At 25.8% G+C, this 65,612-nt stretch overlaps 3 protein-coding genes across 3 annotated transcripts; 1 reads left to right on the forward strand and 2 right to left on the reverse strand.

The window, feature by feature from the left end:
• Positions 1–19,528: 19,528 nt before the first annotated feature.
• Positions 19,529–26,032, reverse strand: LOC122858473 (toll-like receptor 7). The gene has a single exon (XM_044161399.1). It carries the CDS (start codon positions 25,292–25,294, stop codon positions 21,239–21,241), a length of 4,056 nt encoding a protein of 1,351 aa, XP_044017334.1. The 5' UTR covers positions 25,295–26,032; the 3' UTR covers positions 19,529–21,238.
• Positions 26,033–27,363: 1,331 nt separating this feature from the next.
• On the forward strand, positions 27,364–46,375 carry LOC122856566 (dynein beta chain, ciliary-like). The gene is made up of 56 exons (XM_044158247.1): positions 27,364–27,492; positions 27,560–27,793; positions 27,878–27,985; positions 28,323–28,539; positions 28,608–28,760; positions 28,826–29,037; positions 29,115–29,348; positions 29,407–29,610; positions 29,670–29,861; positions 29,930–30,139; positions 30,215–30,489; positions 30,584–30,678; positions 30,764–31,151; positions 31,437–31,655; positions 31,725–31,953; positions 32,136–32,231; positions 32,337–32,683; positions 32,771–32,927; positions 32,989–33,221; positions 33,299–33,588; positions 33,672–33,844; positions 33,890–34,135; positions 34,201–34,425; positions 34,486–34,687; positions 34,765–35,344; positions 35,410–35,680; positions 35,755–36,017; positions 36,094–36,732; positions 36,800–37,075; positions 37,144–37,597; positions 37,682–37,874; positions 37,962–38,139; positions 38,219–38,347; positions 38,415–38,634; positions 38,706–38,867; positions 38,964–39,110; positions 39,166–39,327; positions 39,489–39,725; positions 39,790–40,011; positions 40,088–40,339; positions 40,484–40,610; positions 40,853–40,986; positions 41,147–41,387; positions 41,483–41,670; positions 41,752–41,921; positions 42,011–42,231; positions 42,293–42,569; positions 42,647–43,328; positions 43,404–43,720; positions 43,792–43,924; positions 44,023–44,304; positions 44,465–44,671; positions 44,919–45,252; positions 45,326–45,612; positions 45,678–45,851; positions 45,932–46,375. The coding sequence occupies exons 1-56, from the start codon at positions 27,364–27,366 to the stop codon at positions 46,373–46,375; spliced, it is 13,671 nt and encodes a 4,556-aa protein (XP_044014182.1).
• Positions 46,376–47,016: 641 nt separating this feature from the next.
• Positions 47,017–55,909, reverse strand: LOC122858474 (CRE-binding bZIP protein SKO1-like). Its single transcript, XM_044161400.1, has 5 exons — positions 55,244–55,909; positions 51,767–52,271; positions 51,094–51,509; positions 50,469–51,027; positions 47,017–48,943 (listed from the first exon to the last, which is right to left on the reverse strand). The coding sequence occupies exons 1-5, from the start codon at positions 55,385–55,387 to the stop codon at positions 48,525–48,527; spliced, it is 2,043 nt and encodes a 680-aa protein (XP_044017335.1). The 5' UTR covers positions 55,388–55,909; the 3' UTR covers positions 47,017–48,524.
• Positions 55,910–65,612: the final 9,703 nt, after the last annotated feature.

Consider the following 65,612-nt stretch of genomic DNA (forward strand, 5'->3'; position numbering starts at 1 on the left):
AATATTAAGAGATTCCTTCCACATTATATACAAATTGTATTATTTATTTTCACATTTCTCCACGTTAGTATTTTTCGGAGAAAAAAATTCTCTCCTTATTTCTCCGCATGGATCAGCATGGAAAAAATTCAGAGTATTCACGGAGAAAATCGAAGTAATCGCTAAAAAATTCAGAAAATATTTTTACAAAAGCGCTGTAGTGAAAAAAGTACAAATTCTATAAATAACTAAACGTTACTACACCAATGAATAGCCCCTCGGTCCACTTTTGAATTTAAACATAAATTATTTTCCTCAATTGAAAGAAAATATTACTAGTAGTACACCAAAAAAAAATGCTACTCTTGTGTCTATTTTTCCTAGCCCACGTCATGAATCTTTGTGTTTAGTTCTTAGACAGTTCTTCTTTCCCGTTTCCGGACCTTTGCCCATTAGAAAAAGAAAAAATACCAACAAAAAAAAAAGTCTATTACTACATCAAAGTTTTATTAAAGCTTTAATAAGACTTTAATGTTGTAATAGACTTTTTTTTCGATTCCTAGAAATCAAAAAAAATTCTAGACAAATAAAATTAAAACGAAAAACAAAGCAAAAAAAAAAAAAGAAATGTTGATAGGACAACTGATACTTTATAATTGATGTCACCGTCACGTATAAATTTTTCCTAGAAATATTATTCTCAAAATATTTTTATTTATCTATTTGACATTACAGCAATTCTAGAATTTATAAACCGTTATTTGAAATATATAAATTGTGTTAGTGTACAATTTATAAACACTCATGTATGTGATCCAGTCGACACGAATGTGGACACTTATAACGAGACATATATTTAAAATAATAATCAAATAAATAAATATATATTATATCGATCAAAGCTATCACCATTTTATCTTTATTATTATTTTAATAAATATTTTTGTATATGTAATAAAAATAAAAAGTCATACATTCAATGGTAAGTTGGACTCACCAAGTACCTGACACGCCTGATGCTACTGGTCTTGTATAAAACCACATTTAATTTCCTTTATTTTTTTTCATATATAATATTTCTCAAGTCAGTCTTCATTCAGCCATAGGCAAATTTATATTTCTTTTTATTATATTTATATATACAATATGTATCATGCAAAAGGCAAAAGATTAACGCCTTTTCATTTCCCCAAGCAACAAGAGAGGGTAAAAATAAAATCACAAGACTCTCGTGGTCTTAAAAAAAAAAAAAAAAAAAACACCTGTGTGTATAATGTAAAGGTGCAAAATTTGCACGAAGAAAAACAAATTGCTTGTGCCATAATTGGAGCTAAATTGTAGAAAAAATAAAAAATAAAAAAATTATTATTTCTTATTATTTTTGGTGTAATTATATTTATTTTTTTTTTTAGAGTGATATTATATTTTTTTATGAGAGATTTTCTAACTGTACAAAGACAATTTTATATGTACAATATATTTTACCTGATGGTGCATTGTGTACGTCATCCTTCGTCTTGAGTTTTTTATATGTTTTCTAGCAAACAGCATCATCCCTTTTATACTGTCTACTTGCTGGCCTCATTACAACTGGATGATACTATGTAGGCTTTGACAATATACTGGTCTCTTGTTGGACAACAAAAAAAATATAAAATACATATAATAGTTGCAATAATAATAATATTAAATTCTCAACGTAATTGTATTTTCAGATATAATTATTATTTTTACAAAAACTCGTACGTGGAATTTTTCATTTTTCATTTTTTTTTTTTAATTATATTTTATATAATCTCGGTGGAGAATGTGAATGGATTTTCTTTTATTCAAGCTATTATTATATTTTATAAATGAATAAAATGAATCACATTTAATTATTGCATTATGCAATCAATGGGCTTTTTTTTTTTTTGTTTAGTTTTATATATTTTTAACAGCGATATGATCGTACAAAGTAATCAGCGTTAATCAAGTTACCAATATTCAACTTGATATAATTAATAAAGCCAAAATTGGTATTTTGAAAATTACATTACACAGAAATTGTAAATGTGTGTATAAATTTATATACAGGATCGACATGAATATTATTTAATTAAAATTGCTGAAACTATAAATCAAAGTTAAAATTTACAAAGATCCTTCAGCAGAAGAAACACGAGAGGTAAAATAAAATTTATATAAAAAAAAAAAGTTTCTAAAATATATATACCAGAGTTGAGAGATAGCACATGGTTATAGAAGTTTTTCAACTTTTAACATTCGATGCTTTAAGTGAAATGCCTGACCGATATTAAACTTTTTATCGTATTTTAATTAAGGTTTTAAAATCTCAAAATCTTTTGATATATTTTCTTTGTGTCACTGAAAAAAATTGATTTAAAATATAAAATTTAAATACTCTTTATTATAATCATTAATTTGACCTTTAAATAATATAATTTTTCAAATTTTTTATAATTATTTTAGGGATTAATTAAAGAAGCAATTTCAATTTAAAAAATTTAAACTTTTTTTTTTGTTTTTTTTTTAATTTTATTATTATTTCTATGAGAATTTAATAAACAAAAAAAAATAATCAACAACTAAAAGACCTTTTTTTGTTTATATATTTATATCTGAGTCATAAACTTTGTCATATTTTTTTTTTCGCACATTGAATTTATGTGAAACGCCAAGAAATTGAAGAAGAAAAAAAAAACCGACTTAAACCCTTTTACACGATAGTGTAAATATTTCTCACGAAAAATAATTAAACTGAGGAAAAAAAAAAAGACAAATAAATAATAATAATCAAATAATATTTTTAAATAGTCTGTAATTTATATTTTTTTAAAACCGCATATAATGACAATGACAAAACAAAAGAAGGAAGTGCGGTTTTAAGCAAAATCATTTTTTTCCAACCACATCTGTCCAAATGTTTGACGCTCAAGTAAACTGGGATGTATTATATCACTGGTAACGATCTTACTGAGAATGATGAAAAAATAATAAAAATAATATAAAAAAACATTTTAACAAAAATAAAAGTAAATTGTGTGCGAGTCATTGTGACCCGAATGTGTGACATCTGGATGCGACGCGTTGCAATGATGCACTTTACGATAAACTTGGCAACAAATATATATATATAAAACTGTATTTTATCATGTCAGTGGAAGATGAGTTTGAGTTGAGACTCGACAAGAGTAAAGTGGAAGAAGAAGAAGAAGAAGGAAAAACACTTGTCGTTTTTTATTTTTCATTCTTCTTCTTCATCATCTTCATTTTATTTATTTTTTCATTTTTTTTTCTCTCAACTTGATTTTCCGCAATTGTCGGCAATGGGTTGTCCATAGCAACATGTTGTCGATCTTACTGAAAAACAGCTGCCACTCTTTTTTTTTATCCTTACATTCAAAATTCCAAGCATCTTTTTCATGAAAAATGAAATATAAATGCGTTTGCATCAAAATAGGCAAAATGAAAACTACCCTTTTTTTTTGTTTTATTATATAAAAATTTCTAAACATTGCTGAAAATAAATAACAAGTTGAAATATGACAAAAATATGTGTTGAATTTAGAATGAATTTGAATATTATATTTTTCGGTAACGCTATTGGCACCGAATACGGGGGAATTTCCGGAGACATTTATACAGAATATAGAAAAACTTTCCGTATTTTCTGTGAATTTCTCCGTATCGGTGCCAATAACGATTTCGATTATTTTTTATTTTCAATAAAATAACAAAAAGACAAATTAAACATTCATTCAAAAAATGCAATACATATTTAATGATAAAAAAAAAAAAAAAAGAATTTATTTGTCGATTGGAATACTGAACAATCACATGTAAAAAAATTTGATATTGTTCAATACGAATGATTGTATTATAAAATAAACTACCTGTCTTATAGACATCACTTTTTTTTCTTTTTTCTTTGTTTTTTATTATAAATTTATATATACAATGATGAACTATTATTGGTCTTCGATATTGCATAATAAATAATTCAAAGGACACACGAGTGACATATAAGCCGTAATAGGCTAAATTTGTCTTCAGCAAATCGATTTGTCAGCAATTATTCTATAAACGATATCAAGAAAATATAATTTTCTTTGTTTATTCAACTCTTGTGTATATATATATGTAAATCTATATTAAATATATACAAATACATATGTAAAATGTGTATTTGTATTTAAAAAAGAAATATAATAAAAAAAAAGAAAAGTTTAAAGAAAATAAAAAAAACGTCTTACTGGCATCAACGGGTGGCGTTTCGCCGCCGCAAATCTCGACACCCTTCGTTGTAAATCAGTCGGTCTGCGTGAAACGAACCGCTGAAAATAGAGACTAACATGTATGCACTTATATATGTACACTATAAGAGTGGATTACGAGAAACGACAACGAAACGAGCAAACGAATTCTCCGCCACGATCACGTGGGTATAATATATACATCTAAAAGGCGGGGGATATAAAAACCCTCTTTTTTTTATTTTTTTTTTGCTTTTTTTCATATGTGTCAGCAGTTGTGACCACTGAAAAGTAAATATATTTCAAACATATAAAAACAAAAGTTTTTTTTTAATTTTATACTCATACCAACAATCGTAAAAATTAAAAAAATTTAAAAATACAAACGACACACTTTGAAATGTGCTGAAAACAATGTTAAAATGTTACAATTTTATTCTCCGAGATTCATCTCTTTTTTTTTTTATTATTTTACAAATACTTACTTGTATTTTCTTTTTGGTAAAAAAAATATTTATTTATTTAAAAAAATTTAAATGACTTTAAATATATATTATATCTGCATTTATTTTTACCCATCATCATACATGTATTTTTTTTTAATTTGTATTATTTTAATTTCTTCTGACATTGTTTCCTGTTTTATTATAAAATTACCCTATTAATTTGATCGTAAAAAGTGTCGTTAACTGAAAAAACAAAAATATCACGTCATGAGAACTTTCAAACAATAACATATTCAACATTTACAATTTAGAAAACAAAAAAAATATTTTTTTACTTACACCATTATCTACACAAGCCAAAAAAAAATTTTTTCCATACATCTAATTATTTTTTCACTAACCAAATGAACAATCAATTATTTTTTATATTTAAAAATTTGAAATTACAAATCAAAATAATTTTTTAATAAAAAAAAAAACTCATATAAAATTAATAAAATTAATAAAACGTCCATCACAAAAAAAAACATGACCGATAATTAATTTCTAAAAATTAAAAACAAATAAATTTTACACTTTTTGTATTATATAAAAAAAAAAAATATATGCACAGTATATCTACAGATATGATTGTCACACTGGGATATACCCTCAGCAATTAATTTATAGTTAAACACGCAATAGTAATAACAAGTCTCATGCAAACATTGTTAGTTTTCCCTTCATACCCATGGCTACACTCTCGCACACACATAAATATAAGGAAATATCACATGAGAATAATACGAGCAACACAGTACAGATGATGATGATGATGGGAAAATAATTTCACATCGTAAATGCGCGACAAATTACACGTCAATGATAAACACCAAGGGACACGTATAACTGTCAACCATGTACTCCGTCTAAATATATTTATATTAAAAAAATAACACTCAAGAAAATACTCTTGAAAAAATAACAAAAAAAAGATCATAGATATATTTTGTACATTTTACCAACCCAATTTCCTCAAATATTTATTTATTTTTCCTTTTTTTTTGTCCCGAGAAATAAGAATCATTTATTCACCCCTGTGTCGATGTATATATGATAGTGTATTTTCTTGATCGGTATATTTTCCATGTGTGTGTGGGTGACTGGGTGAGTGGGTGTTTATGTCACTAGCAAACTTCAACGACAACGTTATTCTTGTCTTCACATGTGACATTTATTTTATGGTGTACACACATATAGAATACACTATAAACAAGAAATAAATTATTCATTGTCAAACCAAGCATGGACACTTATCTACAAGTCTTGAGGATATATTTTTTTTTTTTATTTAATTCATATAGTCTTGAAAAATTTAATTTAACACAATTACATGGTAAAAATTTCGAAATAATTTTAATAGATTAAATCGTGTTAATGTTATTTTAAACTAAAAAAATTATGAATTAATTTTTCGTTGTATTTTTGAATAATTTATGGTTTTTTAGGATAATATTATTATGTATTAATTTTAGGGTGAGAAAAACAAGACGATACATAAATTTAAGATAATATTATATAAAATTTTAAATTAGTGTTTGATCTTTAGATTGATGGACATGACTTGTATAAAAATAAAAAAACTCGATGGGCTTTACAACTTTGGTCTTTATATGAAATTGCATAAAAGTAGATGTGGAAATAAATTTAAAAATAAAAATAGATGGGCCTTCATGGATATATAAAATAAAACGGAAATAGAACTAAAAAAAACCAAGATATATATCAAAAACCCTAGATGAAAGTATTTTTTAAAATTTTTGTTTCATTTTGACTGATATATAAAAAAGTGACTTTTGGACGGTTTGCGTGACGTCTATCCAGAATAGCGTGAGGATCGTTGGTTTGATCGTTGCTATATAGAACTTCAACAACACCGTTGAAATTGTAGAAATAAGGTTCAATACACACCACAAAAAACTACTCAACTATTTTTTTTTATTTCTAGTCTATCAAGAGCTGCAAGTAACGAGAATAAAATATAAGAAATTTATTCGAGTGAAAAGAAAGAAGGGAAAAATAAAAGTAAAAATAAAATAAAAAAAATACATATATACCTGTGAGTATATATAAATGTATAGAGGGTTGAATAGTTGAGGGTTTCAAATAAAAAAAAAAAAAAAAAAAACGATAGCTCTCTGTACAAACATGGCAGTCGTCACGCAAAAGCTTCGGCCGCCACGATATCGCAACGACGACGACGACGATTCAAAGTTGTCTATGTATAATATTGTATATACGCAACTCGTTCGAATATATATTGGTGTATATTTAAACTGTACAAATATTCACGTATATATGTGTCCTTTATGTATACGCAAACTATGTTGATACGGCGCCATTGCAAATAAAAAAAAATAAATTTAGAATTTTTATAAACACACGAGATTGTAATCAACTGATCGATCCACTCGTTGAAACACTATACGTGTAATTTTTTTTTTTTTTTTTTTTTCATGAAAAATAAGTATAACTTTTATCATGAAAATGTATTAAAAAAAAACTTGATATAATATATTTTTTTAATTTATTTGTTAATATAAAAATACATGCATTTTGTAAATATAAAAAATGAAATAATTTTTTTTTTTATTTTTCATCAAAATAATGTTGATTAAAAATAATAATGATTATTCTACTCGTTGAATTTTATAAATAAATTATAATGCATATACTCGAAATATATTTAATTAGTAAATTATCGGTCAATTAAATATGGAAAATCAATATTTAAAAATACCTGTCAATTAGAGTAATGATATGAATTAAAAATAAATCCATTTGTCGAAAATAAATAATTAAAATTTAATCAATAGTTTATTTTTAAAATAATAATAATTGGGAAATTATTTTACATTATTTTTTTGGATATATAATGGCTGTTGGAAAGCGTAGCTAAAATTTATTGCAAAAGGTGAATTTCTCTGTTATTGGCATGTCAATATTTCACTGTCAAATAATGTCAAAGACGGCACCAAGTGAACAATAGTCACGCAGTTTCAAGGAAAAGATAAAGAATTTCTTTTTATTTTTCTCTACTTTTTAGTTTGTTGTTCTCGTCATGCCAAATTATAACGGTTGATTTTGAAAATCGATGCGTTGATTTTGTATTTTCACAAACCAGAATATATAACAAAATTTCACTGATGAATATCATGTTGATGCAATTAAACGTAATTATTTCAACGAGTTACAAATGAAAAGGGGTGGTTTAAATATATATATTTCGAGGGTGAGTTGAAATATGGAATGAGAAAATTTTCGAGAAATTCAAGCGAAACGATATCGCTGACCGTTAGACTTCGTGTGACGCAAACGAACGTTTCGAAATACCGAATTAACGCATTTCCCTGATAGCAGTAAAATGATAGTGATGCGGTCTTTTACTCCCTTAACAAATACTATATATATATATATGTACATATAAACCACATAGTCTCGATGTAGGAAAGTAGAGACGAGAGGACAAAAGGGAAGAGGAGAACGAGAGTTTGAATCAACGAACTGGAAAATCATCCGCGATGGGTGATTCGTTCGTAACTCTACCCTCACAATAAATAGTATATACATATATAAATTCATTGCGAGCACGTTAAAATAGATATATATTTGGTGATTCGAGTTCACCTTCCGCCATTAACGTGACCAACTCCCCTTCAACTGGTCCTTGCCAAAAACCAGCCTGATGGAAATCAACAAAACTAGAGTTTCCATTTTGAATTTAACTCTATATATTCACTTGACAATTATATTTTTATTTTTTTATTAACTAAAATTAATTAAAGTAATCTATTTTGTATGTGAAAATATTTTTTAATTATTATAACGTCAATAAAACATTGACTACTGGTTCGCATTTTGAGTCTATTTTTTTCACACAAAAGCAAAAGGGGTAAAAGGGAAATAAGGGGGAATGAGTGGAATATAATTTTTTGAAAAAAAATATATAATGCTTGAGGCAATATTCATTCACCTGTGTGTATCGAAAAAAATAAAAATTGAAATAGAAAAAAAATAAAATTAAAAAACAAAGCTGTTAGCTGAGTGAGATTCATTTTGCTTTGGGCATAATACAGTTGGATAAGAGTTGAGGTGTATTTGCAAATAGGGGAGTAAAAGGAATTAACGTTGTGAACATTAATGTGAACTTTCGATATCGTCGATCACTGTGTCTACCCGAGGGAAACACATTCAACTCAATTCCTCCTATCTATAACAAATGCAAAAAATATCTAAAAAAAAAAAAAATATATTTATCTCGGTCGCGTAACTGATCTGTAGACATTTGTTCATTCTACCCGCAGACATACACACACAAAATGTTCAGGACTTTTTTCTGATAGCTCATTGCTAACATTTCTCCTCAGTGGAAAAAAAAAAAATATATAAAATAATGTGCGGTAATGTACTTCACTGTACGACAGTGTCGCATTTGTATAAAAAAAAAAAGAAAAAAGTCCAACAGTTACAATTTTTCTAATTTATATTCATTAATTTATTTTTAAATAATTTCTTATTTTTTTTTTTTTAACTCCGCTTCAACATACATGCACTGCTTTTTTTTTCAAGATTTAAGCCAATAATTGTAGGGCTTCTTTTTTCCCTCTTGACAAGATACGACGACGACGACGTGAGTCTAATGTTTCCCTTCTATTCGAATTTGAGTTACCAACTCGTGTCAGCACTGGCTCATCATAATCATTGTTGTTGTTTTTGTTGTTGTTTCATATGATACGAGACATTTCGCTCGTGTGAACACCAACGGAATCCAAATTGAAATGCTATGGCTTTTCGTATCCCTTTTCTGCGTTGTTCTAATTTACATTTGTATATATTGAATATAAAATATATATTTACATGTTTGCTTGATTATATTCTTGATCGATTAAATGTCTTCAAGTTTGACTGGCAAATAGAGCTTGGTGTTCAAAGTGGCACGCGCAAAACTGCATCAGATGATGAATTGAGTTTGTATACGCGGTATGGCTAATCAAAAGCGATTGAAACTCGATGGTGAACAAGTTTTGACTGAGATATATCAGCAAGTTTATGTGCTGGATTTATATACACACTGAGAAAAACATTTTATTGATATAAATTAAATTCATACTGCTCCAAACACGTCAAAGTCAGATGTTGAATTTACAATTTGTATATATAGCTATATAGCTCACTTTTCCTGTGATCATTAAATAAACTTCTTGGTTATTATTATTATTATAATTATAGCTTAATTGCTGTACAATATAGAATTCATAATAATGAAATTAAAAATAAAAAATAAAACATAATTTACATGGCTGATAATTTGCAAAATTAAGGTGGGAAATAATTATAATAATGAGGTAAAAATATATATTTAAATATAATAAATATACAACTATGAAATTTCATGTTTGAATGTAAAAATATATGTAAATTAATCTTTAACAAAAAAATATAATTTTATTTAATTTTGATAAATTCATCAAACAGAAAATATACATTTGTTAGAATTAAATTTTATAAAAAAAAATTTAATTTACAAATTAATTAATCTTGGCATCAAAAGTAATATTGCGATATTTATTTTATGTTCATTAACAAAATGTGTTTTTATAATGAATTTATATAAAAAAAAAATATATAAAAAATAACACCTGTCTTTTTTCCGTTGTCGGAATGAAAAAATAAATAAAAATCCCAGCTTTCTCGAGTTAATTATTTTACATTTTTTTTTTTCCTCTTTTTTGGCCGTTAAACTGTCTTGATATTCGATTATTTTAAGTAATGATCAATGTGGGCGTATCTCCAAATTCATGGAGGAATAAAACATACTCGATATATTATTTTTTTCATTTTTTTTTTCACCTAAAACCTTATATAATGAAAAATAAAAAATAAATATAATTTTTTTTTTCATACATTGTATATTTTCTTTTTCAAAATTCTTTTATACTATTATTATTATCATCAAGTTGTTTTTTTATTGTTTTATTTTTTGTTTGTTAGTACTTCTTTGAAGAAGTAAAAGAGTCACATTCTTTTATGACGGTTCGCGCACGGGACAAGTGGAAAAGAAAAAAGTTCAACGAACTCAACTTGGACGAACTTGTTCGCATAATTGCCATTTATCCCTTTAAACATAAATACAAATTAACTTATTTTCAAGACAATGCTAAAATTATATATTTTCTTTATTTTAAACAAATTTTTACTTATATAATTGTCAGTAGCTTAAAACTTTTATTATAAAACCCTTCATACAAAAAACAACAACAATGATTTCCGGTTACTTTTTTATTTTTATTTTTTTGTGTTTATAATATGTACAGTATATAAACAATACAATTGTATTTTCATTCTCTTATATTTCCAGGCCATATTTCGCGCAACCATATTTTTCGCCACCCTTTCCTCCCACTCACCCACCTGCTCGCAGGAAACACTAAACCTTTCGAAGAGTATCTACTTTCGTTGGTGTGCGCTGGTAAATCCAACCGCAATTTATCGATCGAATATATTTTCTAACAAAAAAAAAAAAAAGAAATGAGACCTTATTCTTCCTCACAATATTTCATATTTATTCTATATTTATTATTTGATGAAAATAATCTAAATCTTTTTTTCATTTTATCAAGTAATTTCATCCTTTTTTTTTTTATTAAAATTTTTTTTTTTTTTAGCATTCAACTGAAAATTATTTACATGACATTTTTTATTTTTTTTAATGCAAAAAAGTCTCAAGAGGGTCGAGAGATATTCATCGTATAATAATGTACTGAGGTGTTAATTTTTCAAGACAGTTATTTTAAGAGTGACATTTTTTTTTTTTACATAAAAATATTACAATTTTTTGTGTTGACATTTTTAAAAATATACACTGACACTTTGTTTTTTTTTTGTCTTATATTTTTGGCCTTGATTTAAAAATAAATATGATAATAAAATTGTAAATAAATGTATTGTTTTATAATATAAAATTTTTACAATACGAGTATAATAAAATATAAATTTAATTAATAATAAAAATAATAAATGAATTTAAGTGCAAGTAGGCACTTAGCCAGTCGATATCAAACACCATAAAGTCGACAACTGAAGCTTCTGCAATAAACTTGTACATAAGGTATTGTTATCACGATGAATGGACTGTATGAATATTCTTCCCTCAATGCACCCATATCTATGATGGCTTTACAACTCTAAACACTGGGCTCATTCATGTCTGATTTTATGCAAAATCAAACAGTAATATCGTCATTGTTTCTCCATTTAATATCCTCATTTTTTATTTCATTTTTTTTATCATTCAAATTCATTTAAATTAGCTAGTAAATATTATCTTATAAACTGGTTAGTAATTTTTTTTTTTAGCCTCTTTCACTAGCTATATAGCTTATATAAATAATAAACAACTTAACTACATGAAAAATTGATTTTTCAAGTCCATTATAAAATAATAACAACAATAATTCAAATTATAAAATTTAAAATATCTAAACTCTTGTTTATTTCTATTATTCTATTTTTTTTTTTTTTTTCAAACAAGTATATTTTACTACTGACTTTAAGCTCTACGAAAAATAAAAAATAAGTAATAATTATTAAATAAATTTCAGCCAATTATAAAAATTATTTTTTACAATCAAATTTTTTTTTTTTTTTATTAATACGACAATGGCATACTCGTTTTTTGCATTTAAATTTTATACATTTTTTTTACTTTTAAGTTAATTAAATAAAATTTGGGAGAGGGGTTACTGTAAAAATATATAAAAAAAAAATGTGAAAATGAAAAAAAAGGTGGGGTTTTTGTACGTGATTGAAATCATAAATATCATGACACACATGCACACACACACTCACAATGTGTAATCGTACTATAGGTTCAACTCGGTCATATTTACTATTTTATTATTATTATTATTAATATTAATTTTTTTTATTCTACTTATGGCTGCAAAGGGGATATAAATGAGGAAAAAAAGAAAGGCGTTAATGCGGTCAGTTTTATGAAACGATTAACTCACACGTGACTTGAGGAGATGAAATAACGGCGTGAGATTTTATTTATATGATTTTTTTTTTGTTTTAAATTTATACTTTTATATATTGCTATATTATTTTTTTGTATTTTTTAATTGTACTGTATTAACATTTTTATATCTTAATTATAAAATTTGTAATTTGTATATTGATATTTAAAAAAAATAAAATAAAACAACAATTTTATTTATTCAAAAGTATAACAATAATAATGAGAAAAAAAAAAAAAAGTGCCTTGAAATAATAATTACAATTGTGAAAATATAATTATACAATATTGAAGGTAAACTGGGTTGAGCTGGTTTTTTTATTTTTATTTTTTGTTTCAGAGACAATAGTCGAACGAGAGAATTAAATTTTTGCATACAAAATACAAACAAAGAAGTATAAGCCATAAATAATGAGTAAAACTTGCAAAAATTCGCTAATATTAATATGTTGTAATACACTGTCACACACATAAAACAGCCAACAATAAAGCTCACAATTTATTTAAAAATAGTGCTTCAACTAATTTCACATAATATTTTTGGATTAAATATATAATTCGCATTCATGGGTCAAAAAAATATAAATCTTATTAGAAAAAAAATAGGTAAAATAATAAATGCAATTAAATAAAAAATAGTAGAATCATTAATAAATTAAATTTTAATTAAATTATCGATATAATAAAATTTAATAATTAAAAAATTTACGCCTATTTGCCTTACAGTTATAGGGTTTCGAAAAAAAAAAAAAAAAAAAAAATATATATGTACTTCCACATGGTGCGCAATTATTTATACAGAGAGGGCCAATTCCGGATGTAATTTAGCGGTAAGAATTACGAAGGGAATTCGACCATTTTAATTACATTAATTATGCGCGCATATACGAAAACACGTGGTAATAATAACGAATTTTATGAAGAAAATTTTGTACAAAAAAAGAGAGAAAAAGTAGCAGAAATATATATAGAAAAATATTACTTGAGCGTGTGTTGTTTGCAAAAGCTCTCGGTCATTATCATCGCTTGTGCTTTTGAATATTATTGTCAGCAAAATTATATTGTACATGAAAAATCAAAAGACAAAGATAAAATGTTAAATGATAATTCTATTCCCTCGCTGTTTAAACTGCGATTCCTCTCATGATCAGAATAAACAGGGGAGTTGAAAATTATTATTTTCAGATCAATGATTTTGTTGATAATCGATTATATCGAATGGCTAAAGATGTACAAGCGCCATGCACATAGTCGCTATATTTATAAAAGGGGTTTTTTTTTTTTTTTTGCTTTAAATGAATAATAGCAACCCCTGCTTGCTTTATTAACTGTATTTTAACTTTTGAACTGTTTTTTTTTTTTTTCTTTTCTTATCCGTATATATATAGATGAACGCATTTACCAGGCTTTTTTTATCATTCATTATATTTATTTTTTTATATTGAAAATAAAAAGATTTAGATGACTATTAGTGTCACTTAAAAAAATTTATTATGTCAAACTGGTTGTTCAATATGTCTACCAATAACTTGCGAAATATATAAAAATAAAAAAAAAAGGTATAGAATAAATATCGCATAAAAATAAACTTGAATTAATTTATTATATTTTTTGGTATATAATTTTTACAGTAAAAAAATCTAAATTAAGTTAATAAATAAAATAAATAAAATTTGAAGCAAAAATACGAGGGGCTATTCATCTCCAATAGGTAAAAAAAAATTCCCTCCTCATTTCTCCGTATGGTTCAAATTCGGGAGAAATTCGGAGTAATCACGGAGAAATTCGAAAAATATTTTTATTAAGAACTATATGAAATTGCTACAAAAGTTATAGTGAAGAAATTACAAATACTACATAACTAAACACGACTAGACGTTCACTACATGCTACTACACCATGGCTACACTCGGAATGACACCATGATTACGCCTTCATTAGATGCTTTTACACCATGACTACACTCAGAGTGATACCATGATTACATTAATAAATATAGCCTCTCGCTATAATATATACAATATACATCTTTATGTTTTTTTTTGTATTTGAAGTCTTTCGATTTCAATAAAATGACTTTACTAAGTCACACACATTATATCAATATATTCTACATACAAGCGATATATATTCTGATAAGAAAAAAAAGTTTCTTCTTCTTATCAGAATATATATGGCTTAAGCCATGTATTTTTTTTTCGGTGCGACAGCTGCCGCGATTTTATGCTTATTAAAAAAAAAAAAAAAAATCAGAGAGAGAGTGAGAAAATGAAAAAAAATATTATATATAAAATAATGTAATAATAAAAATCAGTAGGAAAATATGCGACAGCTGGTGTCAGGTCGCGTGACGAATTCCGAGGAGCCAAGAAAAACTCTACATATATATACCAAAAAATGAAAAAAACTTAGTTAAACGATTGATATAACCACCCACTTTCAATTTCAAATAATTTATGATTTCTTAAATATGTCAAAGAAATAGCTGAAAAATAAAAATCCGTCATGGAAGTATCGACTTGACGCTGAATTAAATGGTATATATGGTACGGGCTTCAGTATGAGGGGGATGAGAATAAAATTTATAAAAGAAAAATTCAAGGGACAAACGACACGCAGTTGAGCCAGCATATTCCAGTTGTACTGGCTCATTTGATTCGTCACGATTTCAGCTACAATTTTAAAAAATCAAAAAAAAAAAAAAAAGGCAATTCATATGCGAGTATAAAGTTAGCTACGACCCTTGATTCGATTCGGGCGCGTGTACAGCCATCAGGGTAGTCAATAGTGCATTTTTTCTTCCCCTTTAAAATCGAAAAAAAAAAAAAAAAACTAACATACCCTCATACAAATCTATAGATTTATTTTTCAAAGAATGAATGAAAAAAAAAAAAATTAAACGAACAAACCAAACGACTACTTATCGATAAAATATCAACTCATTCATTCTGATGTCCCCATGACCTCCATCTCACATATATCATTGGTAATATCAACAAAATATATATATTTTTATATGAAAAAAAAAATCTTAAACATGACCATACACACCTTGCGTAATGTATGTAATATGACCAAGTCACAACGGTTTTTATTCATTTTAAAAATGTGGGGAGATGAAAATTGTTTAAGTTAAATTTCAAGGGGGATAAACTACCACCCCTTGTGTCAATATATATTTTAAAGTTATTTTATTTAACGTAGAGTGGATAATACGGTAGACAAACACTTACTTCTTTTGTAAATATAATATTCAAACCGCAAATATAAACTGATATGTCAAGTTGAAAATTATTATTCAATGTTTGATTTTAAAAAATATATATAAAAGTAAATTAATTATCCTTGGTTATTTAATTCAAAAATTATTGCTAATTTATTTATTTATTTTTAAAGTTTTTATATTTTTGTTGCATAAAAAATATATAAAAAAATAGGAGGAAAACAATGTGCATTTATGAGATAAAAAGAGAATAAAATATAAATAAATGTAAATAAGTAAAAAATAACAAGTCTATTCTTTTCTTCACTTGGCCTCGTGATACCTTCAACTACCTTGCAAACTTTGTCATTCTATTTTTGGCTTTCACGTTGAATAATATTGTGAGTTTATACATAAACTTATAAATATACCTGTATATAAATATTGCATGTGTGTGTGATAAAGTTTTATTTCGTGTGACTGAAAAGCCAACAATTTTAAACTCAATGCTGGCGTGCATTGGCCCACCCATTCGAAAAACTACTTGCTCTGAATTTCTAGCGAGTTGAGAAATTCACATACCAAAGCAGTAACCAGACAAAGATACAATCTATATATACATATAAGAATTTAAAAGATATATATATTTATTTATTTAACAAAAGAATATGTGTATGTATCAGATGAAAAAAAAATATTGTAAGGGAAAATGAAGGTAAGTTTGCCTCGAAAAGTTATCTTGAAACTGTCATGAGCCACTTTCTTTATTAATATATTTATAACAAACTTCTTGACGAAATACAAATTTATTTATTATTTATTCCAAGTAGCAAGAGACACAAACTAAAGGTGTATATTTTATTTTATAATTTAAAAAAATAAAACGAAATGAAGATAAAGGTGCTGCTGTTGATTTACGATGCCGATTTATATCTTGATATTTAAAAAAATTAAATAAGAGAAACTAGAAAATAATTATGTTGCTTTTGAAGAAAAAAATTTTTTTAAAAGTTGGGCAACAATATAAACGAAAAAATAATTTTCTGATATTTAAAAAAATTAAAAATACACATGACATTTTGACTTGGTCATTTTAAAATTTTTTTTTCATAATCAAAAGAATAATATATATAAAAAAAAATATTATCTGTGTAATTGTAATTTTTTTTTTTACTTGGCTGGTTGAACGTGAGAAGAGATTTTATCCTGGATGACCAGTGTCTTCAGTGTTTTAGCTAGACTTTATTTATGTAATTTATAAATATATATACTAAGCTAGTCATCCTTGTTTGTCATTAATTATAACATCTTAAAAAAAAAACCATCAAAAATCATCAACTCATTAATCTAAAATAAAAAGAAATTTAATTTTGTTTTTTTTTCCTAAAATAATTAAATTTATAGACAAAAATCCAAGAAATATTTAAGTAATATAATATAAATTCAACGATTTTTCATGTAACCGTGTCTTGTAAATATTTTCAACCTGTGCAATAAAAAAACACGCGATGAATTTCTCCAAGTCAAAACGATGACATATACCATACACATCCTGAGATTCTTTTCATGTCTCATATTGCCATGATAAAAATGAAATAACAATTTTACCAAGAAAAATTGTTAAAGTCAGTTAGACAATATATATATACCATGAAAAAAAATATATAAAAAAAATTGTAACAATAAAAGTTATACACTTTGTCAGCTCACGCGAGAAATTTTTTATATTGTGTCCTCTTTTTCTTGATGATAAAAATAAAAAAAAATTGTGACAATTGTTTTTTTCCATTTCTATAAAAGATTTCGTGTTATTTTTCTTTTTTTTTATTACTACAAAATAATGGAAAATGAAAAATATAATACTGTAATAAAAAAAATATTTAAATAAATTTTTTAAGTGCATTATTAAAATCTGCTAATATGCCAAAAATAAATTAGGAAAAAAACATGTCAAAATGCCATTCAATAAATTTATTTATTTATTTTTTTCATTATAATTATTATTCATTCCGGTTAACAAGTGCACATCTGTTCAATTTTTTTTTCTCATCCACATGTGTCACTCAGCATCAAAAAAAAATTTAAAAAAATAAATAAATAAAATCAAACATCAAGTACCCAATTCATATTGTATACCCCCACTTAAATTTTCATTTTGAATTTTAAAACTCTCTCAACAAACATACATTAAAAATGAAAAAAAAAAAATCAAATATTTATACAAACCACAATATTTATTTACTTATCCATAATTTTCATTGATGTGTATATTTTTTAAATAATCATTATTATTTGTCACTCAAACACAAAGTACTCCAAGTCATCATCATTGAAAATATAATAATACAAATAAATAAACATCTAAAGGATTATTTTCAACTGAAAAAAATAAAATACAAAAAAAAAAAAAAAAAAAAAAAATCATATACTTGTATAAAAAAAGGTTAATAAATTTTCATTTATGTTTTTAAATTTTCAAGAGATTACATAAGATGTGCAGTTAGGTTGAGGGTATCTAAAGAGAAGAGAAAAAAATAAAAAAAAAATCACTTCAATAATGAACGTGCGCAAAACGCAGCATGGCGCACTTGGATCGATGCACTGATGCTGATACTGCTGCTGAGAGAGAATTGAGTATGTCCTTGTTGTGGATCCTTCATGGAATTATATTTATGAATGTGTGTGTGCTGTGGAGGGTAGTATGAATATGAAGATTAATGTGTCTATGTATATGTATTTTAACAATGCAGTATTGTATGAGATGCTTCTCTATACATGTTACGTTTTGCTCCGGTTACACACATTGTGTTGGATGACGAAGACAGGATGCTGAAAGTCTGAATCATGATGGAAACCTCAACTCGTGAAGAGTAGGTAGTACAGCTTGGATTCACCAGCAAGATGAAATATATACAATTGAATTAATTATTAAAGAATGGCATATTGAGAAATTATTATACTGTCGAAGTTTTTGATTAATTATATGACACAATGATGATCATTTGACGTCTCACCTAAATTAGCTCATGACAATATTATTTTCATTGTTTTATTCAATCAAAATACACCTTGAATTTTTCTGCTTCTATTTTTTTTTTCTCCACCACTTGATTCTTTTGGTGAATTATTTTTGACTCAATGCACTCAGTAATTTAAGATGATCCAATTTTTATTTATTCTAGTTTTGTATTGATGGAAAGGATGCGTGATCGGATATGGTAATTGTATGATGGATGGATATTAATTGATTCAGATAATAAAAAAGATATTTTTTTTTTTCAATTGAAACAATAACGTGAGTTATAAATTTATTCACATGATTTAAATAATCGAAGTATAGCAAATGTACAATGTAGTTTTTTTTTTTTTTTTTTTTAATTTAATAATTTTTAATTCTTTTTTTAAATTAATTAGTTTTTTTTTTTTTTTTTTTCGTTAATTTATATAGAGATGTGTCCACAGTATATACTGAAGAGGTTTTTTTTTTTTTTAAATATAATTTCGACGTTAAATATTGTGTGATTTTTTAAATTTCGAATTTATACATTTATTAATTTTTTTTTAAATTTTCATATTTAGTTTTTTTATGGCGATTATATCTTACATCAGGCGAAAAGTAATTACATATTTACATATCATACAACAAACTTGGTTTCATTCATAATAATTTTTTTTTTTTTTTAAATTCTCTCGCTCTCTCTCATTTCTCTCGCAGTCATTTATATATAAAATTACAAAACATTGCCTAACTAAAGTCTCGTATTTTAAAAATCATTGTTTGTTTTTTTTTTTTTTTTTATTTAAATTATTATTTCACTTCACTCATATTTTTTATAATTATTAATTTACTTTTTTCTCTTTTTTTATATAAACAAAATCTTAAATTAATTTATACAGTTTTTTTTGTTTTTATATATACAGCTGTGCCATATTCGGAAGATAAATTATTTCCTTCATGACCATTTGATTAAGCATTTATTTATTAAGTAAATAAACAATTTTTTATTTTAAATAATTTTGCCACTGGCGAGGTAGGCGTTTCACTGGAATCTATTATTTACTTTACACAAAAATGAAAGACCTAGATCAAAAATACATCAACTGGAATTTAATACTATTTTTAAAAATTCTTTTACATTTTTTTTTAATTATATTTTTATTATGTCAACAATCATGCGAACTCTTGCTTAATTACTATCGCATTGATAAGTTGATATTGATTTTTAAAAAAATATTAAAATTGTATTTTTAAATTAAAACAAAAAATAGGTAAATTGTTATTTGTATAAAATGTCTTTTTAAATTATTATTCTTACGTCATTCAAATATTAAGCGTATAGTTGATGTACCTCGCCGGTAATTTTATCCTTTTTTTATAATTCCCAGAGGAGACACTGGGAAGATACAAAAAAAAATAAAAAAAATCATAGTACAGTATATCACAAAAGACATATAGCGGAAGAGTGAAAAGTATGTGGATTTTCAGGAGAAATAAAGTAAGGAAAATAGAAATACACAGAGAGAAAGAGAGGAGAGAAATAAAAAAAAATAACTAAGAGTTTTTGTATGTTTGGATTCAAAGTTTGAGAAGGGACACACAACCATTTACGTTTCACTGAACTCACTCTTTGGAGAACCAGGCGTTGTCTGTCCACTTGTATTTTTTTTTTTTTTTTTTCTATTAAATATTTCTCTCTTTCCCTCTCTTATTTTTAAACACTACTTTAATCTCTCCTTGATTCTCTCATTATTTCACCGTACATATATAATTGTTTATTTCTCCTCTCCGTTGTAATTACGAAATTGCCCACCTCTTGACGTCTTGCACCAAGACAATTTCCTTTGACTAGACGTCGACGTTAACAAACGAGTATTTCAAAGTGTTGGGCGTTATCCACAACGTTGTGTTTAATTTGCGATCGTCTCTCTCTCCTATTATTATTAATATTATTATATTATAAATGTAGTACGTTTCTTTTTTAAATTCTTCATTGACAAATATAAATTCATATACAGATGTTTATATACTTGAATCAACTGCAGGCAATTGTTGACAATTGATTTCATTTGAAGGAAAAAAAAAAACCGTTTGTTGAAGCCAGTATTGTCATTGAATTTACTAGCAGTCAATATATGAAGATGACTGGACACAAGCCTGAATACCTTTTCAAGTGGATTCATTTTGTATTTTATTTTTCACCTTTTACCTCCCCCATATCATATCATCTGATGATGATTATTATTATTGAATAAATATATATAGACATGCATCAGACAATTGACAAAGGCGTGATAGAAATTACACAAGATATGCTTGTCCAGGTGGTGGTGGTTGTTGTTGTTGTTGTTGTTGTCTCCATGCATTTCTTTCTAACGTTGAATAATCAGAATCAATTGATGAATAAATATGTTCTGAAAGTGGTCTACGACTTTCATTAATAGCATCAATTGGTCCATCTTGGTATGCACGATTCATAGTTAATCTTGGACTTGGACTAGCTGTTGAACTAACTGGTGAACCATCTCTACCACCACATTGTTGTTCAATTCTTGATTGATTTAAACTATTATTATTAATTATATTATTATTATTATGATGATGACCAAGTGTTGCTGTACTTGAGTATGCTGGTGGTGCTTGTAATAATTCTGGTGTATCTTTAAATAATGGATGGTGATGATGATGATGATGATGATGATGTCCACCAACACCACCTCCACCACTATTTGATATATGTCCATGTACACGTAGTGTTGATGTTTCTTTTTCTGGTCTACCTTCAAGTGTATATGTATTAACATTACGTCTATATAATGATGATGATTTTCTTCTTAATGCATCACTTGTTGGCATTGTAAATCTTAATCTTTCCCAAAAACGTTTTTCTCCCCATCTTAATGTTGTTGCTGTATGTAAATATGGACGTAAATCTGGATCAGCATCAGCTTCTGGTGTAACAGGACCAGCCTGTATAAATATTAATTGACTTTGACGTCCTCTTAGTGCTTCATGTACTGCTGCACGAAATTCAAAACGTGACCATTCAGTTTGTAAAAAATTTCTTGTTAGGACAATGACAATACGTTTTGATGCTTCAGCAGCTTCAAGTACAACTGGTGCTGCAGCACGTAAACATGGTAAATCACGATGATGTAAACATAGTCGTAATGAAGATTGTCCATGTTCTAATTCAACAGCCAATGAGTGTAATACAAAATCTTCATCTTTTGGACTATAACATATGTAACCATCATAAAGACGTTCTTTATCATCTGGTTGTGTTGTTTTTGCCCAAAATCTAACACCATAACGTGAATATGCCCATGTACGTACTGGTTCACGAAATATAAATGCAAGCACAGTTATAACAAGTAATATTAATATTGCACATAATGTTGCAGCAAGCATTGGCAAATAATCAGATACCATTGTATCAATAACACCACCTTGTGCATAATAATCAGTACATGCTGTTTCATTGACATTTAAACGTCTACTATATGTTGGTCTAGCACCATTATCATAACAATATACATCTGTTGAATCAATAACTTTATGTGCATTATCAGATACCCATGATGATAATTCTTGTAAAAATTTACAACGACATGACCATAAATTACCACCAAGTGATAAATCAACAAGACGTGTATTTAATGTTACTTGCCATACTGGAAATGTCACTAGACGATTATCATTTAAACGTAATATTTCTAATGATCTTAATGGTAACAATGTTAAATTACCAATAAAACTAATAATATTATTTTGTAAATATAATTCACGTAAATGTGATAAATGTTCAAATTCAAAACCTTTTAATTCATGTATTTGATTATGTTCAAGATGTAAAATTTGTAAATTATTTAATCCATTAAATGTACGATTTTGTATTGATTCAATTTTACTTGAATTAACATATAATACACGCATATTTTTACGTCCAATAAATACATGATTTTGTAATTCAGAAAAATGATTACCATCTAAATAAACTTCAGTTGCATCCATTGGTATACGATTTGGTATAACTTCTGTATCTAAACCAGAACAATCAACAACATTTGTATTCCATGTTTGATCATGATAACATTTACAATTTAATGGACATGTCATTTCACAATCACAAGCATCAAAATCACAACAATGACATAAAGCAAAACAATGTGCCTCATAACGACATAAAAATTGTTCTGGTTTTGCCATTGATGCTGATATTATTGCTGTACCACGTGGTCCACTAATACGACACATTGCATTATCTAAATCCATAACACGTGGATGTTGACGTAATGCACTCATGTTATTTATAACTGGTAGCCAATCCATTGAACAATTACAATTAAATGGATTACCACCAATATAAAATTCTGGTAAATATTTACCTTCTGGTACCGGTGTTAATCTTAATGCTGCAAGTTCCATTGTTTCAATCATATTTGCATACATATCAACACGAGTTAAATTTATTTTACCAGTAAATGTATTTGCTTGTACATTGTTTATATAATTATTATTTATAAATAACAATTCAACACTGTCTGGTACTGATAATGGTGTCAATTCAGTAATACGATTATGACTTGCATCAAGTGTACGTACTTTTAAATCACGTATTTGATAATAATTACCTAAATTTTCAATAAAATTACCATGTATATCAAGCCATTTTAAATTACTTGGTATAAATGCATAATCAAACCATTCAATATGATTTTCAGATAAATTTAAAAGTAACAAACTTGTTATACCAGCAAATATACCATTTATATTTGACAAAAAATTACCATCAAGACGTATTGCCTCTAAACGTGTATTACGCTCAAATGCATCAATCTCAACATGTTGTACTTTATTACGTGCAAGATTTAATATTTGTAAATTTGGTAAATCCCACAACATACCACGTGTTAAATTACCAATTTCATTGCCAATTAAACGTAAACCAGTTAGTTGATTTAAATTTTTAAATGAACCATTATGAAAATCACTAATTTTATTTTCACCAAGATCAAGTGTTTTTAGGAAAGTTAAATCACGTAGAGCTTCTGGTACTGTTGTTAATTCATTACCACTTAAATCAAGTTCTTTTAAATCAGAACAATTTTTAAATGCCAATTGATCAAGTGTTGTAATTGCATTACCAGATAGTGTCAAACGACTCAGTACAAATAAACCATTAAATAATTGTGGTCCAACAGAGTGTAAACGATTTTCTGATAGCTCCAATGTATGTAAATTATAAAGTGGTAAAAATGCATTACTTTCAATGTGTGATATTGAATTATTACGTAAATCAAGTATTTGTAAAAAAAATAAATCTTTAAACATTTTTGAATCAATTTTAGTTAATGTATTGTATGATAAATCCAATACAATTAATCTAATTAATCCTAAAAATGTCATTTCATCAACAGTATCACTACCAAGTTTATTACCACCCAAATTAAGTACCAATAATTGTTCAAGACGAGTAAATAAACCACGAGGTAAATTACGTAATTCATTTTTTTGTAAATGTATTTCACGTAAATCACGTGTACTTGCAAATAATGATTCTGGTAATGTTGTTAGTGTATTATAGCTAACATTAAATATACGTAAACTTGTTAATCCAGTTAATGCATCACTGGCAATACTGTCAATTAAATTATGCTCAAGATATAATTCTTGTAATTGACGTAAACCAGATAATGGACTATCTTCTGGTAAATTTTTTATCTCATTATTTGATAAATCTAAAGCACGTATATCACTATGACAATCGGCATTATTTTGTTGTAATTCATTTAATCCAACTTCACTAATATCACCAAATTTATTACCAGTTAAATTAAATATTTGTAAATTATTTAAACCACACAATATATTTTTTGGTAATTGTTTAACATTACTATCAATTAATTCAAGTGTTTGTAATTCACGTAATCCAGCAAGTGCACCTGGTACAAGTTCCATTGTACGTCCAATATTCCATTTAATATTTAATGTACGAATTGTTAATCTTTTTAATTCACCCAATGGACGAAATGCTGCTTCTGGTATACGTAATATTTTACAATCATCAATTAACAGTTCATGTAAACCACTTAAACGATTCCAACTTTCACCAGATATTATACTTTCGTAATTATGCACATTACTACATCCTAAACGTAGACGAAATGCACCATCAAGAGGTGGTAATAATGCAGCAAGTCCAGATGGATCCAGTGTTCGCAATGTACACACTGCTGAACGTGTTTCATTACCGTCGGATGACCAATGACATGAACCCAACACAACACTCAATTGACACAATGTCAAAAGACACAACACAAACATCCTCGGCACTAAAATATTCAACACAGCCATTTTTTTTATTTTTTAATTATTTTATCGTTGGTTTTTTTGATAAATCATAAAATTAAAAAATTTTTTTTTAAAATTATAGAAATAACTGGCTACCAATTTGGTACCGAGGCTATTTCTAATGTACACAAAACACAAATCACTTGAGATTTTTTATACACATAAATATTTTTTTTTTTTTTTTTATCATAAATTAATAAATTAATATAAAAAAAAAAAAAAAAAAAAAAAAAACAAACACCTCCAGGTATCACATAAGTTTACACTGTACCATTTTATAAACTTTCTCCATAATTTAATCCACTCTTGTGAACAATCACTTGAATTTTGCATTCATTTAAAAATTATTTAATTTTTTTTTTTTTTTTTTTATTTAAATATATTTCTTTTTTTTCAAAATTAACACTTTTTTTTATTTTTTAATAAACTTTTTATCCTTATTTGCTTAATCCATTTGATAATGATATTGTGTTTTCATTGATTTTTAAAAAATATTTAAACACACTTGACGATGATGACGATGTTGATAATTATTAGTTTAAAAAAAAAAAATATACACTTATTTAAAAAAAGTAAAATAGACAATTTTTTAAATTTTCACGTTTTTTTTTTTTTTTTTTCGATATAGTAACAGTGCGTGATCAGAATGTCATCTGATTTCGATTTCGAATATTTTTCGATTTTTTAAAAATTTCGTGATACGCACTGGCGGCACTCTGAACTCGCACTGACTGGTTTTAGTTGGACGGGTGGAGGCATTTTACGGGGGAACAGCTACTCTCTATCCCCACTGTTTTTTACCATCACCACCGCGAGTATATAGGGATTGCACAGTCGCAAGGTTGCGCCACCATACGGTCCACCAGGGTGTGGAGGTGGTGGTAGTGTACAAGAAAGATGCTTGAATAAAATATATATAAAATTGTAGAGGGGGATGATGGAGGAAGGATGCTGCTGGACAAAAAGAGGGGCAAAAAGGGATGATGATGATGACGACAACACACTGGATTCTCCAAAGATGAAAAAAGAAAAAATATAACATAACATTGTATGAAAAAAAAAGAGACAGAATCATGAAGAGAAAAAAATTGTATATTTACACACAAGGGAGAATTGGGGGGATGAAACGAGCCCCTGTCGAAATTCGAAAAATGTATTCATTCTTTGGCTTGGTCGCTTTTGCAAAAGGGACAAAGGCCATATATCGAATTTGCCGCCAGGTAAAGGACACACAGACACAACTAAAAAAAATATATATGTATGTGGATATAAAACAAGATCACCTATATTTTATTCTAGAAAACATAGGCCATGTGTGTCTCTTGGTAATACTGAGGGGGTTGAAGAAGAAATTCAAAGAATATATTTAAATTTAAAGTCTCATGGGATCAAAATTCAAAAATATTATTGCATTGAATTTATTTATATATTTTTACTGTTTGAATTAAATAATACAAGCTTCCTCAACTTTGTACCTCCTATTTTTTTTCAATTTCTACTAGTCCTTGCAACAGTCTTATTGTTATGATTTTTTTATTGTAAATTTAACTAGAGTCACGCCTAATTTCGCCCTCTTTTTTTTATATTTATTTTATTTTTGACGTTAGACATTTGTCAACAGTGTTGTTGGCCCTAGAAATCATTTATATATTTTTTTTTTTGTCATTTTTTTTATTTATGATGATGTTCATGTGTGACCTAGCGTGTTTATCATTTATCATATTTTTTTCTGTCAATAATTAATGTATTTTTTTTTCGGGGCTGGAAAATTTTGCTCGCTGTCTTTTCATTTGAATTTTCTTTATTAACTTTAAATATCTAAAATTTATTGGGAAACATTAGTCATCGTCAGTTTCAAGTAAATTAAATATTTGCTTTTTTTTTTTTTTCTTTGGAAAACTTGATTTTTAAATGACTTTTTTCCATCTGGCGGTGGTTTGCTGAACTTTTTTGAAATATTGTCGGTAATAATGGAATTTATTGGTAAACAGCTGTGTTTTGTTTTTGTTTACGTCAAAAACTGGATTTAAATTTATAAAAAATAATTAATTAATTATTTAATAAGCCAAATAATGGCTGATAAAAAAGATGATGTTAAAAATGATGATCCAAGATTGGATTTTTTATATCAATATTTATCTCGAACAAGTAAATTAAAACAAGATAAATTTTTAAAGATGCTTGCTACTGAAGATTTTAAGGTAAAAATGGATTATTAATTTTTTTTTTTTTTTTGAATTAATAATTACTATAAAAATCAATTTTTAGGACATAATTATTAAATTTTTTAATACACCAGAAGAAAGTGTTTTAATAATTCAAATAACATCAGCTGGAATTGTCATTCCAAATTTAGGAATAATTCCAGAATCAAAAGTAAAATCGTCCTATTTTCTTCGTCGTGAATGTGTTAATATAACTGATGACAATTACCGTGATGTATTGATTCCAGGTGATTTATCACCACATGCTATTGATGAATTTGCTCTTCTACTTGACAATGTATGTTTCATTTTACAATAATTAATTACCTGTCCAATGCATAACCCAGATTATTTAATTAAATTTTTAATTATTTTCTTCAAGGTTTACATACCAATATTATCAAACCCAAATAATCACCAGGGTTGGCCTTGTGTTGTTGTTGATGACGTCAAAAAACATCTCTATGACATGCGAAATACAGTATACGAGGTTTTTTTTTTAATTTAATTTAATATTTTCTATTTAATCTGATAATTTTTCTATTTAAATTATTTATTTTTCTTATTTTTAACAATTGTATTATTTTTTTTTTTGTATTGTCATTCAACGTTATCATTGCTCAACTTTATATTTAGAGTCCAATCTCTTTTATCTATTCAATTTCCTGTCTCTTTTGGTTGGTAAAGCGTCACTCGGATGTCATCTCACTGTTGCTGAGATTCCACCAATGTCTCCATCACACAAAATTTATAATTAAAAATATTAAAAATAAACTCATTTCATTATTAAACTTTTGATATATTTTTTTTGTTTTGTTAATTTAAAGCTACAAGGTAAAATTGCTGGACAAATATATTTACCAATGCCTCAGGGAATTGAAAATTTGTATGATATTGATCAACTAACAAGTGAAAAAATTGATCTTTCATTTAAAAATAATATTGAAGACATTGTCACAAGATGGACAACACAAATGAATGAATTTTTTGATCAAGATAGTTCACATATATTTAATGAAGGAAATCAACCACTACCAAATTCTGGTAATTTTATATTAATTAACATTATCAACAGCATCAACTTTAATTATTTTTTTTCTCTTCTAAAATAGAAATAACATTTTGGCGTAATAGATTAAAAAACATCGAGTCAGTTTATGATCAATTAAAAGATCCAAGAGTTAAGAAAATAGTACGTCTTCTTGAAGTAACTGAGAGTCCTTATCTAATGGCATTCAAGACATTATTTAAAAATATTGTTGCTGGTAAATTATCACTTGTTCTATCTAAATTTTCATATTAAATTGTCAATAAATATTTTTTTAAATAGCTGTTGTTGAAGCAAGAGATGTTTGTTTATATTTAAAACCACTTCAATCTCAATTTGATGAAATTGAGACTCTTGATATACCAGAAATACGAACAAAGCTTAAAACATTATTACACACAATGTGTCTTGCTTGGACCAATTCAAAATACTATTGTTCAACAACTCGTATTATAACTCTTCTAAAAGAAATTTCAAATCTTATAATATCACAAGTTTGTTGTCTATTTTTATCTGTCATTTAAATAATTCATCAATCAACACAATTTAATTATTTATTGTTGTCATTCAGGCATCAAAATATCTTGATTCAAGTTCATTATTTCAAGGTGACATTGATGATAATCTTAAAAAAATTATAACTGTCTTGGACGTCATACAACACCTACGTGATTTATTTGAAAATACACGTATTAATATTGAGCATTATTTTAAATATCCAAGCAAACCAATACTCTGGTCATTTCATGAAAAATTAGTATTTGAAAGGCTCATGAAATACGAAGAAAGATTAAAAAAAATAAAGGTAAATTGAGTAAAAATAAACTTGAAAAAATAATTAATCAATGAATTTCTTTTCTTAGAATTTATTTGAAATAGCACAAGATTATTTGCGTCTAGAAAAAATTGAAATAACTGGTTTAAATGGTAAATCATTGTCTCAGATGGTACTTGATATATATGATGAATTTTTAAAAGCATACAATGAACTGGGAGCTGTTGAGTATGACATTTTACTTCCAGAGAATGAAGAATTTACAAAACACATTGAAATATTTCTTGATAAAGTTTGTATTTGGAAAAAAAAACTGTGTGAATTTTTTTAAAATATATTTTATTTTTGTAGATTGAAACGTTCGACAGAAGATTGGCATCAATATTTGATAAAGCTTTTGATGGATGTTGTAATATTGAAGATACATTTAAACTTGTATGGTTAATGGGAACAATTGGATTACGACCAATTATTAAATTACAACTTTGGCATAATCATGAAATTTTATTATCAAATATTCATCATGTTCTTGATGATGTCAAGGTAATAAAATAAAATAATTTAATATTTTTTTCATGATGATGATGATGATGATGGTTTTATTTATTTAGAAAATATTTGATGACAATATTGATATGAAAATAAAAACTGGACGAATGAAAGTAGATAAATATTTTCCACCAGTAGCTGGTTCATTGTGTTGGTTGATGAAGTTGAAGCGTCGCATTAATTATCCTGTTGAGTCAATAAAGTTGATAGATCATCCGTTACTAGTCAGTCAATCAGCACGCGATATTGCCAACAAGTACGAACAACTAAATGTACGTTTGTGTCATATAATCAATCAACCTATTTTTTGTTATTTTATAATAATATTTACTTTTTATTTGTGACAGAATATACTCGATGAATTTGATCAATTATTGTTCAATGAATGGGCAAATAAAGTGCCACAAATATGTGAAGAAAGTCTCAACAAATGTATATTTATTATAAATGATGATAAATTAATTGAGTCTAATTTTGATTCAAAGCTATCAGCAATATTAAAAGAAACAAGATACATGATGATTATGGGAAGAAGCCAATTGCCACAAGCAGCTATTGATTTATTTTCAAAAACACAATTTTTATTTGAAAATAATTACAGCATTAGTCTCATAACAACTTGGTAATTAATTATTTATTATTTATTATTTATTTATTAACAAAAGGTAAATTATTTTTAAATTAAAAATCAGGTACAATAAAATAAAAACAAAAAGTTTAGATGTTGAATTGGAATTATTACGTGAAGAAATTGAAATGATTGATAATTTAATTAATGATGGACAAATTATTTACACCTGGAATTCACCAGGTTTTTTTGCTTGGCTTGTTTTTTTTTTTCTCATTTAAATTAATTAATTGAATGTTAAATTTAATATATAAATTTTTAATTTTAGAGACTCCGGAATACGTTGAAAGTTTATTGAATTTAATAAGAAAATTACATGCTCGTGTTATGCGTTGCCAGGATAATATTACAAATTTAATGAAAATGATTTATGAGTGGGCAATTTTACCAGTACTTGAACGTAAAGATTCAAAAGTTGAAAATTTACTTGAAATTGAAGAACGTGAACAAAGATTTAACAAAAGATATAGTGATATTGAGACAACAAGTAGTGAGATTAAACGTATTTTAGATGAGAATTACAAGCTATATTTCGATCTTATTCCTGAATCCGATTATATGAAAGAAGAATTTGAACGTGCCATCTCGGAACTTGAGCCTGACGAAGCGGATACAGAAGCTGCGGTTGGACAAGTCGAGGAAACCATGGAATTAGAGTAAGTAGACAAAAAAAAAAAAAAAAAAATCAACCAACCATCTATTTTATTTTAAAATCTCAGCATTGTTCTACATCTGTTTATACAGATACTGTTTCAACAATGTCAGATAAAAAAAAAAGAGAATAAAAAATTATCTCAATTCTAAAATTTAAATATTATTTCCATTCTCATTGTCTGAAATAAAAATAAAAAAAAAATAATATTCTAATAAAAATAATAATATAATTTGATAAGAACATAACTTTTTCAATATAAAAAAATTATTATTTTTTTTTTTTATAGAATTATATCTGATAAAGAATTAGACCAAAAGAAGAGCAATGAAAATAAAGATACAACATTGCCAGATGTTGAAATGACACCATCTGAATTGTTAAAAAAAAATGAAAATGATGAAAAAGAAATGATACTTGATGAACAACGACAACTCAAGTGGAAACCTTATCTCATTTATATTGATCAATTGATATCCAAAGGATTGATACAAGCAGTATCAACAAGGTATTAATAAATAAATAAATGATTAGATTAATGATTAATTTTAATTTTTTTTTCTATTTAAACTACTAGTATTTGTTATATACTTGATGAAACTGATCCAGAGGGAAATGTACTGCCACTATTTGAGGTGCAACTTTGTCTGGAAATGCCTGATATCATCTTTCAGCCTTCACTTAAAATTGACGACCCAAGAGGATTTTATGGATTTTATGAAGGCTTGATGTTAGACATTATGAAAATGGGAACATTAATTTCTCGTTTAGATCCTGATAAAGCTGTAGAACGACAAAATTACGGAGTAAAAATTACTTTTTTTATTTATATTTTTTACATTATTATTTTATCCATTTGTTGAAATGAAATATTATTTTTGTTTTTTAACATCAAGTTGACATTGATTGACTAGTGACTGATGATATTTTTAATTTATATTAAAATACTAGTCTAAATTTATTATTTTTTTCTTGTCATTTTATAAAGATTGACTTGGCTGAAGAAGAAGGAATAACATTTATGCTGGAAGAGACATCAAATAGAGTTAAGCAAGCTCTAGTCCAAGCCCAAGAGTATTCAACTGTAAGTATAATGAATATTGATCTAATTGAGACAAATAATACCCTCTTATTCATCATTAAAAATATATTTTTTTATATTACACGTATAAATATTTAAATGATGAAGACATATGAGACTTATAATTGGCTGTGGCTAGACGACAGACAACAGTATCTTGATTATTTTTTAAAATACTCAAAAAATCTTAATGATGAAGAAAAAGAATTAGCTGCTGAATCACCAGATAATTTACGTGACATTATTAAAGAAAAAAATCCAATTTTAAGTGACTTTAAAAGAGAAATTGATTATTTTATGAATTTATATAAAAAATGTAATTTATTTGATGATGAAAAAATAATATGTCGTTGGTTAAAAATTAATACAAAGCCATTTAAACAGTCTTTATTAAATATCATTTGTAAATGGGCCAATGTATTAAAACAGCATCTTGTGGATCAGGTCAATACAAGGTAAATAAATTTAAATTTAAATAAACTCTATGAATTATTATTATATATTTTCATTTGATATTTATATGATTTTCAAATGTCAAAAAGTTTGAAACAGCTGTCAGAATTTCTTAATGCTGCAACTGATAGATTTTCACAAGAAGTGTCAGAAGATGACTATCAAGGCTTACTGTCAGCTATTTATTATCTCAAAGAAGTCAAGAATAGACAGCCTAAAATAGACAATATGTTTGACCCAATTAAGGTATAATTTTATCAATAAAAATAATACAAAACTTGCTATATTGTAATTTATTTTTATTTAGGAAATAATTAATTTATTGGCTGATTATGATGTTGAATTTGGTGAAGAGACATTTGATTGGCTAACACGTCTACCTGAATCATGGACAAATGTTAAAAAATTAGCAGCTTTAACAAAACAAGTTGTATCACCTTTACTTGCTCATCAAATTGACTTGATAAAAAAACGTCTCAACTATTTCGATTTTAGACAACAAAAATATTTAATTAAATTTCGTGAAAATAATATTTTTAAGTGAGTTTAATTTATTATTTATTATTATTTGCAATATAATTTATTGATTTATTTTTATTTATTTTAAATATATATAGATATGGCTGTCGAAATATTTATGAAAAGCTAGATGAAGTTAATGAAGAAATAACAGAATATGAAGATGAGTTGAATACATTAATGGAAACTGCACATATATTTGAGCTACAGGTTCAAGAGTTTAAACATATTAAACAAGCCAGGCGTGAATTAAAGCTATTGAAATGTTTGTGGGATTATGTCATCGTTATAGAATCAAGTTTAGATGAATGGAAGACTACTGTGTGGAAGAAGATTGATGTTGAGGGCATGGATCAAGAGTGTAAAAAATTAACACGAGAATTGCGATGTAAGTATTTAATAATTTTATATTTTCAAGAGGATGACAAGATAATTTTTTTATTATTTTTTAATCAATAATTTTATTTTTAGTACTTGATAAAGAAATTAAAGCTTGGGAATTATATCACTATATTGAGGGACAAGTTAAAAATATGATGTCATCATTGAGAGCTGTTTCAGAGTTACAAAATCCAGCAATTAGAGAAAGACATTGGAATCAATTAATGGCTGAAACAAAAGTAAATAATATATGTTATTTTTGTGTTGGATAAAATTTTAATAATATTATTTTAAAACTTTTTAAAAAGGTCAAGTTTACAATGCATGATAAAACAACACTCGATGATTTATTGAGACTTGAGTTACATAAATATGAAGAAGAAGTTAAAAATACTGTTGACAAAGCAGTTAAAGAAATGGCTATGGAAAAAGTTTTAAAAGAATTGACAAATACATGGTCTAATCTTGAATTTGAAAAAGAATATCATGACAGAACAAAATTAAATGTTTTAAAAATTGCCGAAGAGACAATTGAAATATTGGAAGAAAATCAAGTAAATATATTTTTAAATTTAAAATATATATTTTGCAAATTAATATTTTAATTTTTTGTATTTAGGTTCAATTACAAAATATGCTTAGCTCAAAATTTGTCGGATATTTTATTGACGTTGTGACAGATTGGCAGAGTAAATTAAGTAATGCTGATGCAGTCATCAATGTTTGGTTTGAAGTACAACGTGCTTGGATGCATCTTGAAAGTATATTCATTGGTTCTGAGGATATACGCAGTCAACTGCCAGAAGATTCAAAACGCTTTGAGAAAATAGATCGTGAATTTAAAGTAAAAATAAAATAAATTTAAAGATAAACTTTGGTTTAATTAAAATGTATTATTTTACAGGATTTATTGAAAGAAATTTTATCAGTATTAAATATTATTCGAGCTACAAATAAACCAAAACTTTTAGAGAGACTTGAAGAATTGGAAGAGCAATTAAATTTATGTGAAAAAGCATTGTCAAATTATTTAGAAACAAAAAGACTTGCATATCCAAGATTTTATTTTATATCACCTGCTGATTTACTTGATATTCTCAGCAATGGTAAATATTTTTACATCAATTATTATTTCTCTGTGGAAATAAAATAAAATGAAAAAATAAACTTTATTTTATCTTAGGTAATAATCCACAAATGGTATGCAAACATTTATCAAAACTTTATGATTCAATTGCAAATTTAAAATGGAAAATGGAAAATGGTAAAGCAAGTAAAATAGCAAATACATTAATTGCTAAAGACGGTGAAGAAATGCCAATGCATGGAACTTGTGATTGTAATGGACAAGTTGAAATTTGGCTAAATAGATTAACAGATATTATGAGAAAAAGTGTACGTTATCATTTTAGTCAAGCTGTTGGTTCATATGAAGAAAAACCACGTGAAAATTGGATACTTGATTATGAAGCACAGCCAGCATTATGTGGTACACAAATATGGTGGACAACAGAAGTCAACATGGCATTTGCTAGACTTGAAGAAGGCTTTGAAAATGCCCTTAAAGATTATCAAAAAAAACAAATAAATCAATTAAATGCATTGATAACAATCCTGTGTGGTGAATTAAGTGATAATAATAGACAAAAAATTATGACTGTATGTACAATTGACGTTCATGCTCGAGATGTTGTTGCTAAATTAATAACAATGAAAGCTGAAAATTCATCAAGTTTTCAATGGCAGTCACAATTGCGACACAGGTAAATAAATACATGCAATAAATTAGCATCAAATAAATAATTTAATTATCAATTAAATTTTAAAGATGGGATGATAAACTTGGTGATTGTTTTGCAAATATATGTGATGCTAGTTTTTCATATGGCTATGAATATTTGGGTAATGTACCACGTCTAGTAATAACACCACTAACAGACAGGTGTTACATTACCCTTACACAATCATTACACTTGGTAATGGGGGGTGCACCAGCTGGACCTGCTGGTACAGGTAAAACTGAAACAACCAAGGATTTAGGTCGAGCACTTGGACAAATGGTATACGTCTTCAATTGCTCGGAACAAATGGATTACAAAGTAAATAACAATCTAAATCAATATAAAATACTTTTACTAAAATACTCATTTTATTATTTGTTTTTTACATCAAGTCTTGTGGAAATATTTACATGGGTCTAGCACAAACTGGTGCATGGGGATGTTTTGATGAATTTAATAGAATATCTGTTGAAGTATTATCAGTTGTTGCTGTACAAGTTAAATGTGTACTTGATGGTATTAAAAGTAGAAAAAAAAAATTTTTATTTTTTGGTGAAGAATTAAATATTGTTAATACTGTTGGTATGTTTATAACAATGAATCCTGGTTATGCTGGTCGTACTGAATTACCAGAAAATTTAAAAACACTATTTAGGTAAAAGAAAAAAAAAATAAACCTTTTAAATTAATTTAAAATAAAATAATAATGTAAATTGTATTTATTGATTTAGACCATGCGCAATGGTTGTACCAGATTTTGAATTGATATGTGAAATAATGCTTGTTGCTGAGGGTTTTCAAGAGGCACGTTTATTAGCACGTAAATTTATAACACTGTATACATTATGCCGTGAATTATTATCAAAACAAGATCATTATGATTGGGGATTACGTGCAATTAAATCAGTACTTGTTGTTGCTGGTAAATTAAAACGTGGTGATCGTCAACGTCCAGAGGATCAAGTATTAATGAGAGCATTGAGAGATTTTAATACACCAAAAATAGTAACAGATGATGTGCCAGTATTTATGGGTCTTATTGGTGATTTATTTCCTGCATTAGATGTACCACGTAAACGTGATTTCGAATTTGAAAAAATGATACGTAAAGCATCAATTGATTTAAATATGCAACCAGAAGATGGTTTTATACTAAAAATAGTACAACTTGAAGAATTATTTAATGTACGTCATTGTGTATTTATTGTTGGTTTTGCTGGTACTGGAAAAACCCAAGTATGGAAAACACTATATCGTACATATTTTAATCAATTAAAAAAACCATATTACAATGATCTTAATCCAAAAGCCGTGACAAATGATGAATTATTTGGTATTATTAATCCAGCAACAAGAGAATGGAAAGATGGGTATGCATTTGATTTATTTTTAAACTTATTAATTTATTTGTTATTAATAAAACAAAAAAACCAACAGATTATTTTCAGTATTGATGAGAGATCAAGCAAATATGAGTGGTGATGGACCAAAGTGGATTGTATTTGATGGTGATATTGATCCAATGTGGATTGAATCACTCAATACAGTTATGGATGACAATAAAGTATTGACACTTGCATCAAATGAAAGAATAGCATTGACAAAACACATGAGATTATTATTTGAAATATCAAATTTAAAAACAGCAACACCAGCAACAGTATCACGAGCTGGTATACTTTATATTAATCCTCAAGATCTTGGCTGGAATCCGTGAGTTTTAAAACACAATATTATTTTAAAATTAAAATACTAATTTGCTTTAATTTGAATGACAATAGATATGTTACAAGTTGGATTGAGACACGTGATAAAACAGAACGTGCAAATTTAGTTATATTATTTGATAAATATATACCGTCATTACTTGAAGCATCGAAATATAAATTTAAAAAAATAACACCAATACCAGAAATATGCCATCTTGAAATGTTGTGTAATTTATTAGATTGTTTATTGATTAATGAAAATGTACCAAATGATTGTCCAAAAGAATGGTATGAATTGTATTTTGCATTTGCATGTATTTGGTCATTTGGATCGACAATGTTTAAAGATCAATTGGTAGATTGGCGAAATGAATTTAGCAGATGGTGGTTAAGTGAATTTAAAACAATTAAATTTCCATCTGGTGATAATATATTTGGTTATTACATTGATAATGAAACTAAAAAGCTATTACCATGGAGTGAAAAAGTTGGTAGATGGGAACTCGATATGGATATTCCATTACAAGTAATTAAAAAAAAAAAGCAAATTTAATTTACTTATACGTATTATTTAAATGAAAAAAAATCTAAAATATTAATTTTTATTTAGTCGACACTTGTTCCAACTGGTGAAACAGTTAGACTAAGATTTTTTATGGATTTATTAATGAAAAAAAAAATACCAATTATGCTTGTGGGAAGTGCTGGCTCTGGTAAAAGTGTTATAGTCAATGAAAAATTATCTTCTTTAAGTGATAGCTATAACGTAGCAAATGTACCATTCAATTATTACACGACATCCGGTAAAAAATAAATAAATAAAATACTATAAAACGAGAAGAAAATATTAAATTGGTAATTATTTTTTAAATTAACAATTTATATTACAGAAATGCTTCAACGTATTCTTGAAAAATATCTTGAAAAAAAAGCAGGACGTAATTATGGACCACCAGGAACCAAGCAATTGGTTTATTTTGTTGATGATATGAATATGCCGGAAGTTGATGCATATGGGACAGTACAACCACACACACTTATACGACAACACATGGACTACAATCATTGGTTATTATTAATCGTTGTTATTATTATATTTAAAAATATATTTTAGATAGATGAAAATATGTGATTTGAATATTGATAGGTATGATAGAGCAAAACTTACATTGAAAGATATTCATAATACACAATATGTATCTTGCATGAATCCAACTGCTGGAAGTTTCACCATTGATCCAAGACTCCAGAGACATTTTGCTGTATTTTCAGTCAGGTATATTTCAACATGAATTATTCAACAAGATATAAAATAACAAGTATATTTTTTTATATGTCAATAGCTTTCCTGGTCATGATGCACTTGTCACAATATACAGTCAAATGTTACAACAACATTTTTCAAACCCACAACAAAAAATAACTTCAATAATACAAAAACAAATTGAGCCAATAATCAATACAGCATTATTTGTTCATGAAAAAGTTACAACAACATTTTTACCAACAGCTATTAAATTTCATTATACATTTAATCTTCGTGATTTGTCAAATTTATTTCAAGTAATTATCTAAAATTATCATTAGCAATATTATCATTTTAATTATGTATTTTTTTAAATATTTATTTTAAGGGTTATTTATTTGCAAATGGTGATGCTATTGTTAATTCAAATGCAGCAATACGTTTGTACGTTCATGAAGCAACCAGGGTTTATTGTGATAAACTCGTTAATTTCGATGACAAAAAAGAATTCCAATTACTATTGCAAGATGCGTTGAGAAAAAATATAACGGTATGATGAATGTTTTTTATTTCAAATAAAATAATAAATAAGTACTAGGTATTTTAATGTAATATCCTTTTTTTTTTTTTGTTAATTTTAAAATAGGAATTAGAAGAGGATGTTGTTTTTGCTGAGCCATTAATTTATTGCCACTTTGCTGAAGGAATTGGTGACCCAAAATACATGCCTGTTAAAGAATGGCAACAATTAATTAAATTATTAGACGATGCACTTGTTAATTACAATGAATTGGTAATATTAAAAGTAAATATAATTAAATTTAAATAATAATAAAATGATAAATTAGGTTGCAGCAATGAATCTAGTGATGTTTGAAGATGCAATGTATCATGTTTGTCGTATAAATCGTATACTTGAATCACCAAGAGGTAATGCACTGTTAGTGGGTGTTGGAGGAAGTGGAAAACAATCTCTGTCTCGTCTAGCATCCTTTATTTCCGGTCTTGAGGTATATATATAACATTGAGTCACAAATTGTTTCGACTTGTCAAACACACTCTATTTTCCAAACAAACTCAAATATCATGTTAAAATAAAATTTTCATACACAAATAAAACACACAACTAACTTTTAGATTAAATTTATATATTAAATTTTTAAAATGACAGGTTTTTCAAGTACAATTACGAAAAGGATATTCAATAAATGATTTAAAAATTGATCTTGCTGGATTGTATTTAAAAGCTGGATTAAAAAATATTGGAATAACATTTTTAATGACTGATTCACAAGTTGCACAAGAAAGATTTCTTGTTGTTGTTAATGACATGCTTGCATCTGGTGAAATTGCTGAATTATTTGCTGATGATGAAGTTGATAATATCATCAATGCAGTACGCAATGAAGTGAGATAAATAATTTTTTATTTTAATTTAAAAATACATTTTATTTTTGATTTGATTTATGTAGGTCAAACAGCTTGGTATCATGGATACAAAAGAAAATTGTTGGAAATTTTTTATTGATCGTGTGAGAAAACAATTAAAATGTGTATTATGTTTTTCACCGGTTGGTGCAACATTGAGAAAAAGAGCTAGACAATTTCCTGCTTTGGTTAATTGTACGTCAATCAATTGGTTTCAAGATTGGCCTCAAGATGCACTGGAGTCTGTGTCAATAAGATTTCTCGAAGTATTTAATTTAATTACCTTTTATAATTAAATAAATCATTTATTTATTTAAAATTGTTTATTTTTTATTTCATCAGGAGCTGGAAGAATTACCAGAACAATATAGAAAATCTGTGTCTTTGTTTATGTCATATGTTCATCAAAGTGTCAATGAAATGTCATCAGTATATTTACAAAATGAAAAAAGATACAATTACACAACACCAAAATCATTTTTAGAACAAATTGCATTATACACAAAGCTACTTGGTGAAAAAGTATTTAATTTAAAATCAATGATACTACGTCTTGAAAATGGCTTAACAAAATTAGCCTCATGTGCTGGACAGGTAAAAATAATAAAAAAATAATCATTCAACTATAAAATCCAATTACTTATCTCTAAAGAAAAAAAAAAAAAAACAAAATTAAATTAAAAGAAAAGAGAAGAAAAAAATAAATATATATTTAACATTTTCAACAATCACATTCAGGTAGACGAGTTAAAAGCAATTTTAGCTGTTCAGGAAGTTGACTTGAAGAAGAAGAATGAGATTGCTGACAAAATCTTGGCCGAGGTAACAGAGGAAAATACTAAAGCGGAAGTGGAAAAGACGATAGGTAACAAACAAACTTTATAACTATATGAAAAGTCACTCTGGACTGTCATTGAAACTATTTACTGCTGTAAATTTTATGAGAGATAGAGAGATTTCGAGGGAGAGAGAGCGATAGAGAAAGAGAAAAGGGGTTGTTGCAATTGTAGAATAGAGAGAGGGTTAAAATATTAAAGGGGGATATAGTATATATAGAAAATTATATAACTGTGAAACACACTGATTATTCTCAATTGTATTTCAAAGTTTCTGAGGAAGAAGCAAAGATTGCTGAGATTAAAGAACGAGTGTCGTTAAGACAGAAACAATGTGATCAAGATTTAGCTAAAGCAGAACCAGCAGTCAAACAAGCTGAAGCTGCATTGAACACATTAAACAAAGTTATTATTAATTTTATTTATTAAACAATTTAAAAATTAAATTAATTAATTTTTATTGAGTTTTTATTATCAAATAATTAAATGAATAAAAAATTTACACAAATAGAAATTTTTTCCATGATGAAAAAGACATTTGATTTGATTTTTATTTTTTCAACAGAATAATTTAACTGAATTGAAATCCTTTGGCACACCACCGGATGCAGTTGCAAATGTTGCTCAAGCAGTACTTGTACTTTTTTCTCCAAAGGGAGGAAAAGTCCCAAAGGATAGAAGTTGGAAAGCTTGCAAAGCAATGATGGGCGGTGCTGATGCTTTTTTATCAGCATTACGAAAATATAACAAAGAGAATATTCATCCAGAAGTAGTAAAAGCAATACAACCATATATCAATGATAAAGGTTTTTTTTTTTTTTGCATTTTTATTCAACATATACACATATACAACTTTATTAAAAATTAAAATAATCTATATAAAATTGTTGTTGTTGTTTAGACTTTGAACCAGACTTTATTTACTCAAAATCCCAGGCAGCTGCTGGTCTATGCAGTTGGGTTAAAAATATCATGGCTTTTCATTATATTAATGAAAAAGTTAAACCCCTAAGGGCAGCATTGGCCGAAGCAAATTCCGAGTTAAAAGCAGCAATGGATAAATTAAATTCACTACAAAGTCGTTTATCGGTTAGTTTAAAATTATTATTATTTTATTTTTCTCCATTTAAATATAAATAATAATTTTTTTTTTTGTTATTATTCAACAAGGAATTAAAAAAAGTATTAGATGTGCTGGGTGAAAAAATGAGTATTGCACTTGGTGAAAAAAAAATATGTCAAGATGAAGCTGATGCAACAGCAATGACAATTGATTTGGCAAATAGATTAGTTAATGGTCTTGGATCAGAAAAAATACGTTGGAGTGAAACTGTCAGAGTGTAATTAAAAATAATGAAAATTTTTCATTTAATCTATTTTTATTTTAAGCTATATATATACTTTTTTTTTTATCCAATCAATTTGGTAGATTAAAAAACTCGGGAGATACAGTACCAGGTGATGTATTACTCGTCACAGCATTTATCTCATATGTTGGTTGTTTCACACGTAAATACAGACTTGATCTGATGAACATTCATTGGATACCATTCATTGATAAATTGGAGGTGCAAATACCGAGAACTGTCGATTTAGATCCACTCTCTTTGTTAACTGATGACGCACAAATTGCCCAGTGGAATAATAATGGTACTGAAATATTATTTAACTATCAAATTATTTTTATTTAATTATTTTGGTCATCATATAGGATTACCAACTGATAGAATGTCAACTGAAAATGCAACAATACTAACAAACTCAGCAAGATGGCCATTGATGATTGATCCACAATTACAAGGTTTAAAATGGATTAAAGCAACGTATGGTGATGATTTGAAAATATTACGACTATCACATAAAAATTATTTGGATCGTATTGAATTTGCAATATCAAATGGTGAAATTGTACTGTTGGAAAATATTATGGAAACAGTTGATGCTGTTTTGGATCCAATATTGGGCAGAGTACTTGTCAAAAAAGGAAGGTAAGTTTCGTTTTTTTTTTCTTTATAAATTGATTATTTAATTGCAATATTATTGATTATTATTTTTTAATATACAGATCAATTAAAATTGGTGATAAAGAAATTGATTTTAGTCCAAATTTTCGTTTAATTTTACAAACAAAATTAGCAAATCCTCATTATAAGCCAGAAATGCAAGCACAAACGACATTGATTAATTTTACTGTGACAAGAGATGGTTTAGAAGAACAATTATTGGGTGATGTTGTTAAAGCTGAACGTCCAGATTTAGAAACTACAAAAGCCGAATTAACAAAACAACAAAATACATTTAAAATAACATTAAAAACATTAGAAGATGATTTATTACATCGTTTATCATCAGCTGGACCAAATATACTGAGTGATGTTGATCTTGTTGTTAATCTTGAAACAACTAAAAAAACAGCTGCTGAAATATCAGTTAAAGTTATTGAATCTAAAATAACAGCTAAACAAATTGATGAAGCAAGAGAAGACTATCGTCCAGCAGCATCAAGAGCAAGTTTATTATATTTTATATTAAATGATTTATACAAAATAAATATGCTTTATCAATTTTCATTAAAAGCATTTAGTGTTGTATTTCAAAATGCCATTAAATTCACTGAACAATCTGATAATATTAAAAAAAGAGTTGGGCTATTGATTGACAGTATAACATATCTCGTATTTATGTACACATCACGTGGTTTATTTGAGAGTGACAAACTTATTTTCATTTGTCAAATGACAATACAAGTAATTAAATATTTTATAATTTCTATTTCTCAATTTATTTATCAATTAATTATTTATTCTATCATCGTCATCTAGATATTACTTCAAACCAAAGAAATATCACCAATTGAATTGGATTTTCTACTTCGTTATCCATACATGACAAATGTCAAAAGTCCAGTTGATTTTTTAAACAACATGTCATGGGGTGGTATTAAATATTTGAGTAATCTTGATGATTTTAAAAATCTTGATCGTGATATTGAGGGTGCTGCTAAAAGATGGAAAAAATTCATTGAATCTGGAACACCTGAGAGAGAAAAATTTCCACAAGATTGGAAATCTAAAACAGCACTACAAAGACTTTGTATGATGAGATGTTTGAGACCAGATAGAATGACTTATGCTGTTAGGTAAATAAATAATAATATTCCTCTTTTTTTTTTTTCTTTATTTATTGTTTATGATTAAATTATTTTGCCAGATGTTTTGTGGAGGAAAAAATGGGTGCAAAATTTATTGATTCACGTTCCCCACCATTTGAAAAGTCGTTTGAAGAAACAACTTCAATAACACCAGTGTTTTTCATTCTTTCCCCTGGTGTTGATCCACTTAAAGTAATTTTTTTTTTTTCATCTCAATTGAAATAATGGATATAATATATTTTTTTCAATATTTATTTGATACTTTGTTTATTTTTATTTATTTATTTAAGGATGTGGAAAAACTTGGTAAAAGCATTGGCTTTACATTTGATAAAAGAAATTTTCATAATGTATCACTGGGTCAAGGTCAAGAACCAGTGGCTGAAGAATCAATGGACCACGCAGCTAAAAATGGTCACTGGGTCATTCTACAAAATATACATCTCGTTAAAAGTTGGCTATCAAATTTAGAAAAAAAAATGGAACAATTATCTGATAATCCTCATGATGATTATCGACTATTTATCAGTGCTGAACCAAGTGCAGATCCTCATGAATCAATTATACCACAAGTATCTAAAATAAAATCAATTACTCTTTTAAATTTTAAATATCAAATTAATAATCAAATTCAATTCAACTTGTCAATTTTAAATATAATATTTAAAATGAAATAAAAAACATAGTTAATTGATATTTTTAAAATAATAATTATTATGAAAAATTAATCAGGGTATTCTAGAGTCAGCGATTAAAATAACAAATGAACCACCAACGGGTATTCATGCCAATATTCACAAAGCTTTGGATAATTTTAATCAAGAAACTCTAGATTCGTGTTCAAAGGAATCAGAATTCAAAGGAATTTTATTTGCATTGTGTTATTATCATGCAGTTGTGGCTGAGAGAAGGAAATTTGGTCCACAAGGATGGAATCGAGTAAATTTAATATTCTAAAAATAATAAAAAAAAAACAAAAAAAAAAAAACTCTTGACCTAAATTATTATTTAAATCAATATACTATTTTAATATTTTACTAACGACTATTCAAGTGCAAAAGTTAAAATATACTTTTTTAATTTAAAAAGGAAAAAAAAAAACATTATTTAAATACATAACTTTTTTTTTCTCATTAAAATAGCAAAAAGAAAAAAATCATTAATTAAAGATTTTATTTATTTTCAGTCGTATCCATTCAATGTAGGTGACTTGACAATAAGTGTGTCAGTTTTGTTGAATTATCTTGAGAGTAATTCAAAAGTACCATGGGAAGATTTGCGATATTTATTTGGTGAAATAATGTATGGTGGTCATATTACTGATGATTGGGACAGACGATTATGTCGAACGTATTTACTTGAATATTTACAGTCTGATTTGATTGATGGTGATTTGTATATTGCACCTGGTTTTATGGCACCACCAAATACTGATTACGCTGGGTATCACAAGTACGTTGATAATTATTTACCAGCTGAAAGTCCAGTTCTATATGGTCTACATCCAAATGCAGAAATTGGTAAATTGTTATATTTAAATGACAATAAACTTGAATATTTTTTTTATTTAAAAATTTGTTTATTTGTTTACAGGATTTTTGACAATGACAGCTGATAATTTATTCAGAGTTGTTTTGGAAATGCAACCAAGAGATTCTGGTGATAATTCTGGTGGTGGTTTATCACGTGAAGACAAAGTACGTAATGTCATTGAAGATATACTTGATAAACTTCCTGAAATATTTAATATACAAGAGCTAATGAGTAAAACTGAAGAACGAACACCTTTTATCATTGTTGCATTTCAAGAATGTGAAAGAATGAATATTCTTTGCAGTGAATTACGTAGATCATTACGTGAATTGGAGCTTGGTTTAAAAGCAAGTTTTATTGTTAATTATTTAGTCAAAAAGAAATAAAAGTAATTTGTATTTTTTTATAATAGGGTGAATTGACAATCAATGCTGATATGGAGGATTTACAAAATTATTTATACATGGATTCAGTGCCACCATCATGGACAAAACGTGCATATCCATCAAGTCTTGGTTTGGCTGGTTGGTTTGCTGATATGTTGAATAGAATAACTGAGTTGGCAAATTGGACAGCTGATTTTAATGTTGGTTAAAATTTATATTTACATTTTGTTTATCTTAGTGTTATTTTTATTAATATTTTTTTGTGTTTTGTTTGGTTTAGCTACCATCATCAATATGGCTTGGTGGATTTTTTAATCCACAATCATTTTTAACAGCAATAATGCAACAAACAGCAAGAAAAAATGAATGGCCATTAGATAAAATGTGTCTACATTGTGATGTTACAAAAAAACAAAAAGATGAAATATCTGGAGCACCACGTGAGGGTGCTTATGTTAATAGTTTATACATGGAAGGTGCAAGATGGGATATGCAATTAGGAACAATTGCTGAATCAAAATTAAAAGAATTATTTCCTCAAATTCCAGTTATTTATATTAGAGCAATAACACAAGATAAACAAGATTTAAAAAATATGTATGAATGTCCAGTTTATAAAACAAGATCAAGAGGACCAACTTATGTTTGGACATTTAATCTTAAAAGTAAAGATAAACCAACTAAATGGACACTTGCTGGTGTTGCTATTATGTTGCAAATATAATTTTATATTTAATCTGTCATTGCATTGAATTTAATAAAATTCATAATTATTTTATTTATTTATGTTTATAATTTATTTTTGCCATTTTTATTGTTTATTGATAGATTGATTTGTTTTTTTTTTGTTTTTAAGAATTTAATTGTAATTTAATATCAAATTTCAATGTTAAATGCCGTGCAAAGCTGATTTATTTATCAAATTTATAATTTTAAATTATATAATTCAAGTTGTAGTCTTTTTAATTTGAAAAATAATAATTAACAAACTTTATAAATTATTTTATAAATTTTACACGTCATTAATTTGTTATTATTGTCTAAAAATTGCATCAATTTTTTTTTATCAATTAAAATATAACCATCAGACTTTTAAAATTAATTTAACAATAATAACAATTTTCAAATAGTTAATGTTTTCTTTTAGATAAATAAAAAAAAAATTAAAAACATTATTAAACAATATTTTTTAAAATTGTTTTTATAATAATTTTATTTTATTTTTCTTAAAATGTTTCAAATAAAATTAATATATATTATTTGGGTAAATAAAAATTACAATTCAATAATAAAATACATTTTTTATAATATTTATTTGCAAATTAATGCTATACATAGACAAAACAAAGAAAAAAAAAAATTTTTACCTTTGTTTTTGATAAACTATGTGCAAAAATATAATTTGATTAAAAAAAAAAAATCAAATACATGATAAAACTCATAGGAATGTGTGCAAGCTGATCAAACATCAGCTCGGAATTATGAGGAAAAAAAAAATATATAAATATAATTGTAAATAATTATGAAATTTAAAACAAATAATGATATTTATTTTTTCCTACTTTTCAGGCAAGAAAATTTATTGCAAAATGTATATAATTTTTAATTTTCTGCCAATAATTCCATATTTTTTTTTTCTTTTTGTTATCTCTAGCTATATTAATATCTAATCAAGCGAAAACTTTATGCTTCTTTATTATCATCATATAAGAATATTCCCAACTTTTCCCAATCGACAAAAAAAAAAAAAAAATGTGCAATGTTTTTTTCTAGATTTAAATTTAGTCTATGATTTTCAATAGCGAAATACACAAAATACAAATACGAAAATTTGATTTTACTATTATTTTTTTGTAAATAATTAACAATAGATGAATTATATTCAAAATTGAATAATTATTAGTACGTGATTATTGTTATACTTATTTTTTTTTTGTATTTTTTTCTTGTTTTTGTTATTTTTTTCTTTTATTCTTAAGCAACAGTCTTGGTGTACACAAAGCAACGTGTACAATAATAAAAATTATATAATAACAAGTTTTTCACACTCGAAATATTTTTTTTATTTTATTTATATAATCCCGGTATAAGTCACATGATGAATCAAAGAAAAAAAAATTAACATTTCAATGATTCTAGGTTCAAAATTAAAATTCAATATATCAAGATTTTATCATGATATCTTAAACATTATTACAGCTAAACTATCATTCTACCATTTCTTTTTTTAATATAAATTTACTATCTATGGATCTTGACTTATATAATTAATTGTTCTCATATAAATTGCATTGAAAATATCAACATATTTAATAAAACTATTTTTTTTTTCTTATTATTATCACTCTTTCAAAAGAAAAACAAAATTTTCAATTAATATTACATTATATCGACGTTGAAAAATATTTACAATTTAATTATCTCACTTTTTCATTTATAAAAAATTCATTTACACCAAATTCATTAATTCTTTCCTTTTTTTTTTTTGTAAATATTATTTCATAATTATTTTACTTTTCTTTTGTAAATATCTACTTTCAAATAATGTCTAACTTAATTATTTTTTTCTACCATAAAGGGTCATTAAAAAAAGAAAAAAAAAAAAAAACAACCAATTGTTATTTGCATGAGGCATAATTAATATCTTGTAAATAAATGTTTAACTATTTTATGATTAATTAATAATCAATTGATTTCGTTGATTGAATTATGTAGCTAATTTAATTTGCTATCTTTTTTCTCTTTATATCATCATGAAGAATTGGAAGCAACAAATAGAATTACACTCCAAGTGTATAAAAAAAAAATACGAATGCTAACAAAAGTATGTTTCTTTTTAGTAAATGAAAATATCAATTTACTTGATTTTTTTTCTACTGTTCTTGAGGCACTTTAACGAGGACAGTTCTGGTACCATCAGCATCAGAAATGTTTATTTTTAATTCATTCGTCAGTGCTTCAAGTTTATCCACAATTTTCGCTGGTTTTGCAATATTTTGTTTTGGTGGGGGCCAAACATCATCTAATGGTGGCTCAATATACTTTCTGCTTAGCTTGACATTTTGCGTATCTAATTGTTTATTTAGCGTACCACCAACATGATCCATTGAAGCTGAATATTTATTACATTTATCATTATCATAACGTGGCCGTTTGCAGGCTGGCATTTGAGCAATTGGACTGTTGTAATCATGATCCAATAAACCCTCAAATTCTTGAAGTAATTCTTCACCATACTGATGAAAATCTTCATCAAGTAGTTGTTTTGAAAATAACAAACTTCTTGAACGACCTGAAATTAAATTAATCATTAATTATATCCATTTTACAATTCAATCAATTTTATGTATGTTAAAAAGTTGATTAATAACAAGGCTAATCAAGTGAACAACAATAGAATTAACTTGGTTTTTCAATTATTCTTTATCAACAAGTTTCAAGGAGGCATGAAAAATTAACTAGATAATATTATTTGTTTTTTAAATTGATAATAATTTTAATACTAAAAACAATAGACCAAGTTAAATATTTATATAATATTATGCGAATTAAGTTTATTTATTGAGGCCAAAGAAACAAGACTGAAGACAAGCATCATGGTCGTCATGTAGAAAGTAGTTGAACGACTTTTTTTTTATTATATTCAATCGATTCAACACTGTGTTTTTATGATTTCATTTATTTTACTTATCGCGTTTATAAATGTGTTGTAACTGTATCAAATAAGTACATCAAATTGCACACATACAGACATCAATAAAAATTGTCATTATAAAATAAATGATGACTTATTACCAACCAGGAAAAAAAAAATTATATATATTTTTATGATAATTATATTTTAATGTGTTTATTTGTTGTTGTTTTTTTTTTCAATGGAAAAAATTAAAAACAAAGGTCAAATAGTCAAACGAAAAAAACCATTAACGATGATAAATTATTCTGTTGTTTTTTTCATATTATCTCTCTGGGTTTTTCTTTATTTTTTTTTCCTCAAAAGATTAAATTTTCTTATCACACTCTACTCAGTTTGAATATATTTTAATAGGTAAACTATTTGTCTCAATTTTTCAGCACACATGAATGTAAAAAATAAATAAAAAAAAAACCAAGTTAAATGAATGAAGAATAATCTAAATTTTATCAAAGTGATTATGAAGATTTTTTTTTTCTGTGTTGTTTGTGTTTTATGAAGATTATAATTTCTTATCACATTTTTTTTTAGCTGCGAGAATATATTTTTTTGAACTTTGTTTATCATTGTAATTTTATCTCAAAGGCTAAATACACATTGACTGTTATTCAACTAAATTTCGAATACAGCATTAAGAAAAATAACTTGAAAAAAAAAAAAAGAATCTATTTATCCAAGTTCCGTGTCTATTGTTGCAATAAAAAAAACTGGCAAAAAGATTGTTTAAAAAAAAAGCAACGATCACTTGGTTGACGTGAAAGGCAATAAGATTGTTTTTTTTTAAAAAAAAAAAAAAGAAAATGCTGAAGAAATAAAATGAGACATGAGACACCGGTGTGTGATGCCTTTCACAATTCGTTGGGAGAGTTCAATGTCTCATCGCGACCCGCGTAAAAACAGTGTGAGCCAAAGGCACGTGTGTTAAATAAAAAAAAGAAAAAAGAAAAAGACAGTTAGAGCTATGGATCGTTTGCAACCCACGTGTTTGACGAGCCGGCAAAATTCTTTATGATGTAAAAAATATAAAACTAGACAAGTACCATAAGCCAACACAATTTTAACAAGAAAAAAAAATCATGAAACAGTAAAACTGCTGGAAAAATGTTGAAATAATTATTCTTACCATTAACTGGAATATTTTCTGGTTGTTCTTGATCAATTGTCAATTCATTTGTTGATGTATTTGAACGATGACTGAGATTTGGAGTAGCCACTAATGCCAATGACAACAAGAGCACCATCAAACATGTTGCTGGTTGAGCACTTTTATTACCTTTTTGTATTAATGCCTGTAATCTTTTTAATTGTCCAACTAAACTTCGATTTAGTGTTTGATGACTTTGATTTTCGGTTTGTAATGCTTTAATTTGTTTTAATAATGCTATCTTTTCTTCAGTACATTGCTTCACACGGTCTTCAAGTCCATCGACATATTCCTTTTTTCTTTTACGTGAATCTTGAGCTGATATTTTATTACGTATTTTACGACGTATTCTTTTTAATTCACGTTCTTCTGTTTTTGTTAATGGATAATGTGATGGTAATGTTATATTTTCTTTTTCTAATAAACGTTTTTCTTCATTATTTAATTTTAAACGTGGATATTGAGTTTCTGTTTCAGATATATCATCACTTGATTGACTACTTTTTTCACTTGATGTATCCTCTTGTTTAATTGTTATCTATAAAAAATTAAAACAACGATTAATATATTATTTTAAAACAAATTATTAATCTTTAAAACTTACATGTGTTGCTTTGTTGATGAAATTGCCTTGATTTATTTTAAAATTTTTATAATTTTTAGCACTAGCTGGACTTATTATTTTAATATGTCCAGGAAGATGTTTAATGTCTTTCAAGTTGGTGATTAATAATGATCTTGAATTTCCAGATACAAGTGATCCAGAAACACGTATTAATTTTTGAATTTGTTTGCCATTACATGTTAGTGGTGTTGTTGTTTTTGTTGTTGATGCTGTTGTTACTCTTCCTGTTGCTGGTGCTGTGGATATTTTTGCTATTGGTGCTACTGGTGTTGCTGTTACTGCTACTGATGATATTTTTTTTAGTGGTGATGCTGCTGGTGCTGGTGCTGTTATTGTTTTTTGTATATTTTGAACACAAACAACTGGTTTTTGTTGTTGCTGTACTGGTGTTGTATCTGTAATATAAAAAATTTATATTTATATACTAGAAAGAGTTTATTGGCCTGTTAAATAAATTATACTCTCAGGATTTCCTGCAAAAATCATTAAACATTACGTCATAATTTTTAACCTCACGACATTGCTGAGAAATGACGCATTAAAATTACATCTGACATACATTTTAAGTAAGAAAATAATAATCTCTAAACTACATGCATGTCAATGATGATAATTAAATTAAAATAATTTATAAAACTAGACTAATTCTTACCAATATCAATGGAAGAAACAATTTCTTGTTTAATAGATGCATATGGAATATCCATTGATGATTCAATATCCGTTTGTTCAGGTATTGTCACCATATTTGGCTCAAAATCCATGTCTTCAATGACATCACCAGTTTCCGGTGAGCCCATACTTGAACTCATGACTGATCTTATTGGACTATCATTACTATCAAATGATTCATTTGATGGATAAAATGGTTCGTATCTTATTAAATCATCTGGATTAAATTTTTTATCATTCAATTCATTAGCATCATCATCAAATGTCAATAATGGACTCATATGTTCTTCACCAGTTAAACTTAATGCACTTGATAAACCACTGTCTGATGACGGTGGTGATGCCAGGTCATTATCAAAATTTAAATTACTCGTTAGATCCATGTCATTTAGATCATTTATTGTGTCTAATTCATTTATTGGATTTAAACCATTTATTGTATTTAAATCTAACTGAAGTAAATCATCACCCGGTGTCCATTCATCCTGTAAAAATTATTAATCATCATTTTAATATGTTTATTTATTTATTCATTATTGACCTGAATTTTTTTTTTTTTTTTCAATGTAAATTGAATTAAACTCATTTGTGTAGAGAAAAAAAAATAAATAAGAGTAAACAAATAAAAAAAATATTCATTTCAACATACAGGTGAATTTTTTTATATATTTTTTTGTCTGCAAGGGCATTTTGTAAGTCTGCTGGTGCTGCTGGTTATACATGATAATATATAATACCTTTGTTTTGCTTGTTTTACCCTAGACTTCATGCTAGACTAGCCTAGATTCCTCAAACTATACAAAAACTAAATATAGTCGATGCACATGTACAACATGTATGTGAATAAAATATGTTTCATTATTTTTTTTCGTTATTTAATATTCTAAATTTATAATAACACTTGTTATCTTATCTAGACCTCAATTTATCATTATTTTTTGTTTAGTTTAAGGCATTTTTAATTAAATTTTAAATACATTTTATTTTCTATTTTTATTATTGATACATCTGTGGGTTTTTTTTTTAAATATTTGATTGACCTATACTAGCTTTTATTTTATTTTTTTTTCCTTTAGCTGATATATTTTTAAAATACATTTAAAAAATAATACAGAAGGTGCGTTTCGTTAATTTTTTTTTTTTGCTGAATAATTAAATTTTTTTAAATGTAATATTTATTTGAGGAAAAAACAAAAATGTTTATGAACAAAAATATATAGTTAAAAGTAATAATAATAATAATTTAATATATTTAAAAAAAAAAGGGAATGAGAAGTTGTTTTACCGGTGGCTTTGGAGAATGGTATTTCTTCATTCTTTCACTCTTTCTACATCGCTGAGTCGATCTTTTGAATTACAGTTACATTGTGAATTTAAAAAAACACATACATGCAATTGAACATGTCTGATGGCCCATATTCCCTTTGTTGCTTTATTAAAATTTATTATAACAAACATTACCCACATGCTCAATAATTATTTACAAATAAATATAAATTTCGAAATGACAAAAAAAAATCTATTTCGATTTCGAAAAAAAATAAAATGACATTTAATTATATTTTTTATTTTTTAAATAACACTTGAAATAATAATTTTTGATATTGTTAATTTATTTGTTCAAATGTCTGGGGCATTTTTTTTATTTTTTTTATTTTTAAATTGACTTTCAAAATGTATCAGCTTATCAATCGAAAATAAAATTATTTCGATAATTATGCTGAGAAAAAAAATTGATAAATTAAATTATTAAATTATATATGAATTGACAAAAAAATTGAGTAAATAATTGTGCTTATATTGGAAAAACGTGAGAAAATTTTGTCCATAAATTTTTTTTTATTTTGTAGGTGTTATTTTGGATGAGATTTTTTTATTCAAGGGGAAGTTATTTTCTATACGTTTGAAGGGCGACAGGTTGTTATACCCAAAAGATTCAAAACAGGTTTTTTTTTTTTGTATTTTTATTTTACAAATATAAAGCAGCGTGAACGAACTCACATGCCTCTCAGATTCCCTCATAAATTTGGATATATCTTTGATCGAAAAAAAAAAAAAAAGGAGCCAAAGTTATTTGATACAGAAAAAAAAAAAAAATCTTGGGTTCGATAACCATTTGAGATTTTTTATATTTTCAGTTGTCCTCTCTCTTTTATTTTCCTCCCCCATGAGAGGAAAAAAAAAAATTAAATATTGAAAAGTCAATGGGAGAGAGAAGGCAAACTTTGAACAACTTTCATCAACATGAATTTTACTTTCCAATAAATTATAATTTTTGATACAATTATTTTTTCTCTCAGCATCTAATTAATATCAATTTGTTTGGCAATTAATTTCCGACAATTAATTAGATATTATTACAATTTATTATAACAATTATATTGCCGTTTTTATTATTTAATTTTATATGAATTTTATTTATCTTTTGGAGGAACATTGAGGAGGTGAAAGTCGCTGTGAACTTTCAGTCTACAATAAAAAAACTGCAAATAAATGATCTCAATAAGATAAATCCTGGCTGTTTAAATATAAATTTAAAACTACCTCTAAATATTTTTTTTCAATCTTTAATACTAGCCTAATTGATTTATTTTATTATTATTTTTTTTCTCCTAGATAACAATAGTTAAAATAGGCATTGACTAAATGACGCATTTCCAAATAAAAAAAGGTAAAAATACCATGCTGTAAATGCTGTAAATTAAAAAACAATAAGGTATTCCAGGTATCATTAAATGATAAACTGTGTACGTGACAAAACTCGGTATAAAAAAAAATATATATATTAAAGTCAAATATTATTTTAACAACTTTGTATCTCTCTCGAATATTCGATGAAATAAAAATACATAAAATGATATCTTAAAATTAAAATGGCGTCAATCATAATCACGCATGTTACATACTTTAAAAGCCATATGTTTTATTAATAAAAAATTCAAAGAAAACAACAATAACAATAATGAAAATAAACTATGTATTCAAGGTAAATTTTATCAAACGTAAATAAACGTCAAACAACAATAATAATTCTTTTGACGTTTGAGCATTGTAAATTAAAAAATACCGGTGTTAATTTTTTACCTAAAAAATATTTAATAATTGTTATTATTATAAATAATAATGCTGCATTTTTAACTACTATTTTGAGTGATGAAAAATAAATTTATATTTTTTTTAAAATGTTTAATACTTGCAGCCCGGCAAACTAAACTATACTCATTAAATAACGGTACGCATGAGCAATTTTTTAACGGTAAAATAATTATTTATTTCCAAAAAATAATAATAAAAATAATATCTACAATTATTATACATGATAAAAAAATAAAAAAATAAATAAATAATTAATTTTTTGTTGGAGAGAAATAGTAATAAACAACTTGCTCCAAAAAAACAAAAAAATAAATTAAAAAAAAAATATAATTAATTTTGATTAATTAATAACAATACTTACACAATAATCATTAACAAAATTATCATTCATTATTCCATCCTTTGGATCCTTATCCAATGTTGCAAGTATTTCGTCCATAAAATAATTCATGTCTGGTGTGTTTGACGCTATCTCGTTTGTTATTTTTATAAAATTATTATTCATTTAAATAATAAGCAAAGCTTATTATTATTAACACAATATTTCCATTAAATTCACAGATAATTAATTAATTTACAAACAATTATTAACAATAATTAAAACGAACAAAAATATATTTTTTTTATTTAAAAAAATAACACTTAATACCATGCGTCACTAAAAAAAAAATGTGATGAAGCCACTGAATTTATTTTGTGAGTAACTGATGCTTGTGTGTCGTATCTGTTTGCCCCACCCCAATAATGATATGACAATAAACCGGTTTTTTTTTTGGGGGGTTACTACTTCGTCATGTTTCGGGTAAAAGCCGGGGGCCTTTCTCTTTTTTTTTTTTTTTTATTAATTTATTCGTGAGTTAGTTTACCTTTGGCCGAGAGTGGCATTTTATTTGATAATTATTGACAAAATTATTTGTTGATTTTATTAATTAGACACAATTTTAATAAAATTTATAATGGCGATTATTTAGTGCAAAATGATGTATGATATTTGCATGCTTTTAGCAAGACTGCCAGCGTGGCACTAAATGCGTCATGAAAACGCCGAGACTCGACCATTAGCTTATTTTTCATTGGTTCGAGTCATCCTTTTTACGTCATTCTATTGGTCCTGCCATTTTCATAAATTCCAGTGGCGCTATATAATAATATTATTTGAATTGTTTTTTTTTTTTTATCTTATGAATGCTTAGTTGTATATTGCATCATACTAATACAATTTATAATTTATTATTTTCTTTTTATAGTGTCGTCATTAAAAGTACAAGCTGTGCAAATTTTGTTTTTTTTTTTTAAATAAATTTGTTTGTTTGTTTGTTTATTGTTGTTGTTGTTTTTTTAATTGAATATAAATTATTTATGTTTTTTAATTTTTTTTTTAAGGTTTTCAATTAAATAAGGTCAAATTGAAATTGTTTTTATTTTTTTTATAAATGAAATATATATTTTTGTATTTATAAATAATTATTAAAATTTTGTTATTGTTTTTTTTTTTTTTTTTTAATAATTAAAAGATTTGTATTTTATACTTTTACAATAATGAAGTTATTTTTTTAAAGATAAATGTTATATATAATTACACAATTATTAATTAATAATAAATAAATTTAAATTGTTATTGATTATTTTTAAAAAATAATAAATTATCGGTAAAGAAGATTTAAAAATTATCATCAACAAATTTCTGTATTACCATCTAAAGTCATTGTTGATAAAAAGAATATCTGTAAATAATTATTTGAATTATTATTTTGATTTGGAGAAAATTAATATAACAATATTTATAAATAGTTATGTAATTATAATGCAGTAAAAATAATAATATATATTTTATTAAATGAATAATTAGATAAAATAAATTACAGTATTTAAACACGTCGAAATTTAAATACCTCAAATTAATAGCACACACAAAGTTTGCAAATGTAACATCTGGCAAAATTAAATTTAAATCCAGATCATTATTTATTTAGAATACACATAAACCTCTAATTATCATTATACAAAATTACAACTTGCAATTAAACAGGTGTTTGTAAATTAATTTTGAAATCTTTTATCTTAAAGAAAAAAATTTTTATTAATTTAAAACAATAAATATAAGTGTTAAAAAATTAAATTTTACATTAATTTTTAAACTGTATATTTTAGAAAATTTATTTATAGACCATAGCAAGTCAAAATCGATGAAAAATTGTAAAATTAATAATTCAATTAATATGATATATAGGGCATCTCATCGATTCAATTAAAAACGACAATTTAATGCTTTCACGTTGGTCAAAGCGGAAGCAAATGCATCAAATTAATTCAATTAAAAATATTCATATGAACATCTTTGCAACTAAAAATTAATTTTTAATTAAGTATAATTTAAAAATATTAATGCTAATTAATTAATTAACATGCTAAAAGTTATTTTTTCAATTTGCAAATTTGAATTTTTTCAAGAGAAATAAAATTGCTTATTTTTTTTTCTGCAACTATTTCGTCTACTTAGCTAAGCATAATATAGCCATGTAATTCTGGCTCTGTTTCACTGATATTAAATATTTTTTTTATTTTTTTTTAAATCTTTTAATTTAAAAGCTTTTAACATTATTAAAAAAAATTTTACTTAAATATATATTGAGGATAAATTTACTTTTTTAACGACAAAAAATTTATGATTTTTTTTTTCGTTTAATTTTAACAAAAAGAATGACGAAACATTGAATTTTATTATTAAAAATAAAAAATATAATATGTGTGGTTAAAATTGTTGATGAATGTCCATGAAAACTGGTGAAAAACGAAATGTGTATATTTTTTTTCACGACTTTAAATAGTACGAGAGATAAAATGAAACTTGTTTTACGAGAAAAAAAACATCTGGTGAAGGTGTAGAAAAATTACAACAAAAGTTTTTCACAAAAATATATATATATTTTTTAGATCGATGTGATACACATGCCTGGCTTACTTGTATTTTCTTTGTCGAGTTTTTTTTGTTTGATATTTACAAGCTGGAAAATCTCAGCAGCAACAAAACGATTAATTTTGATATTAAAAAAAATGTCAATTTAATTTTTCTAAAAAACTCTCTTTTCTCTTTGAATTTCAACACGTGTTAAAAGCTATTTATTATTTTTAAATAAACTAACCTTTTTGCCTGATTTATTATTGTAAAATTGACAATTAAAATTTCGGTAAATAAAAAAAATAATTTCAATATTTACTTTGTAATATTTAATTCAGTCAATTAGTTAATTAATTAATAGTAAATAATAAACTTTGTGTATCAATAAGATTTTTTTTCGTTTCATAATTTTTTTTATTTTCCATCAATATTTAATCTAGCGATAACGTTCTTCGAATTGATGAAAATGATCGTAATTTTTCTCTCTGAAATAAATAATCAAATTTAATTTATAAATATTATTAATAAAAATATAATATTACCAAATATGGATAAGCGTAGATTAAACCAACGATAATTATGACAATGAAACTCAAAAATCCCCATCCGGGCCAAAGAAAAAAATTAACAAATGGTGATCTTGATGAGCCACCGTAACCATTTCTTGTACACACACCCATTTTTAGCTAATTATATATTTGACACACAAATTTTTATTCAAACCAATTAACATAAAATTTATGCATTTTTTAATCTTAAATAATGAGCTAATTTTTATTTAAAAAAAAAACAAACCTAACCACTTTTACGTCGTTGTCAAATATTTATAAAAGCTTTTCAATTTTTTTTTTTTTTAATTTATATTTATTCCACGTAAATTATAAAATAATTTTTTACATATATATAGTTAATTGTTTGATGATGACAGACAGCTTGACAGTTTGACTTTTCGATAACCATCAACGAAGCAAATTGACATTTCGATAAAAATATTAAATTTGTTTCTACCATTTTTCTAGTTTCTATTATTTTTTTTTCTATATGTATTTATTTTTTAATAGAAAAATATATAAATATAATTTGATTAAAATTGTTTTTGGATATGTAAAAATATAAATTTAAAATATTTGCAAATGAATTGCATATGTATAAATGGAAACCGGAAATTAAGGCTGTTTGCATAAACCGGAAACGAGATCGTAAATTTCCACAAACTCAATCTAACTGAGATTCATATCCCAACACTTTTCAAAGAGGGTCAACTTATTTCAACTACTTCATTCAACTTTACGTAAATCTAAAAATAATTTTTTTTCTATAAATATATATATAATATTTTAATATCAAAATACTATATATATATATAAATATATATATTTATTACGTATGTATATAAATACCTATCATTTATATTAGAAAAAGCTCCATATCTGTGGGAGCTTTTCGAGAACGATTTAAAATGAAAATCCCTTGGTGTATGGGGTTTTTTTTTCGCCCTTTTAAATTTACGCAAAAGGATGTATATATTTATAAAAAAGAAAGGAATATTTTTTAGCCACTCTGTTTGTGAATGTTCAAATAAAAAGTAAAATAAACAATTCGAAAAATTGAATATATTATAAATTTTTGCTTGTCCAATTTAATAATGATTATTGATAATAATAATTATCATTAAATTGGACAAGCAAAGTAAAAAAATAATATTAGAATAAAATGAAGAGTATGAAGATGCGTTTTCTTGCGAGAAATTTAAAAAAATATTTAGGCAAAAATAATGCTTTAGACCGTGATGAAAATTTTTTTGGTAAGAGTCAAAATGTATCTCCAAATGCCTGATGAATTTAAAAGAAATCTATCGATGTATTTTCTCAAAAGAAATTTAAAAAAAATAAAAAAAAATCTACGTTTTAAAAAAATTGTTAAATTTATAATATTTGAAAAACGGTAACGCTATTTGCACTAAATACGGGGGAATTTACGGGGACATTTATACTGCAGGTTACGGAGGAACTTACGGTAAACATAGTCACAATTGTGTGTTATTATTGTTATTGGATTTTTCAATATTTAATAGACAATTAACTTGTGGATATTTTAAAAAGTAAAAAAAATAATAAAAAGGTTATTTTACTGAAACAATTGTTCAAGATGAAATTATATAGATTGGATGTGAAAAGGTGATAGTGGAGTCTGGCTTAACACAAACACATATCCAATCGTATCGTATTCAAAATAGTAATTCCAAAGTTTTCGTGAAAATTCATGATTCTCCTAACTCTTTAGCTACTTACCACGTCACGAATTGTAACCAAGTAGTAAAACTCAATTTACAAACATTATTTCCAACACATATCCACATGAAAACTTTATACTTATTTTTATTTACATTTTATTTTTATTCAAGTTTTTTAAAAATAAAAGTGTCAAGTCAATTTATTTTATCTTACATATACTCTCAAACTTTTTCATTGAATTTTCAACACTATATAAAGTTCATTCAAACTATTTATTTTTAATATTTATTAATTGAACTTGTAAATAATTGATGAGCGAATTTTTAATGACAATTTTATTATTAATGGATATTTTTTATTTTATTTTTTTTTCATTTTAATTGAGTATGTATTTTTAATTTATTTTCACAGATATTTAATTCATTATTTTAATGAGATTTTGTATGGTTAAATTGATCCGTTGAAATAAAGTTTCAAGATGTAATCTAATTTTCTGTCATCTGCTGTTGAATCTTGTCTTTAAATAAAGAAACTTTTATTTTTTAAAAATAGTTTAAATTAATTTTTAAATAATACATATTGTTATTGATAAAAAAAAAAAAAGAAAAGAATTTATTAATCTATTTTCTTCATGGAATATTTAAATTCCATAGCTACCAAATTAATTCCTCCCTCCATCTGTCAATGACAGATTTGAGCTTTGGTCATTGAATGATACAAGAACGTGCGTATGGTAATTTCGACTAGCAATTCCCACATTGCATGTGCTAGTCTAGCATGTCAACGACATTTCATTAATTATCATCAATTCGTATCATATGATTTTATTATCTCAATATATGAATTTATAAATATTAAAGCTCAAAATAAACTACAATCAATTCAACGACAAATTTAATTTTTTTTTCACAATAATATAACATTGTTATAAAATTTAAAAATAAAAAAGAATACAAATGCAGCATCTATTAAATTATTTCCATCTATTTTTTATCTTTAAATTCAAATGAAAATAATAAATTTCTTCTTTAAATTAAATTAATACTACTAGCAAGAATTCTATTTAAAATCCAACCAATTTCTCATGACAGTTTATCAGCATGCTGATGATATTTAACATATATAAAGTACTCTTGTCTCTACAAGTGTGCACTTAAATTTTCTTCCAACACTGATGATGACATGACGCACATCGTTTCATTATATAAACCCAAGCATATCTGCATATATAAATTCATAACAATTAACTAACAATAATAATAAATTAATTAATTAAATGAGCATGTATAGAAATAAATTTTAATGAAGATAAAAATTAGCTGTATGAAAATAAATATTAGAATGCTGAATGAGATTTGATACAGTTGTAATTGTCATTGAAACAATAATATAAATATTGATAATGAGACATTTGTCTATTGATCAAGTAAAGGACAATTTAATTATTATCAATATAGCCAATATTAGTTTGCTTGTGAGAAACAATAGTATAATCTATATAATATCACCCGCAATTCACACTCACCACACATGGTCATGCTCACTGATGCCATTTTCCTTCGTAAATGATCTATGATACGATTGATACGAACATCCAACATTTATCTCTTTCTATCTCTCCCTATTTTATGACCAACCCCCCTGTCTTGCTCTCTCTCTCTCTCTTGCCCCCCTGACAATTTTGCCAGCAACAAATTTACCACTCTCATTGTTCAATGTCGATAAATCACTGAGCCAGAACACCATGATAATAACAGACTGAAAAATATATTTGTGATTCTGCCAACACCAAAGTTTATTTTAATCGAAATATATATATGTATTTTATAACAACATTAATTATATTCATATGTATGCTTTGTTTAACTTTCATTGTATTCAAACGGAAATTTAAAAAAAAAACAAATAAATATTTTTCTATATATTGAAAATAGAGAAAAAATATTTATAAAATTAATTAACTGGATGAAATATTTAAATGTTTATTTAGAGAGGTGTATTTAATTTTTTTAATTGGCTAATTTATTGGATATGAAGGATTTAGTGGTTTGAAATATTCAAAGGGTTGTTTGGAAGTTTGAAAAATTGATGATTGTCATTAATTGTAGTTTTAAAAATGTAAGCAGTTTCATTTGGCATATTGAATTAATAAAAAAATTTTAAAAGAATAATTTATTTGTTTAAAAAATATACATCAAGTGAATGTAGATGTAATTTTTATTTTTAATTAATTTTCGCATTAAATTGTCTTCAATTTTGAGATATAAATTAATAGTTCATTGGGATTTACTTTTTAGATATATAGTGTACAGATGTCTGTTAATTAAGGTAAAACGTCTTTCAGATAAAATATATATACAAGGTGCAATTTGCGTCAAAGCAACGTTAGGATCCAATCAGTCTACTCGTCCGTGGCAGTAATTTGCCCACATGGGTAATTACGATACCAACGATTTCCATACAATTAACACTTGTGATATATATATTGTGTTCAATTCTATCTATAACCACTCTAATTGTAAATAATATAAATTTTAATCGCATGATGATTAAAATAACAATATTGTCTACATTTTTTTGAAATTTAATTCAATTTATTTTACATTTTATCATTTAATTTATGATTTTTTAAATTATCATTGTTTGCATGACAGTTTGATGTTGATTTTCGGTGCCTAAATTTTTATCAAAGTGTTACAATGTATACATCATCAAATACATAATAAGACAGCTTTAAATTAAAAGTTATCTAAACAAAAAAATTAATGATAAAGTTTGACAAATAAATTAAATACTGGTGAAAAAAAAATAATTTCAATATAAAAATAATAAATTTAAATTTATATTTAAATTATATTTCTTATTAATTAATAATCAAATAATATTTATATCGTCGATTTTGTTTTTTTTTAAATTTTTTTTCAAGTGTAAAAAAAATATAATAGGCTCATTATATTTTTTTTGTACTTGAAAAAAATTTAAAAAAAAAATTTAAGTATATAAAAATAAAAAATAGTATCTTCAAAAAGCTACGATTTGTAACTCTTTGGGATACCCTCTGCAATTGGTTTTGAATATTAAATAATAAACTCATCTTAATTAATCCATAATTATAACATGATAATAATAACATATTATTATTATTATTATTATCGATTAATTAAAATGAGTTTATTATTTAATATTAAGATTTAGGTTGCAGCAACAACATGAAATAATAAAATGTTATGGAATATACTATTTTAATTGACATAGAATTTATATTTACCTAAAAGTTTGTTGACTTGTGTGTCTCAACCGAAAAAATTTTATCAAAATAATTTAATCATAATTAAATTCAAGTATACGAATAAATTTTATTTATTTATTTAACATGTATAGATAAACCCCTTCTTTTCTATTTGGGTTAAAAAAATATTCAACTATTTAATTAAAATTGTTTTATTTAATTTAATCCACAACTATGATACATGATAAATCTTTCTGTCATTTATTTATTATAAAAATTGTCGAGACATAATTTTTTCATAGCCCGTTTATCTTATCTCTTATCTGTTTATAATATACATATCTTTTTGTATCATTAAATGATTTTCTACATTTAATATACGTCAGCTCTGTTTTAAATAATACCAACAACGACAATGATTTATCTTTTGTATTTCAATTTCCGTAATAATTGATATGGTAATTTTGCAGTCGGTTTTGATTGTTCCAACACTATTCACTGTCCTATACAGTTCAAGGTATATAATTCACTCTGTTACGCAACAGTCACATTGATCTCATAATTCAACAATTCGATCTGCACGATTTATCTTTGATTTAATATTATTTTTATTTATTTATTTTTTATATTCATCAGTTTAAATTGCAGTTTTTTTTAAATTATAAAAAATGAAAAACAATAATAAATCAAGCTATATATTTTTTATTTTTTTTTTTTAAATATAAAAATTATTATTTAAATAATATTGGTGGTTTAAAAAAAAAAAAAAAATTGGTGTGTGTTATGATATTTTGTGAAAATTAAAATGATTATTATTGATTGATATATATTTTAATTTATAATTTATATTTTATAATTAGAATAAAAAAAAAATTTATTTGAGGTTGATAATAAGCTCAAGGGAATTTTAAAATTTATTTTTAAATTATCTTTCATGTAGTTGGTCACTTTAATCGTCAATCAACCTGACCCTTGAGAGTTTTAATAATTTTGACAGAATTTTATTATCTGTACAAGTTATAAATCATTCTGTTTAACAAACCAAAAAGCAGATCAAAGGTTAGTGGTTGCAAGCTCACGTTTCAGGTGAATTACACAAATAGATATATATATATTTTTGTGTTTTAAATTAAAGCTCATGGTTAACTAACTGTCTTGATACCAAGTGACAAGAAGTTAAGCTGTAGAGTTTAGTTTGATAATGAGACAACTAGACTGTTGAAGGCAGTTTTGCTCTGTGATGTACGATTTAAACCGCGTGTCGAGTTAACGTGGTCACCGAGACGCAACCACAATTTTCAGCAAATTTACCAGAGGCTTGTATTAAATTTAAATACATCTACAAACATATCAAACCTTGTAAATAATAATTTATGTGTTTTTTTTTATTTTTTTTCTTTTACTTTAAATCCCTCTTGGCTAACAGCTATCAGAAATATTAAAATACAAAAAAGTTTTACAAGGATTTTTGTATAGGTATTAGTTATGGAATAAAAAAAAAAATAAAAAAAACATTTCGAGTTTGTAAAAGTTTTAGACAATTTATATATGGATAAAGATTGAAGACTTATAAATTTACACTGTAGACATTTCAATGATCAGTCATAGTTTAACATTGGTTTTGAAATGTATGAAAAAAAAACTTTCACCAATGTGGATAGTGATTGGAATGTCAAATTTAATAATGTTGAGCTTGGATAAAAATTAAATCTTGAAATTTGCCATGGCTACTGGCCAATTGTCTTTTAAACTTTTATGTTGTAACAGCATTTTTTTTTTCCATTATTTATTTATTTTACAAACATGATTTTTAACTCACGGTTTTTTAAAAGAAATAATTTTATTAATTTTTTTTTTTGGTGAATAATTTTCTATTTAACTGGGATTATTTAATTTTTTTTTTCAAATCTGTAATAAATTAAATTTTTATTTTTAAATTAAAGAAATTATTACTTGGCACATTTCTCCACGTTAGTATTTTTTGGAGAAAAAAATTCTCTCCTCATTTCTCCGCGTGGGTCAATATGGGAAAAACTCGGAGTAATCACGGAGAAATTCCAAGTAATCGCAAAGACATTCGTAAAAATATTTTCACAAAAGTTTTAGTGAAAAAAGTAGAAATACTATATAATTAAACGTGACTACACCTTCACTAATCACTACATGCTACTACACCATGACTACACTCAGAATGACACCATGACTACTGCACCAATGAATAGCCCCTCGGGAATATCGTTTTATTCAGCCTTAATTCATTTTATTATTTATAATTATTTTAACGAAACTACAACAGTTAATTTTCTGTAAATCTTTTTGAAATTACCGCTTTAATTTGTTTATTTATTAAAAAATGTACTCAAATAAT

Source organism: Aphidius gifuensis, linkage group LG5 (genome assembly GCF_014905175.1).
Source record: "Aphidius gifuensis isolate YNYX2018 linkage group LG5, ASM1490517v1, whole genome shotgun sequence".
Classification (NCBI taxonomy): domain Eukaryota; kingdom Metazoa; phylum Arthropoda; class Insecta; order Hymenoptera; family Braconidae; genus Aphidius; species Aphidius gifuensis.

Excerpts from the sequence above, each read along its gene's own strand:
- LOC122856566 (XM_044158247.1), top strand. The coding sequence starts at position 27,364 with ATGGCTGATAAAAAAGATGATGTTAAAAATGATGATCCAAGATTGGAT. Across the intron at positions 29,862-29,929 it reads ATGTTCTTGATGATGTCAAG|AAAATATTTGATGACAATAT; the intron begins GTAATAAAATAA and ends TTATTTATTTAG. Across the intron at positions 30,140-30,214 it reads ACAAGTACGAACAACTAAAT|AATATACTCGATGAATTTGA; the intron begins GTACGTTTGTGT and ends TATTTGTGACAG.
- LOC122858474 (XM_044161400.1), bottom strand. The coding sequence starts at position 55,387 with ATGAATAATAATTTTATAAAAATAACAAACGAGATAGCGTCAAACACA. Across the intron at positions 51,510-51,766 it reads TGTTTCTTCCATTGATATTG|ATACAACACCAGTACAGCAA; the intron begins GTAAGAATTAGT and ends TTTATATTACAG. Across the intron at positions 51,028-51,093 it reads TCATCAACAAAGCAACACAT|ATAACAATTAAACAAGAGGA; the intron begins GTAAGTTTTAAA and ends AATTTTTTATAG.
- LOC122858473 (XM_044161399.1), bottom strand. The coding sequence starts at position 25,294 with ATGGCTGTGTTGAATATTTTAGTGCCGAGGATGTTTGTGTTGTGTCTT.